General features: G+C 37.4%; 6 protein-coding genes and 1 long non-coding RNA gene across 11 annotated transcripts; 4 read left to right on the forward strand and 3 right to left on the reverse strand.

Moving 5' to 3' along the window:
* Positions 1 to 4,986: 4,986 nt before the first annotated feature.
* Positions 4,987 to 5,474, reverse strand: LOC117633471. Its single transcript, XR_004586663.1, has 3 exons — positions 5,376 to 5,474; positions 5,173 to 5,268; positions 4,987 to 5,052 (listed from the first exon to the last, which is right to left on the reverse strand). It is a non-coding gene; the product is annotated as an uncharacterized LOC117633471 (long non-coding RNA).
* Positions 5,475 to 9,898: 4,424 nt separating this feature from the next.
* LOC117635146 (cationic amino acid transporter 4, vacuolar) lies at positions 9,899 to 18,909 on the forward strand. The gene is made up of 14 exons (XM_034369489.1): positions 9,899 to 10,521; positions 11,362 to 11,563; positions 11,900 to 11,984; positions 12,778 to 12,918; positions 13,019 to 13,137; positions 13,224 to 13,320; positions 13,439 to 13,611; positions 13,718 to 13,784; positions 15,002 to 15,160; positions 15,312 to 15,579; positions 16,687 to 16,795; positions 17,819 to 17,931; positions 18,259 to 18,334; positions 18,475 to 18,909. Exons 1-14 carry the CDS (start codon positions 10,368 to 10,370, stop codon positions 18,629 to 18,631), a joined length of 1,920 nt encoding a protein of 639 aa, XP_034225380.1. The 5' UTR covers positions 9,899 to 10,367; the 3' UTR covers positions 18,632 to 18,909.
* An 8,377-nt stretch (positions 18,910 to 27,286) lies between these two features.
* Positions 27,287 to 35,109, forward strand: LOC117633849 (cationic amino acid transporter 2, vacuolar). The gene is made up of 14 exons (XM_034367660.1): positions 27,287 to 27,891; positions 28,420 to 28,621; positions 28,791 to 28,875; positions 29,421 to 29,561; positions 29,669 to 29,787; positions 29,876 to 29,972; positions 30,062 to 30,234; positions 30,337 to 30,403; positions 30,610 to 30,768; positions 31,192 to 31,465; positions 32,084 to 32,192; positions 32,456 to 32,568; positions 34,066 to 34,141; positions 34,662 to 35,109. Exons 1-14 carry the CDS (start codon positions 27,720 to 27,722, stop codon positions 34,816 to 34,818), a joined length of 1,944 nt encoding a protein of 647 aa, XP_034223551.1. The 5' UTR covers positions 27,287 to 27,719; the 3' UTR covers positions 34,819 to 35,109.
* Positions 35,110 to 40,890: 5,781 nt separating this feature from the next.
* On the forward strand, positions 40,891 to 41,343 carry LOC117634019 (secreted RxLR effector protein 161-like). Its single transcript, XM_034367917.1, has one exon. It carries the CDS (start codon positions 40,891 to 40,893, stop codon positions 41,341 to 41,343), a length of 453 nt encoding a protein of 150 aa, XP_034223808.1.
* A 1,895-nt stretch (positions 41,344 to 43,238) lies between these two features.
* On the reverse strand, positions 43,239 to 46,256 carry LOC117633541. 2 transcript variants are annotated; one of them, XM_034367181.1, is made up of 4 exons: positions 46,029 to 46,256; positions 45,706 to 45,940; positions 45,539 to 45,597; positions 43,239 to 43,504 (listed from the first exon to the last, which is right to left on the reverse strand). In XM_034367181.1, the coding sequence occupies exons 1-4, from the start codon at positions 46,059 to 46,061 to the stop codon at positions 43,334 to 43,336; spliced, it is 498 nt and encodes a 165-aa protein (XP_034223072.1). In that variant the 5' UTR covers positions 46,062 to 46,256; the 3' UTR covers positions 43,239 to 43,333. The 2 variants fall into 2 exon arrangements, with proteins under 2 accessions (XP_034223072.1, XP_034223073.1); XM_034367182.1 differs by lacking the exon at positions 43,239 to 43,504 and adding an exon at positions 43,749 to 43,890 and having other exon boundaries at positions 46,029 to 46,254.
* A 484-nt stretch (positions 46,257 to 46,740) lies between these two features.
* Positions 46,741 to 52,243, forward strand: LOC117635915 (cytochrome c oxidase assembly protein COX11, mitochondrial-like). 4 transcript variants are annotated; one of them, XM_034370298.1, is made up of 9 exons: positions 46,741 to 46,993; positions 47,124 to 47,221; positions 47,671 to 47,801; positions 47,907 to 48,225; positions 48,323 to 48,375; positions 48,727 to 48,799; positions 49,571 to 49,675; positions 51,635 to 51,715; positions 51,791 to 52,243. In XM_034370298.1, the coding sequence occupies exons 3-9, from the start codon at positions 47,719 to 47,721 to the stop codon at positions 51,890 to 51,892; spliced, it is 816 nt and encodes a 271-aa protein (XP_034226189.1). In that variant the 5' UTR covers positions 46,741 to 46,993; positions 47,124 to 47,221; positions 47,671 to 47,718; the 3' UTR covers positions 51,893 to 52,243. The 4 variants fall into 4 exon arrangements, with proteins under 4 accessions (XP_034226189.1, XP_034226191.1, XP_034226190.1 ...); XM_034370300.1 differs by having other exon boundaries at positions 47,124 to 47,175; XM_034370299.1 differs by having other exon boundaries at positions 47,175 to 47,221.
* Positions 52,244 to 52,650: 407 nt separating this feature from the next.
* Positions 52,651 to 57,068, reverse strand: LOC117633482. Its single transcript, XM_034367107.1, has 5 exons — positions 56,898 to 57,068; positions 56,036 to 56,251; positions 54,161 to 54,231; positions 53,224 to 53,310; positions 52,651 to 53,144 (listed from the first exon to the last, which is right to left on the reverse strand). The coding sequence occupies exons 2-5, from the start codon at positions 56,184 to 56,186 to the stop codon at positions 52,893 to 52,895; spliced, it is 561 nt and encodes a 186-aa protein (XP_034222998.1). The 5' UTR covers positions 56,187 to 56,251; positions 56,898 to 57,068; the 3' UTR covers positions 52,651 to 52,892.
* Between the last annotated feature and the right edge of the window lie 1,377 nt (positions 57,069 to 58,445).

A 58,445-nucleotide genomic window follows, 5' to 3' on the forward strand; every position in this document is an offset into this window, starting at 1 on the left:
ATTGAATGAGTAGGTTAGACCCTCTTATATAGAGGAAGTTGTGTGTTTTATATTGCTTTCAATGACTACATTACAAAATTAGTCTTCACTCATTACTCCTCTCTGTCACTGACAGCATTGTAATATGCCCATTACAGTCGGACCAAATACGAAAATACACACCTGTCAACGTTGGAATAATCGGCCGTACCAATATACAAACCTGAACAACAGTGACTACACAAATTACACACAATCTTCATCACAATTCTATACTATATTAATATTGAAGGTGCTGCCATATGAATAACTCCCTTAGTAGCAAGTTCCCCATTAACTCATTTTACCAACTGTACAGACTTTTTCATAAATTACAAAGTATCCCCTACAAATGACGACAAAAGGCGAATAAAACGTCAGGTGGGATGAATACACCTACAAATATTTGCACATGGTACAAAAGAAGACCAATAGGAATTCACCGTTATATACAAAAATGGAACTCATATCAAGGAATTTGGAAGACAGCAAAAAGGAAATTGGAAACACAAATACTTTCATGGTCCATTTTTGTAATTGGCCAATTCATTGTCAAATTACCGTACTCATATATTTGGGACAATTTGTAGTTTTGGTACAGGAGGGAAATTGGGGAAAGAGGACAAAAGGAATAAATTGCAAATTCAACAAGGGTCCCATACAACAACCACCAACCAATGGTAAAGAATAGTTATATACAGCTGTTATTATGCACAGGCCAAGTCAAATGTGTTGCCCAACAACTCCCGCCAATAACTCCCGCCTAAAATTGGACCCAACAACTGCCGCCAATAACTCCCGCCTCTTCATCACAGTCATTTACTCCTGGTCATTAATACCTCCCACTATTTAATTGTAACCCAGCTGCATCCACCCAACATTTCCATCACACTTACTCCGTCAAACCCCCCCTGCCTGCGCAGCTATTTCACCTACATCACAATGAATGACATTTTGGTCAAACTAATGGCCACACCAACCCACAATAAATACCCAACACCCATGGACCCCAACCCCACACCAAACCCAACCCTTGCCATTACTGAAGGAGGGGACACTGAAACCCCTGCCAAAGCAGCAACAGAAGACACTGAAGACTGGGTCCATGGACTGCAGCAATGTCGAGCCAATACCATGTTTTGGAAAAATCTCCATGCAGACATAGTTAGCAAAATTAAAGAGGGCCAAGCTAGGTGGGGTGTCATAAAAAAGCGCACAATTCGGGCGCGTTATCAAGCCCGGATGCATCTTCTACATATGAAGGCTGTCAGAGGTAGAATTGAAAATGCCCCTGCCAGTGCAGTTATTGCATTCAAAGAATCATACGAAATGGCTCAGCTGAAGCAACAACAACTGGAATCCGGCTTCGAACTATTTAGGAAGTTTGCACAAATTGTGGATGCAGAAGGAAAGTGGGACATCACTGTGGGAGGGGTCATGAACTTAATGGGTCGCGGTCGCCGCATTTGAAGGGTATGCAACTCGAAATTCAGCCACAGCCAGAGGGTTTGCCTTGTAATATTACCATGGCTACTATTGGGGACAAACCCAGTACAGTGGAATTTTTGACGTGCCCTCTTTTTGTAATATATACGTATGAGGTGCCCTTTTTTTTTTTGGTTTCGTTTGTTTTCTGTTGGGGAAAGGGGGCCTCGTTGGTACATATGTTTAATGTAAGCTGCAGGTGCCGTCTTTGTTAAGATTGTATTCTGTAAGTTTGAGGTCACCTCTTTGTAAATTTTGTCTTCTGTAAGTTTCACCTGGCTTGTTATTTTATTTTGTATGCTGCCAGGTTGAGGTGGCCTTCGTATTATATGTACCTTTCAGGTGCCTTTCTTTTGTGTTGTATGCAGGAACTTTGATAACTGCAGTTGATGTAGTTTGGCTGCATTCATTTCATATTCGATATAACGTAATTACCTTCCACATAGTTCAGATTTGTAGACTTGTTAAATGACATTGCAAAACCAATACGTAAGACAGTATAAAAAATGTTATAATAGCTGTACCAATTTCAAATAATGCTGAGGTTACATTGGAATGCCAATATAACACCAATATCGGGCATTATAAAACCAATACAAATCAATAGCGATACAATAAAGTTACAATATGATACCAATATAGTACCACTGTCCTCCCAATACGTCATTCATAAACCAATATAAAAACAACTAAGAATGGCATGTACTGTATCTGCAAGTGTATACCATGCCGTATCTGTCATAAACTAAGGCTATGAATAACATTGGGCCCAATCTATACTTACTGTTGGCAATGGTAAATATTGGAAAAAAAAATTTTCCTTTTTAAAAACACCCCATTAACTCCAGGTTTCATGTTTGTGCACTCACACCATGTTACTGAAACATTGTGCACATGCAAGTGTAACCCTTTGAATTTGGGATGACCCTCTTCAGCACCCTAAATATCGCACAACGTGAACAACAATTCATACCCTCCAAAACAAGAAGATGAGTAGGAGGAGCCTCCGTGCCGGTGAGGGTGAGTCAGTGACGTCTCGGTTGCCCGGTCAAGACGCGACTTCGAGATGTCGCTGGGAAATGGAAGCTGCGAGTTCAGTGTGTTCACGGCTGTGCTACTGTGGGAACGTTGTCAAAACGCATACATCGTGGACGGTTTCTCATCCTGGAAGGAGGTTTCAAGTATGTGCAAGGGTAAGTTTATTTATGTGTAAGTTTTAGCTGACATTTGGGAATTGTCTGTATTCCAAATCTGATGCTGGCTGTCTTTGTTTGAAAACATTGCTTCCGTTACTACAGAGGAATGGATGTACATTTTGGGAATGGGCTGACCCAGAGATGTGTGACAGATCGAAGCACATCATTCCAGGCTTGCTTAGGAAAATAAACCGCTTGGAAGAAGAACAAAACGCTGGAAAAGGAAAGATGAAAAACCCATGGTTTTGGGTCTCTGTTTTCTTGGTTGGAATGGTCATTTATTTGTTGTTTTCCAAATGTAATAGGACTCCTGGTCATCTACAGTTGGCAGGTTAAAGTTGGTTAGGTTATGGATGTAATGGAACAGGTTTGATTTATTATAAATCAGTGATGGCAGACATGGTCGTTTTCTATTTCATCTTGGTTTGAAAAGGCAAACACAAAAGGCATAGCCAATAACCCCAAGCTCAGGTATTTTGGTATCAACTCTTATGCAGCCTCAATCATCAGACCAATTATTCCACGTAAACATGAGAAAGAACTAAATATTTGACGGTGAGGGACCTCCCAAAACTACAACTCAATGACGTCAAACAATAGAATATTTGAGCTTGTAATTGGCCCAGCCGAGCGTTAATGATAATGTTTGTGCTAACCAACCCCGACATTTCCGTCCGGATCGGATTTAAAAAATGCATATACAAAACAAAGTATTCAACCTAACTAAACTAAACTAAACAGTCGACAATGCACTGTCGTCTCATGTTTACAGGTCCATGACATAGCCACCCAATATATACTTTCAACTGTCACGAAAATGAACACCCTAATATATTGCCAAATGAGAGTCGAATATTTCTCTATAGTGGCGATAAAATAATGGGAAAAGCTACAATGTGGGTGGCCCCAAAAAATTGCATTTCGCTGCAACTTGTGCCAAATTATGGATTTACAGGAATTTCTTAAGCACAGAATGTCAACAATTAGTTCTAACAAAGGAAAGTGAATACAGCCCTTCTACCATGGAAGACAAGTACAGTTGAATTCCGTTACATAAATAACACCCTGCAACCTACTACAAAATCACCCCACTTTATCGCGTGGTGAGCAAAATGTCAAAAATTGTGCCATGTTACGCAAAAACTACTTAGGCAGTTTCAATATTCACAATACGACAAAACATCCTGCAACTTCTTTCACATACATGTACAGAATCTGAGATGTCAATATGGGTATGAAGCTGGAAGGACCACATGCAGAAGGAGGACATATGTGCCACTTCAGCATTCATATAAAGGGAAAATGAGATGTCATAAGACATGTTCAATTTGAAGAAGTAATTGTTTGAACCTTTCATAAAGAACATGAAACAAGTTTTGGATTACACACAGTCGGAGTTTAGAACATATGACATACGTAAATCAGATGCCAGTTGCAAAACATTGACATTAGCATCTATAGTGTTCAAATCCCCAATACCCTAAACTTTGAAGAACAAAAGTAGCAATTTTTAGTAATCACAGTTGGACAAGTTCCCAACATAATGTAAGTTCTCTTAAATGAACACTGACATCACAGGAGAATACGTACGACGTAACTACAATGAAGTAAATAACAATGCAATTCCAAAGGCAGTAGTTAACAATAAAGCAGCAATGAGGTCAGATTAGGACTTTTACCTCATACATAGGCCTCCCCCCTAAAAGCCTCGATTGCAAGCTTCAATCGGTAGTAGCCAAACTTGGATGGGTCAATGGTATGTAAAGGAATGCCGGCACTAAGGTACTCAATATATTTGACTGTCATAATGCCACATGAAGTACTGTCCACCCGAGCAGTGGACAAGTTAGAAGTGCACCTATTGATAACATCCGAGTATAGTGATTTAAAAGAACACAGCTTACCCATCACTTTGTTGAGGAACATCGGAAATTCTGCAAATTGTGAATGGGTTAAAGTTTGACATGTCAGTCCCCTTTCTCTTCACCGCTTCAACCTCCGATTTCTCATAAAACCTCATTTCATGCAGCACCTTTGCAAGCGTATGGGTAATAGGCTCCATGAATCGGACAAGCATTCTGTTGGAGGTAAAATCAGAATACGAGTCATAGACAGTGACAGTATGTCGCACAAAGTCGACTTCTACTGCCACCCAATGGGACTGTCGAACATTATATGGGAGATAGACCTTGCGCACTTTCGTCCATGCTTGCGCATACCCATGTTGCCATGACCCATTGACAAAGTGGTGTACATTTTTGAGGTAGTTAGGGGGAGGGGCAACGGTCCTTGCAGCAGATTGTTTCCTCGTGACTCGTTTCCCACTTGGCATTGCAAACGGCTGTAAAAATTGCTGCAACCAAGTGTGACATACACGTTACATAAACCCAAACCAAAGCACCAAAAGGAGAGACCAACATGACTCCTACCAATGCAAGAACTGCAGTGACACAAAATATGGATACAAAATTACCTGCAGACAAAACTCGGCGGTTGTCCACTCCCTTCCAAATAGTTGCGGATGAGAGAGTTGTCTTTTGCGTATTAGAAACATGGCCATGTCAAGGTGCTGCTATTTCAGAACACAACAACGGCGTCAATATCACAACAAATGACACATAGTCAATGTCATCAAATAAGAGATTGATCGAAATAAAGCCGGGTTCAAATTGTTACCCTCGAGCTCATCCATGCAGTTTCATCTAACAGTTTGTAAAAAAAAATCTGCCCCAACTTCAAATGGTTCGAGCTCCAGCTCCGCACTACAAAAACAACACTTGCAAAGGTAAATTAAAATATAATACACAAGTGGAACACCTTGTATAATATGACAATGACACACACATGTATAGTATAGCTGTGTATAAATTGTTTGCATACATCAAAAAACAAGTAAAATGGTTTTGCCAAGATACAAATCCTAACCTGATGTCAGTTTTCAAAGCCCTGCAAAGTTGTATGATAGCCTTCACATCGTCCATGGCCACGGGTTTTGTTGGATCAAAACGGGGCTGAGGTGTCTGTGCATGCAAATCAGTAACCTTCCTCTTTTTCTTGGAGGGATCGGTGAATGGACTCAACAATGGTGTCGCAGCCCGCTTAAGTCTGCACCCTTTGCCTTCACCATCTGGTTTCCGAACCGTGGCAGTAGCCTCGTTGTCCCCTTCATCACCAACCAGACTTATGTTACATTTCATGGGAGGCCTGACCTTGCATCCCACCCCCTCAATTTCTGTCTTCTTCCAATCCTGTAACAAATGTAACATTGTTTTACAAATAACTCTATACCCATTCCCATCTTCCGGAGGAGGAAGGAGGGCATCTTCAACACTAGGAAGCTTCACATCTTCAGAGGTAGGAACCTTGTGAGGTTGTTGGTCCACTTGCCTCTCACTAACTGAAGTTTCAATTTCAGTGTCTATGACTTCCATGGCTGGGAAGGGTTCCACTCCATCAGCAGGGACTTCTGGTTCCCTTGGAGCCCCTTCTTGATCTGAGGCTGGAAAGTGTTCCACTCCATCACCACAGACTGGTGCTTCCATTTCACCCCGTTCTGTATGCATGCCTGGGAAGGGTTCTACTCCATCAGCTGGAACTTGAGTGTCCATTTTAGGTGCTGCTATAGTCGGACTAGTAGGTTCATTTAAGGGTGACAATTCATTCTGCCCTCCTTCATTCATCTGAGCAGTACAGACTTCCTCATGGCCTTCTCCACCATAATTTTTTTTTAACTCCTCCATCTCCAACTTCAAATAATGTTTGACTTCAGCAATTTTTAGGGTCAAATCCCGAATAGCCTTTTTATTTCTGTCACACTCGTTCTCATGCTTCAAACAGTTCTTCTGTACAATAGCTTCCAAGTCACGAACTCTGTTCCTAAGCCCCCGATTTGAACTACGTAGCTTAGCCAAATGATCCTTAGTGCTGCGTAATTGATGCTTCAAACTGCGAACGTCATTAACAGACCCTTTGGCCTGCATACAGTTATAATGCAACAGTTACAAAGCTTACAAAAAACCACGAAACTATTTCCACTTCATTCCTATCGTATTCGCTATATTTTCACAACATTGGAAAAAGATCATGCTCACCTTAGAAGAGGAGGGAAGGGGGGCTGTTTCCTCAACATCCGCGTCTTTTTCTTCACTAGAAGTGCCGGTTTTTTCTTCGGCCTCATCCCCAAATAATTCAACCATTGCTTCTTCGTTGTCATCATCCCCCCAACTCCAGTAAGGTTGTTGCTTCTCAATATCTGTTGGCCGGAGAAGTTGCACATCAACCTCCAATTGAAACACAAAAAAAAAAAAAATAAGTTAACTTTGTACTTTTTCCTAATCATAACATCACTGATACAAACAGATCTAACCTCAAAGTTTTCAAAACCCTGACTCATAACGTCCCGAAAACGGGCCACCGTGTTGCTCCTCCAATGTAATATTCGAGGGATGTGCCTATTGTCTTCATGGACCGTGAAATGCAATGCTTCCAAAGCTGGGAACACTTCAAAGGCCCAAATCTGTTCACAACATTGAAACATCAATATATGTAAATGTATTTGCATCAAATAGTTAATTGCTGGATATGTGTTCACCTGAAGAGAGAAGCCAAACCCCCTTATGATGTACTCTCTTGGTCTACCACTTCGCATTCTTGTCTGCGTTCTCTTTCCACTTTGTTTGGGCATTTTTCTTTTTTGGGGCACTTTGACTCGTTGGTATTCAGCACAAACTGCCCTCAACAGTGAAGCATTTGTCATTGCATATGACACTGCGCCCCATGGATACTTGTCAAACTCCTCTAGGTCTTCAACCAACTTCAAATAGCGCATGTCAATAAGCACATGCTTTTCAGTACCCAATAGAACAAAATTGGCAAAATAGACCATTCCAAGCTTTAACGCATCCTCATCATCTGTGCCCTCGATGAAGGCGGTGTGTAGGTCCAAAAGGGTGGCAGGTTTATTGGTGCTGAAGTATTTTCGCTTCAACGAGCAATTTTCATTTGTCGCCTTCGGAATGAAAGGGAGCTTTCCGAACCTTAGCCCCATGATGAGGCAAAATTGTTGGGCTGTGAATTGTATCAACTTGTTACCCACAATGAATTTTATCCCGTTCACCTGTGTAACTGTCTTAGGATCAGCCTTCCTCATCAACAGGCCGTGGACAATTTGTGAATTCCACTTCAGGTCCTCTATCAGTAATAGATGACCAAAACAACTTCCCTCGAACCTCTGTAATTGCTGCGTATTCAACTTCGCCTTTATTGTTGTAATGGCGGTCCTTGTGTGTGAAAGGGCATATGGCTTTCCTTCGTACTTCTCATCCTCAGGAATCATAAGCTTTGCTTTACAAGCCATTCTCAAGTTCCCTGCACAACAACATCATACATATGGATCATTGGTTACCCATATTTCATACGTACATTACTCAAACTAATACTTTGAACCCATTTTGATATATGTATATACATTTGATAAAACCATAAATGTTTTTAAGCCTCTTTTCTACTCTCCAACTCTCTCCACACTCTCCTCTTATCTACATTCCCTTCTGCCAAATGTACATCCCATTCCAACAAAAAACCAAATACCACCCAAGTCTGAAAACAATTTCATCAACCACGGATCCACTTCATACAGGGTTTGGGCGAAATGGCTACAATAATTACTCCAAATGCATCAATGCCTACTAAAATCTATTCATGACCATAGTTATATACATGTCTAGTCATATGCAATGCAGTACCACACATGGAACATCAGTATTCACAGTTATGGACTCTGTGTGCAAACTAGACACGTCAAAATTTTACTGCAATTGCAACTGCTAAACCTAGATGGATGAACATGCAATTTCTAAACAGATACTGAAGCCCCATAAAATACCATTTTCAGACATATATCACAAGCTGCAAGCAAGGAATAACAACACAATTTAGCAGGTTTTATACCACAAGGAACAGAAAATTTCCACGCCAACTAACTTTAGTTTTTCAAAATCACATAATTAACCATTAACACTGGAAGGGTGCAAAATATACTACTACGTGCTGAAACACCAATGATACCAACAAATTTACTTGTGCATTATTACTCAACACCTAATTCAGGGCCTACTGAGGTAATGGTGTGTTATAATGGAATAGCCCTTGGCACCAGAATAATTTCCCACACTAAATATGACTCATAAAATGGAAGTGAAAACAAGCATTGCCATAGAACCAATCCTATATGACAAATAGCAATTTGAGGCACTGCATCGTCCATAGAGCAAAATCAATACACCAATACAAGTTTCATCCCAGCATGATCTACTTCACAGTTAAATTACATTATTATTGCAATATCTCTAATTACTAAACTTCACAAATTCAGTCACAGGTTAGTGAAATTATCCTTCTCAAATGATAACCATACAAAAACACAAACTAGTCAATAACAAATACAAAACCCACCTTAGAATAACTCCTTCTCTGCGCAGAACCGAATTCGAAATCCCAGCCACACCTACAGCAAATCGCGACTTTTGTCCTAACCGAGTCTCACAGGATTGAGAAGGAGGAGGACGTTCGTGAACAAAGTCCTAACCGAAACCAAAATTTAGGTTTTTTTTAGGCCCTGAAGGAGCAGAGAAGAAGAGAACGACGTCGATTCAAGACTCGAACTTAGAGGGAACTGAGACATCGTTTAAGGGAGACATCATTTCACGATTAAACCCTCTCTTTCACCGTCAAGAGCCCCCTCACCAAACCCTAAAATTGACTGCAGAGAGAGAACGACAGAGTGCTGCTTAGGTTTTCGTGACAGAGGGAGAAATAGAGTGGTGGTGGTCGATGGACACAGAAACGGCCGAGAGAGGAAGAGAACCGTGACTGAAAGCTGAGAAAGGGAGACAAGCCTGCGTTAGGTCGCCAATCAAAGGCCAATAACGGGTTGATACATGTGCTTTTATATGGAGGGCAGTTTGGTCATTTCACGTTCACAAGTGATTATATCAGAATACAATTTGTAACCTGATTATTTCAGAATAGCACTTGTGAAAATTGATTATATCACCTTATTTCCCTAGGTTTTTATAGGGCATTTGATATTTTGACGAGAACTTTTCCCTCGGTGGCCGAATAAAAAGCGGGTAAATTTGGTATTGGATTGGGTTTCTTTTCTTTTTTCTTTCAGTGAGTAAACTGGATTTTCCATTTTTCATTTCTGTAAATAAATAATTAGAGCATAAGATTTTGTATCTATATATATAAATTTTGACTGGTTCCCTGGGAGATTGCTTTTGTCCCAGGTCCGTTGAAGATTGGAACTTTGGCTACCCTTCCAAAAATGCAAATAACTTTGTTTCTCTTTCTCTGTCTCTTTCACTTGTTTTGGACTTCCTATTCCTACCAAAAGCTAATAGAAGCATTCACCAAAGAAATCACTTTACAACTCTGCGTTGCAGTAATATCTATTCTTACTTTTCAATCACTATTATCAACTGTCAGAAAAAGTCGTTGTCTTGGACCCAAGAATCCAAACCCAGTGCTATCATTCTCTCTTATCTCGGAATTGTTTAAAAGACCCAGATTGATTTCCTTTTTCTTTCTCTGTTTCAATGATATAGTAATTCTGACATAGACGAAACAGAGTATTTGTGTGTTTGGTTTGTGGGTGTGCTTGTTGATATGCAAAGCTCTGGTAATGTTGGTGGTGGAAGGAAATGTTTTTGGGGGTTTAGAAGCTTGATTCAGAGGAAGCAAGTTGATTCAGTTCATGTGAGGAGCGAGGGGCATCATCAGTTGGCTAGGAAATTATCTGTCGCTGACCTCATTGCCATTGGTAATTGCATTAACTTGTTTTTTTGAAATGGGTTTTGCTTTGTTTTTCTTATTAGCTTGTTCTAAGTTCATTGAAGTTTATGGTATCGGCTAATGTGGCTAATTCAGTTATGTTTTCTTGTGCTGTTCTCTGTAAAGTGAAAGTATTTTGTTCCTGAAGTCCCTGTTTAATGGTTTGCTAGCAGTTTCTCTTTCTTTTTCAAATGTATAATGGATTTGCTGCATTTGGTCTTTTGCAATTGCTTGGAAAAAATTTCTCTTAGGCTATTCCTCCCTGTATTAAATTAATTTTCTTGTGTTAAATATAAAACAAAAACCATGTGAAAGCGTTCTGCCTCATGATAGGTTCATTGTTTGTTTCATTGGTTGTTTAGAACTATTTATCATCAAGAAATACTAGGATCATTTTTGCAATGTCTTTGTCTACATCAAACACAGGATAGTACTATTTTCATTATCCAGCTTCTTAGTCCGACATTACACCAAAGGCAGGACAAGTCTTATCCAGCTTAGACCAAGCCAAGCCAATCCAGGACAGTCCCTAAGCATAGTCCATGCCAAGACAGTCCGGCATACCAAACGGGGCCTTAGGACTTTAGATAAAACCTATCTGAGTACGTTAACATAATTTTTCACTAGAAACTGGAATACGATGCTCTTTGATGTTTAAGTGAGATATATATTATTTCTCTGATTTTCATTATTACATCGATCTGAAATTTTTTCCAACTTATGCTTAAAACCTATGCCCTTTTATTTTTCCCTGTGGTTTTCATTTCCCTACAATCATAGAGATCATTCAAGCATAGAGATCATTCTTTTAAAACTTCCTTTCAATCAGGAGTTGGAGCTACTATAGGTGCCGGAGTATATGTTCTTGTTGGCACAGTGGCTAGAGAGCATGCAGGACCTGCACTTACTATTTCATTTTTAATTGCTGGGATAGCTGCTGCACTCTCAGCATTTTGTTATGCGGAGCTTGCATGTCGTTGCCCATCTGCTGGAAGTGCCTATCATTATTCCTACATATGCGTTGGAGAAGGGTACTATAGAATCTTTTTAATCATTTGAATGTCAACAGAAGTCTCAACCTCAGTGCACTTTAATTTGTTTGATGAATTCATTTCTTGATGTAGGCAAATTGTAAAATAACTTGTTAGTAGATCAGTTCAAGGCATACTGGTTGAAAATTTTCTGACTTAAGTAAAAAGGAAATTTCTTTATTAGAATAAATTTTTGTAATTTTGAGAAAATGGTTAAACTATCCATTATATTGCTAAGTTCTTAATTTTTGTAATTCATGACAAATTTTCTTTTTATTTATGTGTATGAAACCTTCTCTTAGTGACTAACACAATAACATCTTGTGGTTGCCTTAGTGTTGCTTGGTTGGTAGGTTGGGCTCTGATTCTAGAATATACTATTGGTGGTGCAGCTGTTGCTCGTGGCATAACCCCAAATCTGGTAGTGTATTTTTGTGTCTTTGCTTGGCATCATCATATGCACTTGTGCTTATTTTGCAAATCTGGTATATATGTGTGTGTGTGTGTGTGTTGTTGTGTTAGAATGTTAGAATGTTAGAATGTTAGAATGCATTAAAACATATGTACGTGTAGAATGCATTGAAAAGAATAATAATAAATAATATGTATCTGTGAGGATCAGTTGTGAGTATCATTTGACCAGTTTTGCTTTTCGCTTTGCAATATTTGTAAAACAAGCCTTCTTTCTGACAATATATCTTGGCACATGACTGTGGAACGCCTAAAATACTTAAGTTATTGTATTAGCCCTGTGCTGCTCAAAACTTCCTCCTTTTTGTCATAATCGGTTCTTGTTGTGTTGAAAAAGATGTCATCCCTCAGCCTTCCCAGGTCTATAAGGCTTCTCCAGATGCTTTCCATCAAGAAAACACTTGTCTCACTCAAACTGACTTTTTTTTATAGAACAATTGGAACAGAAATGTACTTTTTCTATGAGTTACAATATCTCTGATTGGGTTAGAGTGAAATAACCATATCTTTCCATCGACAACTTTAAAAAAAATATTCTACTAAAGAATAAAGGAGGGCAAAGGTATGTGATGTTAGCAGCAGAGAAGTCTCCATCTGTTTTAATTCATCGTCATTCTTACAAGTTGTCATTGATTATTTTTTAAGTAATTTGTCTCTTCAAATTCAGTAGTTTTTATAGAAAACAGTGGGGGAGATCCTCAGTGCTAATAGACACTATATGGTTCTTCTGTTTCTTTATTCAGGCCTTGTTTTTTGGAGGTGTGGATAAGTTGCCTGCAATCTTGGCCCCTCATACCATCCCTATGTTTGGTATTGTGGTTGATCCATGTGCAGCAGTATTAGTTCTTATCGTCACTTTTCTCTTGTGCACAGGGATAAAGGAGGTATTCTTTTTCCTAAACAATCATTCAATCTTTTTCATCTATTCAAGTTTTCATTTTCTTTGTTGCATTTCTTTCTAAAGCAAAGAACTCAATTTCTCAGAGTTCATTGGTACAAATGATTGTTACATCAGTAAACGTGTCTGTCATGCTTTTCATCATGATAGCCGGTGGATATTTGGGTTTCAAAACTGGATGGGTTGGATATGAACTTCCCAGCGGGTAATGGGGTCTCGTTGTCTACACTTTGTTATATGATAATCTCACTAGACTACTGGTCTACCTCACATTGCGCTTTAATTTTTTAGGTACTTTCCCTTTGGAATAAATGGGATGTTTGCTGGGTCTGCTGTGGTCTTCTTTTCATATATTGGTTTTGATTCAGTTACCAGCACAGTTGAGGAGGTAAGAATTTTGTGTAGCAGATTATCGTGATGCGTGATTCAATGGTCAAATAAAATTTTATAAAATTTTTATCGTTGGGCTCCTGTTCAAGAATTTAAGAACATATTATTTATGACAGGTGAAGAATCCTCAACGAGATTTGCCCCTCGGTATTGGAATAGCATTGTTTATATGTTGCATCTTGTATATGTTTGTATCTTTTGTTATTACGGGCTTAGTACCATACTATGCCTTAGATCCAGACACTCCCATCTCCTCAGTATTTGCGAGCTATGGGCTACATTGGGCAGTGTAAGCATATTTGCTTCCTGGTTCTGTTGTTACTCTGTTCTCCAGGATCGTGATATGCCTTCCATTTAAAATGAATTATTTTAAGATTCATATGCATATATTGCAGGTATATTATAACAACTGGAGCAATTACTGCTCTCTTTGCAAGTTTGTTGGGTTCGCTTCTTGCCCAGGTGTGTTAATAGCACCTTCATTATTTTTATATATTTTTTATTTAGCATAGTTATGAGCCTCTTTACAGTGGAGTTTTACTAATGCAGACTGGAGTTTTATGAAGTTTTTTCATGTACTCCTGCTTATTCAATTACATATTGGTCGATTCTTTTGGACTTTCCTGACAGTTTTAAAGAATTCTTCTTGAAGATTTTGTGTCAATGCCTAAAGAGTTTGCTGTTTTGTTTGCATTGCATTCCCATACTGAGAAAGGACTACAATACTCTTTTTAAGTCTAAAAAATCTTTAGGTTACCAGTCAAAATTTAGGAGGTAGCACTGATAGAATTTCTTTCACGAATTGGCTCATTCCATGGCCTTGTCCTTACTAATAGATTCTGAGTCTGATTTGCACCCAGACAAATGCTGTGCCTTAGTTTTTATTATATACTGGTACAGTCAGCCTTCAGATTAAGTATTCCTGTTATCATACGGTCATACCATGTTATAAGATAAGAGATGATAGAACTAGATAGAGTGAGACATCAGCCCTAGCGTGAATGTGTGTGCACTAATTTTACTAAGAAAATTGATAGTATTTAATTAATCTTTTGCTAGTTGCTGTTACAACATATCAACTGGGTTTAATATTTTGTGTCAAAGTGACAACACATTATACTCCCATATAAATATCAATATATCCACACCCTAAAACTCCAATATATTGATCTGACGTAGATATATGTTTTTCTTTTGCATGTGCATAATATTTGGTCTCTGTTTGCTTGGATGTATTCAGCAGGAAATGGAGTTGTGTGATCCAGAATGCTATTTTAAACATTATGTGACAAGTAGAATTACCTTTAACAGGAGATGATTATTGCTGACAATGTATAAGTGTTAACCGGATTCTAAAGATAACAAAACATAAAAAACAAACCCATTGCAAAAATAATCTAAAAACTGTCGTTTATTTTTAACTATTCAGCAGCATATCATAGACTAATCTATCTTTAGTTGAAAAGGTATTTTGGGGAAGATAATGGATCTGTTCAATGGCCTACTATAAGTTTGTGCCACCAAAACCTTAATGGTGGTGTATCATCAATAGGTTTTTATATCTGCTATGCTTCTTAATGATTACCTTAATTTCCATTTATTTGGAGGCACTTATTATCGCAAATCAGAGATCTGTTCCACCTTATAATTCGAAATCTCTCATGTGTTTGATTTTCCAGCCACGGATACTGATGGCAATGGCTAGAGATGGATTGTTGCCGTCATTTTTTTCAGACATTAATAAAAACACCCAAGTTCCTGTGAAGAGCACGGTTACAACTGGTATCTTTGCAGCAGTTCTGGCATTCTTTATGGATGTTTCACAATTGGCGGGAATGGTAAGCTAACCAAAGTTTTGGACTGGAGATTTTAAGGATGATCACATTGTCTATATAAATAATGAATTTAAAGATATTGATGTATAGAGAGATGAATCTTTATTGTCTTCTTGTTTTCACTAACATGTATGTATATATTCTGTGGATACAGGTTAGTGTTGGTACACTATTTGCATTTACAACTGCTGCAGTTTCAGTTTTGATACTCAGATATGTTCCACCAGATGAGGTGCCACTTTCATCATCACTTCAAGAGTCTATTAAGTCAGTATCATTGCGGTTTGGTCCTAATATTCAGGAAAGTGACAGCAAAAACCTTCAAAATCCTTCTGGCTCATCTGAGAATAATAGTCGATATTTACATGAAATTGGGGAGGCATCATTTGGCTATCCTCTGATTCAGAAAAGCATATCACAGGGTAATAGTGTCTTAAATTATTTGAAGTATGGGAAAACAAATATTTGACTTGAAATGTACATAAATCATGATGCTTTTGCTTTGGAGTGGGCATCACTAAACATGGGGGACTAAGAATAAGGAAAATGACTGATCACTGTAGTTTGGGTGCTTTTCAATTAGATCTGTGTAGTTTTAATTTTTTGAATCAGGTTCAGTTAATTTTCTTTTACAATCAAGGAAAATTTAAGAATCCGTCAATTAGTTAGATGATTTTTTATTTTTATTTTTATCATATCAATATAGTTAGTTCATTTTCAATCTGATCCCCGCCTTAACCTCCCGCTTGCACCTGAGGCGCGCTACATTTCTGTCTAACTAATTGACGGATTCTTTAATTTTCCCTTGAATATGACAACCTGATTGAAAAATAATTAAAACTACAGAAACCTAAAAACACCCAAACTAAGGGACCAAATTGGTCATATTCTCTTAAAGTTAGGATAGTCTCATTTGCACTAGCCACTAGGATCTCATCCCACGTAAAATGAAGATTGCTTTAATTTAAATTGACTAAGTTTTTATCCTAGACAATTGGTGCAGGATCCATGTTTTTTAACTTATTGTGATCTTCAAAATAAAATTTCTTTTTCTGCCACATTATCGCATTTAAGCTATGTATAGTCTCATTAAAATTTTAATAGCATTCTTCTTCACCGTTTCTGAACTCATTATGTCTTGACTTTCCCTTGCAAGATGAAACATTAAACAATAATACACATATATATATATAATAGATGATTATACTTCAAACTCAAATTCCAAATTAGAACTTTTCTGTTGGGTTGCGGGGAGGACACAGGTTTGGCTATTATGATCTTTGGTTTTTCTTTTCACAATATTGTACCTAGTGTGTATTTTTACATAATGGTACCTAGCGTGTATGGTTGAAATTTCTACCTAGGATGCACCTTATGCTTGTTTTCATTTTGAGATAAGGTTGAATATTTTCATGATAGTCCATTCATGATTCTTTCTGCTTTTAAAAGTGCAAACTTTTTCTCAATTTTTCATCTACAACATGTTAGGACCACGATGTTCCTCTTTTTGACTCATAATAATCATACAGAGAATCATAATGAACAAACAAGACGGAAAATTTCTGCGTGGACCATAACTTTTCTCTGTATGGGGGTCTTTATCTTTGCATTTGCAGCTTCAGCTCAAGGCCTTTCCAGGTTTGTCATTTTTCCAGAGTACATTTTAAGCATGTTGAATTTTGATTAATGGCCTTTTTTGTATTTGACCAGAATTTTGACTCTAGATAGGTTTTTTGGTTTTTTTGACAAGAAACTTTGGTTAGCTTGATCTATATTGTTGGCCCATTCCCCAACAACTTAAGATTTTTGGATTTGTGGTGCTATAAAATCATATTGGATCACTGGTTTCCATAGATCCTGGCTCAAAAACTCTCGTCCCCATTCCCCATTGGTTTGTTAGTTTGCAAGTTCCAGAATGGGGTTGTGCCAATATATTTATAAGTTATATCTGTGTGGGGTTGTACCAATGTACTCATAAAAAGTGTACTGTATTGGATGCACATTATTTTTCATCATTATTATTTTTTTTTTGTGATTCCTTTATGGATTTTAATCATTGTACTCTTTGATCTAGATCTATTGATAGACACGAAAAGGAATCAAACTTTATGGTGATTCCTTTTCATCAAATTTTTTTTTTTTTTGGGGTTAATTGTACAATGTTTAATGTTTGATAATCCTAGGCATGTTACGTGCATATTGTAACCTACGTGGTAAAAGAGAAGATTAGTCCAAATGTCAAATATCACCTGGAATCTCCATTTCCTTCATAGTTCGATTCAATCCATGAAAATTTGCTTATCTGGCATTTGTCCATGCAGCCGAAATGCTTCTTAGCACACACATTTAGTTTATAAGACAACATTACACTGGGCTTAGCTTACTAGTATAGAGAAAACAAGCCTGAATTTCACAAATCCAGAATCCAACAAGAGGAAATCTATTTTGAAAAACTCTTAACATTAGATTTGACCAGCATTCTATTAAATATCTGGGCTCTATATGCTTCAGGTGTATTCCATAATAAACATATGCAGTTTTTTCTCTGTAAATCATATGTGAACAGGGATGAGATCAGAGATTCGCACATGCATATCTTACAATTTCATCGGATTTAGTTTAATGCATAATAACTTTGTCCCAACTTATTGATTGTGCCAGCATTCTTCGCTTCACTGTGTGTGGAGTATGTGGAGCTCTCCTGCTGTGCTGCTTAATTGTGCTGACCTGTACAGATCAAGATGACGGAAGGCACAGCTTTGGACACACTGGAGGTACAAGTAATTTCTATCATTAGTCAGTGTTGATGGGTCCGTACACTAGAAATTTTGGTCTCTAAGTTTTCTGCTAGTGCTGAGGATGGACTTCATCCTCGGAATTTAAGCAAACTATTTATTAACTCAATGTAGTTTAGTAATCCGTAACCTTTATGTTACTACATTGCAACCTTCAAAAGTTAAACCCAATCTTTAGAATTAGTTGGGAGGGGTAAAATGCAGTTGATGAATTCAGAAGTCTGGTGTGGTTGTACATGCAGGCGAAAGCCATAGATATTTCTCATTAGCTGCTGACGTAACAAACGTTTTTTTCCCCCTCTCCAGGTTTCACTTGTCCATTTGTTCCATTCTTACCTGCTGCTTGCATTCTCATAAATACCTACTTGCTAATTGATCTTGGGTGAGTGCTCCCTTCCCCTCCAGACACACACAAATAATCAAATTCACGTTCAAACACAAAATCTGAATATATTTATCTATATCTTTCCAAGTATGTTGTTATATTCACGACTGGTTATTTGTTTCCTATTTAACTCACAGAGCTGCCACATGGATCCGCATCTCTGTATGGTTTGCCATAGGAGCAGTGGTATACTTGTTTTACGGCCGGAGCCATAGTTCACTTTTCAATGCAGTTTATGTACCCTCCGCTTATGCTGATGAGCTGTATCGTTCCTCATCAGACTATCTGTCCTAGTCTTTATCCAGGACAAGAACCAAACTCACCCCAAGTTAGGTGACAGATGTGTTTATCACTTTTCAAGTTTTATCATGTAAATTTTTAAAATGGAACTTCCAAACAGAATCGTTCATCTCATTGTAAAATATTCTTCTTCGGGTGGTTCGGGAAGTGTTGTGGAAAAACATGTAAATAGTTTAATTTAAATAATGTATCTCAATTTGTTCTAAATTCACAGTAGGTGGGTCTTGAACGAAAGGATAAAATTCAGAGAAAATAAGCTCTGTTTTCTTCAACGCTGGAACTATAACTGCTTTTACGAATACATATTGCTCTTCTTGGACAACCCTTCAAATGTTGAAAAGTTATGTTGACAACATTCATATGAAAAGCAAATGTGTAGGCCAACCTTTTTTGTACACAGATAAACTTCATCTTCTAGTTCACTATGAAGAAACTTGTTTCCAACGAAAAATCAATATTTTCTATTCTTCAGTTGTGAAAACATAAAGAATCAAAAAAACAAAATCTTCCATTTAGCATTTGTTGCAACTTCAAAGGATTTTAATTATTTTACTCTTTGATCTAGATCTATCGATAGACACGCTAAGCAATTACTATTTGAGAAGCAGGGGGCGGAATAGAAGTGCTTACCTCAGGAATATCGAGAGGAGCTTGATAAGGTACTATTTGAGAAGCAGGGGGCGGAATGGGTTTAGCACCATCAATAAAACTAGCAGGTTCAAATTTGGCCAAAGTAGTGGTTTTGGCCAAGGCAGGAGTTTCTTCCAAATCAGTAGTTTCATCCAAAACAGTAGGCTCAACTGGTTCCACTGTTGCTTCCCCTTGTATCAAACCATCCACAACAATTTCTCCTTGTAATCTAGCCAGTCATTTCATGCACTACTAGTCTCCCCCTGAAGGACATGCTTGGATGTATTAGAGAAGAACATCTTATCCTTAATGAAGGTAACATCCATAAACACATAGAGATGTCGAGTAGGAGGATGATAGCACCGATAGCCTTAATGGTGAGGAACGAAACCCAAAAAGACATAGTGAAGAGCACAATGGTACAACTTGCTCCTTTGATTCTTATGGAGGTGAACATAGGCGACACATCCAAACACTTTTGGAGACAAAGTCAACATAGAAGAGACTGAAACATGATGGGTCAGTACTTGCATAGGAGTTCGGAAATCTAGAACTCGTGAAGGTAGACGATTCAAGTGATAGACTTGTTCACCTGTTTTATATTTGTTCCTGTGATGGTAGGGTAAAGTTCCCCATTGTCTCGAAAATCATTTACTAGTCAACAAGTTAACTTTCTTTTGTGTGCGAGCGTGCCATTGCTAGCAATGAAAATCCTAGCAAACTTCTTTAAAATATATAACTTGCGCCCCAAGTTACTAATTTCTAAACAAGCGATTGTGAATTTGGGTGAGAAATATCTCCCAAGTAAGTTCTTTTCTTGCCTCAGACTAGTGAGGACTTCACAATTTTTCACAGTACAAAAATGGTAGTTCTGGCCAGAATAAATGATAAGAAAGTAACTGTTTTTAGACAGAACTGCCTTTTTATAAAGCTCAAAAAGGAAAGGCCAACTCTAAAAAGAGTGCTGGACTTCAATTTCTGCCTGGATAGATGCTTCTGATCCAGGCTGGACTAGATATGTCTGTGCTGGATTGAACTATCAACACCTTCAGCTGTCAAGTTTCAGCTATAAATCGATACTAACATTTGAGTGTGACAGAGCTTTAATCTATTTCAAGCCCTAGAAGGCTTTTTGAATGGGCAGAATTGGGACTTCTTCAGTCTGGAACGGGTAGAAGCGGCAGGTTTTGATGATTACTAAGGTGGAACTACACTGTAGTACATGTTCTGCTTAATTAGGGCTCCCCATAAATTTGTTGAGGTTTTCATATTTGTAAAACCCAAACTCTGTTTGATTTGGCTTATGCTAAACCAAATTTGTAACGAGAGAAATCTCGCTTTGAATGACTATTTCTCTGAAACTGAACTGAGGTTGGAGATTCTGGATTATAGTTGACTTGTTTCTTGTGGCTTGATGAGCTTTTAGTTGCTTCAGTGTTTTGAAGGCTTTTGAGATCAAGTGATCATTTTGAGTTTTTTGTTTTTGATTGATTTTTTGGCTGTCTTTTGATCTATTCACCTTCTCTCATATTTATAGGAAATGCTGAAGTGAGATTTCTAATCTTTAAAATGGGCGGCAGATTTTCTAAAAAACAAGATCTTTTTATTTTTAAATTTTAAAGAAAAGGGAAGTTATTTATTCTGGCAAATAAACCATCAACAGTCAGTTCTAAAGCAATCACTTCCCTGCTTTTCTTAAAAGAAAACCTAATCCTTCTTCAATTTTTAACTACTCTTTGTAAGAGTTCAATCTGCCGTGATGGTTAGTTTGATTTTCCAGATGAACAACTCTCTGTTTTCTACTTATATTTTTTTTTAAAATACAGCCTGCTTATCCCTTGAAAATGGTGCCTGCTCTAGAGCAGAAATTTTTCTGAATATAGAAAAGGGATTTTGATCTTCTTTTGACTGAAAAGGCTGGAGAATTTTGCCTATTTAGGACCTACCTTCATTAACTCCCTATCAACCCAGTTGAAATTGCTGACTTTTCAAAGTCAGGAAGTCACGTGGGTTTGTTTCTATTTTGGGCTTTTTTCTTTTCATTTGATCATTCCAAGCCCAGGTTGAGTTTTGGGACTGTGGGCTGAGCAAATGACATGCACTGGGCTTTCTTCCAATCTTGGGTCTATTCTTGGTAACCTAAGAAATCTGACTTGGGCTTGGGTTGATTTCTTTTCTTTGTTTTTCAAAGCCCAATTTTATCTTTGTGGGCTGACAGATCCTAGGTTGGGCCGTCTTTATTTCGGGCTTTCGGTTCCAATTTAAATGAAACAGTCCAAACTGCTTGGATTATGATATTGCTTCGTCTTTATTTCAACGCTGGGTTGGGTGTGCAGAATTTTGGGCCAAACAAGACTGTATAGGTAACATCATCCATCCAGAACCGCTTTGGAATTGACACACCAAGCGGTAGAGCATGGGCAGTGGCAATGATATGCCCATTTTTACATTTAGCAACCTCATTATGTTGTGGTGTCTGAGGACAAGTAGTCTCATGGAGAACACCCTGGAATATGCAAGAACTGAGATAAAGTTGAATTTACAAATTCTCCACCATTTTATCAGATCAAAAAACTTTGATAGGGAATATAAATTGAGTTTGAATCATCTGATAAAAACCCGGAAAGATAGTGACCACGCCACTTTTGTGTTTCATCCCATATAACCACGTCATACGAGTGCAATCATCCACAAATAACATAAACCAACAAACAACCAAGGCAGTAGAAATAGGGGAAGGACCTCAAACATCAAAATGAACTATATCAAATGGCATTAGGCGTTTATTACAACTTAGGGTAGAATACACGATGACTCTTAGCTAAAATACAAGCTTGACATTGGAAGGCAGACTCAGAAACGCCACTAAATAATGCAAAAACAAATGCCGTAAATAATCGAATGAGACATGACAAAAACGGTAATGTATCAACCAAATCCAGTGATGATGAGAAGTTTCGGCGGTACTAGTACAAAGAACTCGACTAGTTGCCACGTCATCCACATAATAAAGCCAAACCATTTTAGTACCATGACCAAAGATCTCTAGAGTCTGGATATCGTGTAGTAAAACAATAGATGGATACATCAACACAACACAATTTAACTGCTCAGTAACTTGTGGCACAGATAATAGATTGCCAGACAAAGATGGAACCAGTAACACTTCGTCTAATGGTAAAATAGGTGTCAAGAGTATAGAACCAACCTTTGTGATAGGAGCAGTAGGATTATTAGTAGTTAGAACATGATCACGATGAGACAGGAGAATAGTAGAGAATAAATCAAAATTATACGTCATATGGTCAGTAGTACCAGAGTCAATAATCCAACTTGCATCGACTGCATCATGAGCAAGGAAAGCCTTGCCAAAGTTCCTGGAGACGGCGGAGGTGCAAGAGATGGTAGGGTACCCAAGGCCGTGGGCATGGCTGAAGTAGAGGCGGTTGCCAGGTGGTAATGTCGAGTAGAGATGTCGACTGCAGGGGTAGTGGCGTTGATCATATGAGCTTTGCCACCCAGTTGTTCCTTTTTCAAATGCCTCCGTGATTTTTCCCACTCTAGGACCCAATGCAACTCCTAGCAGGTGTCTATAGTATGCCTTCGATCACCACAGTGATCACACTTCTGTTTGTCTTTTTCTGCAGAAATTAGGTGACGAGGCTGAGCAGAGAAAGAATCAGATCATGAAGCCCGAGAAACCAGAGTAGTATTTTTGGAAGCAAACACAAGAATTTCCATAGGCTTGGTACTAGATCCAAGCATAGTAATCTGACATTGAGCCTCATGACGGACCATAAAAAATACATTCTCAATACTTGGAACCTTATCACTCCTCGTAAAATCTGGCCTCTACTATGTTGGCTGAAGCCATGAAAAGGCAGTGAGTCGGCCTAAATTAGTTCCACGCTCCCATCCTCGTGCCAAAATTGTAGCATTTGATGAAGCGAGGAAAGGACACACATACTTCCGTGGATCCAATCTTGACCCAACAACGCACTAAAGTGAGCCGTTGTTTCCACCATGAAGAAGGTTATCATCCTGACCTTTTTCCCTACACTTACTTGGAGTATGATGATTTCCTTTGATCTTGTAGTATCTCCCACAAAGCCACTAACCGTTGTCTCGGTCGGGATTAGTTCATCTAAATTTTTCTTCAATTTCTTTATCACCGAGACGGGGAGGATGTTCACAGTGGCTCATGTGTCAACTAGAACTTTTCTCACTGAACCTTATCAAAATGAGCCGTTATGTATAAAGGTTTAAGGTGGGAATCCATCCTCTTGGTGGACATTTCATAGCACACCTTCTATGGTGCTTTCTCCCCCAAACTTGGCACCACAATTTGAGGCTGAGCTACCTCCGCCTGCGGAACTTCTCGCATCACCTCGATTTCCTTTGGTTCTCCCCTCTGATCCATGGATTCAACTTCATCGAAAATATCCCTATTCATGGAGTTTGGTTGACCTTGTCGAGCTTCGAAAAATAGTAGAAGTGTGATCATCATGGCCTTGACTTCGTCAAAGTCCCAAAACTTCACCTTGGTCCTTCCTACCTTCAATTCACTCTCTAGCTTGGCCATCTCTTCCTTATGTTCATTAGCTAGTTGCTCTATAGCTTCTTCTGTAAGGTCTTCAAAATACTCGTCATCGTCATATTCTTTATCTTCCCCATAAATCTCTTCATCGTCGGCCAAGGCGCCTTCTGAGTTTTCTAAAGCTTCTTTGGCCTTTACATCGGCCTTAGGTTCAACCTTTTCTTCCTCCTTGAGTGTTTGAACATTGACTATAACTTGGCCGTCTTCCACCTTTGGCTTGTCTTCTCTTATTTATGGTTACCCCTGACATCCTTGACCATTTTATGGTCATTCTCTTTATTCTCATCGACCTCGAGTGGTGATACCACCTTCTCGTTCTTCATGGAAATGACAGTAAGGCTGATCTTCTAAAGGGCCTAGTCTCACGTAACACTTCTCTGAGGGCCTAGCCGGGCATGAACATCGGGTTGTGGGCCTAGCCAGGCGTTGATCCTTGGACTTTATCTCTATTGGAGACTTAATCTGCTTTAAGCGTGGCTCGCAGATGCTTGCGACATGCTAGAGCACGCTCTTGTCCTTCTTCTTGTCTACTTGCCCCTGTTCGACCTACATGGGACTTCTCAAACTGCCTGCGAGTATGTTTGTCCATCCTTCTAGCTTTGCCTTGTGCTCCAAGGCCAAGTTCTCGAACCATCAATCTGGTTGAGGAGCTGGCCAACCAAGTTGTTTTGGTCATCCACTCTTTGAGTCAGCTGGTCAACTCTAAGACTGAGGTATGCTTAGCTTCGTGGATCAGGATGAGAGAATTGTGTGGAGCCCAATTACACATGGGCTAGGGTTTCGTTGAAGATGTACACGAGTGCGTACATCGAGCGCGGCGGTAAAGGAGGGAAGGAATGAAGTTGTTCCACAATGGAGCCGAGGTTGTCAGTTGTGGTAAGTTGGTCGAGGCCCATGGCGGCAATGAGATTGTCATGAGATGTGGTGCCTCCTTGGATGACGGAACCTAGATGGGAAGCTCCTCCTTGTGTCGTTGCGGGGGTCGTGGTTGTGGATCTTGAATATGGCTGTGAGGCTATGCAGGAAGTGGCTAGTTGACTGCCTCCTCTTGTGGCTACAAGGCGGTGCTGCTGGAACGGTGCTCTCAATGAGAGGGAAGACAGTGGTAGAGGGTGGAACCATGGCAGAAGCCACGTTGGTGCTAGGATATTGGGCCACGACCTAGACAATGGAAAATGAAGGCGCGGATCCATCGCGGATTGACTTGTTGTAGCGGTCTTGTTTCTCGTGCACCTACTTCCAACCATGGTTATTTAGAAGACTTCGATTGAGTGATGAATAGGAGGAAACAAATTCTTTTGTTTCAAGAGCACGCGTTGAGTATAACTTGCGCTCTCAATAAAAGCATCAAAGTGTTTGTGAAAATTTCTCATGGGAGAATATTCGCTGGTTGATTCCTCGACCTTCAATCTTCATTCTCTCTCTTCCTTAATTCTTGTGAAATATATAGGAGTAAATAGACCACACTCGGGGGGTGTTGGCCAAAGGCTCTCTAATGCCTAAGTTAGTTCAATTGGATCTTTGATTAAAGATATGGCAATAACTAAAATGGATGGAGTTTTCTCTCATGGGGAGAGCCAAGTGGCCGAAGCCGTGTATTGTGACACTTAACCATGTGGGAGATAGGAGAGAGAGAGTGGCGACGGCAAGGGGAGAGAGGGTTTTTTCTGGTGAGAAAGCGTTACCTCAAATGTCTTGTATGGCTAGGTATTTATAGCCTTCTTGTGTGCTAGAGTTTTGGGAGAATAATCCTTATTTGGTTTGGATTATTCTTCCCAAAAAGATGATATGAATTACTTCAAGAGATTTGGTGGAGTTTGATTCCTTGATTTAGGGAGATATTCCTATCTTACATTAAGGCCCCGTTTGGTTCATGGGAAAGGAGACTTGGGGATGAGAAATCAATTGCTTTCCCATGTTTAGTAAGTGTAGGCATGAGAAATCGTTGCCTAGTCAATAGGAAAGTGAAACAATCCTCCCAACTTGGGTTTTGTTTTCCCTCCTTATGGGAAAGTTTGGGAAAATGAGTCAATATTAAATAAACATTTTTCATGACCATTTTGTTCCCATTATCAGTTTAGAATTACAACAAATCATTAAATACATTCTTTTTTTATTTGATTTAATATGAGTATAATTGAAAATTTATACAAACTTTATTTTCTATTCCTACTCAAAACAAACATGGGAAAGGAAATAAAGTGATATTTCCCGGTTACTTTCCTAGCACTACAAAATGTGGGAAATGAATCTTCTATTTCCCATCCATTGAGAAATGATATGGGAAATGATTTTCTCTCAAATTCATTTTGTGAACCAAACGAAGCCTAAAGATAATTTCTTTAATTACATAGGAATTAATTTGACCTAAGGAAATTTTTTTTCTATTTGTTATCTTCTTATTGATCAATAAAATATATATTCCCGCAATGCGTATCCAATCAAGTTATTACAATTATTTTGGTTGTTTTGCTGCCAATAAATGTGCTAGCATTTTCATATGAGTCATCATCACAATTGCCAATTGATTGACTTTCATTTTACAAATTTTTTAAATGTGTATTTTAAAAGTTGAGTAGTATGGGTGATTCAAATTTCGTCCGTATCTCAATAAAGTTGAGTAGCAAAAGAATTCTGAATAAAGTCTTCAATTCCAGTCGTACACGCATTAGTAACTTATTTATTTACTCCAAACGATAAGATATTTTATTCCATAGCCATGTCAAAAAATAATAAATACATCATGAAGCAACCAAAAGGGGAGTGGGAGTGCTTTTTTAGGCGGTGGTGGTGTGGTAGGATTCATTTAAGTTCATGGGTTGTTTTAGTATTTCAGTTATATTGGGTTTATAGGCTTTCTTCGAGCTTATAGTTAATTGTGGTGATGTCGATTAGTAGTTTTAGTGCGGTTTTTGTTTATTTAATTTTGTTTTTCACATGTTAATTGGTTGCCCTTTTGAAATTATAATTTAAAATTTCACATTGATATCTCTAATTGTATTGTTACATTTTATCTAATGAAGTTTATATTTGATATAAATAAAAAATAAAAAAAGGGAAGTCGGAGAGCAGCCCGCAACTCTGAGCTGCATGATTGCAATTCCTTGGCCCTTCTACTTTCCACATTGTGATGGATGAGTCATTATCCAAACGAGTGGTTTGCATAAAATTAACTTACTATTTGGTTAACCTCCAATAATTCAAGATTTTCTTTCACCGATGACATCAAGCCAATACGAAGCAGAACTTTGGGAGCGTGTGGCCCCCACTAGCATGGATCTAGTTAGGCCTTTTTCCCATCCAACAGGACCAATCAAAATCATTACGTACGCAATCCTAATTCCCGGTTTATTCTTTATTGGTATTTTTTGGACTGCTTCAATTACCTATATTGGCAAAACAGAATAAAATAAAAGAAAAAGAAGAAGAAAAAGAAAGAAAAAGAAAGAAAAAATCAGAAAAAACACCGACTTCAGATTATTTTGGGTTGTTTTCTGAACGAACAAACCACCACCAACCCAAAGGGAAAAAGGGGAAAATCTACCCTTTCTTTCCTTGATCTGCCCGTTCTTTCCTTGATCTGCCCGCTTCCCGTTTTGTACAGAGGCCTCAAAAATCTATATCAGATTATGTATACGGGAGGGAAGGCAGGTTGAATTTGATTTAGTGTATATAAGTTCTAATTTTTTTGTAATTTGTTTTTCTTTTAGATGAAATAATTGAAGTTATCATTAGTATCAAATCAAAACAAAGAAACCCATTTTGTATCTTTTGCTTAGGACGCCAAAAGGCAGTCTTGGAAGATCAAATTTGTTAGCTTTCTTGGAGAAAAATTGAGTTTGTGGGTTTTGTGTGATGGGTTTATTAGTTGATTCGAAAGAGGGTGGTGGAGGAGGAAGCGGAAAACAGGGTTCATGGGGTGGTCTGAATAGTTTGATAAGGAGGAAACAGGTGGACTCGGCTCACGTGAAGTCTGGGGGTCAACAGTTGGCCAAGGAGTTGACTATTCCCCATCTTGTTGCAATTGGTAAACTTTTCCTTCTTAATCATTTTCTGATACATGTGTTGTCTTTGCATATGCGTTTGGATAATCTCATATTAAACTGTTCATGTTAATTTGTTTTTGTATTTAAGATGATCAAGTGTTTGTTCCTCGCTATATTCTTGTAATTGGTATTAGATTTTGCTCTCCTGTGTTTATTCCTTTTTCCTCTCAACTTTATCTTCCTGCTCTGTGCCTCGCTTTGAAGTTCAGATTTATGTTATGCTTAACTTTTTCTTTATTTATGCACCCTTCATCATAAAATTACTCATTTACTAGCAATCTCTTGCGTATGATTTAGTTGATTATTGTTCTTACTAAGTTTTAACGGCATAATTTATATTGATGGCCTATTGTGTATTATGCACAGACACCCACTCCTGCACTCAAATGTCAGCACCACTTTAAATCTTTGACTTAAATAATGAAACAAGCTACTTCCCTTTATTGGACATCATGGTTTATTTGTCTTTCACAAATAGCTTATCGTTAGTTCTCATATAACTTGATTAGGAGTTGGCTCGACGATCGGAGCAGGAGTCTATATTCTTGTTGGAACAGTGGCTAGGGAGCACTCTGGACCAGCCCTGGCAATTTCCTTTCTAATAGCTGGAATAGCTGCAGCTCTTTCAGCCTTTTGTTATGCTGAGCTTGCAAGTCGCTGCCCTTCTGCTGGGAGCGCCTATCACTATACGTACATATGCATTGGAGAAGGGTAATTTCTCAGTCTTCTGTCACTAAAGTGTCGTGCATAGCAATTTTAAAAGAAAAGGAAGAGTAAAGTTTAGCATTCTTGTTCAAGAAAAGATTCTTGTACTGACCTATTTGCATTGAAACTTGTCATTTGCATCGGTTAGTGATATCAGAACTATCATTGTTTGCAGTGTTGCTTGGTTGGTCGGTTGGGCTTTGATTCTAGAATATACAATTGGTGGTTCAGCGGTTGCTCGTGGCATATCCCCTAATCTGGTACAGTTGATTTACTTTTAAGTATCTAATTTATGTATTATGCAAAACAAGACTTCTTGTAACTTTTCCTTCCGTGAAGCTCGGAGCATATTCTGCTGAGCTGGAACTGGTAGAACTTGCAAATTTATCCTAATTATTTTAGAGTGAACCATCTCTCTCTCTCTCTCTCTCTCTGTTTCTTTTTTGGGGTAGTTTTATCTGGTTTTAAACATCTAACCGCCATAGTATGTACTTTACTTCCTTTATGTATACAAGTATATGGGCAATTCTTCTGAGATACTAGCTCACAATAAAGTGAATGCCATATGTGCTCCTGTCTTGGTTGAAATTTGGGCTAGGATTTTAAATTCCTTGAATTAGAATGACCCCTTCATTGGATAGGAACTTCTGATTCTGCTCCAGTTTATCAGTAAGGGAGAACACTGTAATATTTTTTCTTGTTTTAATTTTGAGTTTATTTCCATGATTCTTCCTGCATGCTTTGACAATTTTCAAGAAATAAGTATGTGGAATATGTCCTTATGTATTTGTTTTTCTTCCTCAAGGCATTACTTTTTGGAGGAGAGGACAGTCTGCCTGCTTTTATAGCCCGGCAATATATTCCTGCGCTCGATATGGTGGTTGACCCCTGTGCAGCAATTTTAGTATTTATTGTCACAGGGCTCTTGTGTGTGGGAATCAAGGAGGTACTTATATATCTTCTTTGTTTTCTTTTTGCGTAGAAAAAAAAATTTCTTAAACTTGCCAAATATATTTGTCCTTTTTTGTGTAATTGAACACTTAATTTCTGCAGAGTACGGTGGCACAAGGCATTGTGACGATAGCAAATGTATGTGCAATGATATTTGTCATAGTGGCTGGTACTTACTTGGGGTTCAAGACTGGCTGGGCTGGATATGAACTTCCTACTGGGTATTTGGCATCCCTATTTGTATATCTACTCTTTTACTTTTTCTAAAGGAAAATTTTCAATTGTCCTTCCTCTTTATTGATTTAACAGGTACTTTCCCTTTGGGGTGAATGGTATGCTTGCTGGGTCAGCAACTGTCTTTTTTGCATACATTGGTTTTGATACAGTTGCCAGCGCTGCTGAAGAGGTATGCCATCCAAATATCATTTTTATAAGTACTGTAAAGATGTTTTAACTCGCGTAGAATTTGAATTATGCCTTCATGTATTTCGAAAGGTGAAGAATCCTCAACGAGATTTGCCACTGGGTATTGGTGCTGCCCTATCTATTTGCTGTGCGTTATATATGTTGGTTTCAATAGTCATTGTTGGTTTAGTGCCTTATCATGCAATGGATCCTGACACACCCATCTCTACTGCATTTGCTAGTCATGGGATGCAATGGGCTGCGTAAGTGAATAATTTTATGGTGCTTGCAATTTCTTTACATATCTTTGGGTAATTAAGTTAAGCTTTGGGAATTGAAGGTTATTTTCCTGTTTGTGGTTGAAGGTATGTGATAACTGCTGGAGCTGTTACTGCTCTCTGCTCAACATTGATGGGTTCTATTCTGCCTCAGGTATTCTTTGTTGATCTTTTGTCATGTTCCTTTTATCTCTTCCATTTCAAGAGCTACAAAGTATGGTCTTAGCCCTCTTCTGCTTGTTTATTACAATGAATCTCCTATCACTTGTACCACTGATTAATATATTTTATTTTTCATTATTCTATTTAATTTGATTTTGTTTGATGAAATATTGATGCCTTTCATATTCTTATGCTTAGCCACGAATCCTGATGGCAATGGCTAGAGATGGATTGCTGCCGTCATTTTTCTCAGATATTAATAAACGCACTCAAGTTCCTGTGAAGAGTACAATCGCAACTGGGATTGGTGCTGCGGTCTTGGCATTCTTTATGGATGTTTCACAGTTGGCAGGAATGGTAAGTTTCATGGATATATCTAGTATTGTTGAGGTGGATAATTTGTTTACTCTTTGCTCTGCTAAAAGGCATACGAGTATTCTTAATTTTAATGCTATAGTTTGTGGTTACCAGACTCTAACTTTATCAAGGGGGTTCCCATTGCATGTGAACTACCCTGGGAGGTTTATTTATTTATTTATTTCCTACAGTAATATTTCCGACCCTTGAAAATATCCTGAAACAAATTCTGATGTTGTAAAGGAGTTTATATTCTGGATCATGGTAATGACACATGGAACTCAATACCAGATGGAAATACATTTGTTTAACCCTTTTTTATGTTGACACCCACCTTTTCCTGTAGTAGTGAATGTAGATCTTTTAATGGAAACAAAATGTGTGATGTGGAGACTGACTTGTAGGTCTACTTATGTTGTGCAGGTTAGTGTGGGTACGCTTCTTGCATTCACCATGGTAGCGATATGTGTACTGATACTCAGATATGTCCCACCTGATGAGGTGCCTTTGCCTTCATCTCTTCAGGAGTCCATTGATTCAGTGTCGTCGTGGCAGGGAAGGAATTCTCATGAGATTAGTGAGGAAGATCCTAAGGCTCATGTTGGTTCTTCCAAGGAAAGTACTAAACCTCTACTTGACAAAGTGGATATCTTGGTTGAACTTCCTCTGATTGAAAAGCAATTGCCTTTTGTTAACTGTAAGTTCCTTATGGATATAGTCTCTTATCTCACCTTATTGTTTTCAACCACTGCAATTGTAGAAAGGTCAAACACACACACACACATGTAGATAGAGAGACGTTTGGTTCACAAGGAGACATTCACAATGAGAATGTCCTGTGCCGTTTGAACACTCACACACACACACACACACACACACACACACACACACACAGATATATATAGAAAAGTTTTCTATGGTACGCTCAACCACAAATGCAGATAACCATTTTTGCACTGCTGATCGTTCGGCATGTACAGTACCAGGCAATTATTGAAAGTACATTTCCCAACTATAAATCAGGAGCGCACATTCAGGCATGATTCTACACACTCAAAAGGTCTAATTGATAGTCTGACATCATAACAAGTCAGATGGACTGGAAAAAAAATTACTTGATACATATGTATACAGGGGAATACTCTCTTGTCATACTTATGTTTCCAGAATGAATCTGGGCCACACTTTCAGGAAAGAATCAACCTGATAAATAGTGGATATTTCTGGCGTTATATTTGTATCAAAACATCTGTTTATGAAGTTGTGCTCCGCTTTCATGTCATCTAGATCATTCTGAAATGCTTTTGCATTGCAGACACAATAAGTGAAGATAACAGGCGAAAGATTGCTGGCTGGACCATAATGTTCACATGTGTTGGGGTGCTTCTCCTGACATATTCAGCTTCAGATTTGGGCCTCCCCAGGTGGGTTGATTTTAGCACTAGGTTTAGTTGTTCTGAGAATTATCTTTTCTGGTTGCATGATTTTAATCATTCATTTTTTAGCTTCAAAAACAAATTCTAGATGAATGTTTAGTTCGCTGATAGTCTGCCTAGATTCTAAAATTGATTGCCGAGATTTGTGGTTTTTAATATTAGTTTATGTTTCATTTTCTACTAGTCATATTGGTTATTTCTATATTCCCCATTGATTAATTCTTCAGAAACATTGTTGCTTTCAATTTCAGCTTTCTTCGCTATACATTATGTGGAGCTGGTGGCATTCTTCTTCTATTAGGTCTGGTTGTGCTCACATTTATAGATCAAGATGAGGCAAGACACAACTTTGGGCACACAGGAGGTAAGCTCACTATTTTATGATACTACAAATTTCATCGAAATTATTTCAAGGGGTGTGATATGTAAATACCCAAATAACAAAAGAAGAAAAAAAAGTATAAAATATTAAAATTAAATGTATGTTATAAAAGAAGTGAGTAAAATAAGTCATGTAAGTTATCCAAAAAGATAATCAGTTTCTTGAAATTGGTCCTGATCTATGTTGAGAGTAAAAATTTTACATATGGTTTTTGAGGCTTGCATCACATTATATAAAATCTCTAGCATCTCAACTCATAGCTATTTGGTTTTGAATTAAATGCTCTAACATTAAAATAGTACCACAGTAGGTTTTACCACGCGACTAGGCCAAGTCCATGAGAGAGGTGACCTAGGTAGATAAGTGAAGATACTCAATAAAAGGACGGGGTTACCAATGATGAGTGGAGCTATGTGAGGAGTGGGCTACTATTGATGTGTGCAACTACCTTAAGAACTATCATGTGAGTGGTTCAACGAGGTTGACCTTTGGAAGTATGGTGGAAAAATAGAAAAATAGAACATCTTGGCTTAGTATATGAGTTCTTGGGCACCCTTCCCTTGCAAGCCGGTTTTGCAAGGGTAAGTTTCCAATTGGTACATAATAATTGGTAGCCATGAGAAAAAAAAATTTCGTATGTCAGAGCAAACAGGTGTTCTCATAATTGATTCATGTGTTTGGTTGAGTTTGGACAAACATGAGGGATTGCATCAAGAATATTAAATTTTTATATGAGGTATTTGAAGCCAACTTTTTGTTTTTTTGTTTTTTTGGTTGAAACCAGACTTTTGTGTAGTGAAACATGGTCAACTAATTCCACTGATTGCTTATGCATACTGCAACAAAGGAATACCAAGAAATAGAATACCCAAAAACAAAAAATGCATGTATATAAGATTTCAAAGAATTTACTAACTGGCAGTTCTTTAATGCCAAGATGCAAACAGCTGCCATAGCACATAAATACCAAATAAAGAAAACACAAACCCCTAAATTTCACAAGCCATAGGATAATGCAGTAATGCTTGATGAGCTCATTCCACTGCCTGTTTATGCATACACCAAGGGAGTAAGAATATAAAAAACACAAAAACAATAAAACCACTTTGTAAGTTTGCCAGGAAATCTACCAGTACACCATTTAATCCCTAATAGGATGAATATCTATGTGTGTGTATATATATGCACACACACACATATACTGGTTGTAGTTGAAGCGGCTAGTTTTTTTTTTTTCTTCTTTTTAGAAAAAATAGCCCATGATGGTAGTTATCTAATTTGGTTATGTAGGTTTATTTTACTTATAATTGAAGTGTGATCTCATTTGTAGTGATTGGAATATGAAAACAAATAATAAAGCAACATAATAATGTCTTCATCTCATGTTTAGTTACATTGGATTAAATTGTTAGGTTGCTTTTAACTGTGGAAACTACTATTTGGCTTCTTAATAACAATGATATCTTGGTTTCCCTTCAGGTTTCATTTGCCCGTTTGTCCCACTGCTACCTATTGTCTGCATTCTCATCAACGTCTATTTACTTATCAATCTTGGGTAACTATCCAATTAAAGAGCCCACTTTATTTTTTCTGTTAATTTGTTGCTTCCCTTCCTGACAGCTTTTCACTATTAAGAGAAAAGCCTACATACTGGAAAGGGTTCCGCTATCTATGCGCATATAATTACCTTGTCGTTTTCCTTCCACTTTTCCATCTTATTTTGTGCTATAGGGGGATTATATTATTTGGATAAAAAAGGAAGGCTATGGTTTATTTTCAGTCAAGCAGTTTTGTGGAAGACTATGATGCAAGTTTCAATTTAAAAACAGCTAAAACAGTCCTGTTTTATAATTTAGTGTTAGTCTGAAACTTCATTATTGTTTTGCAACAACACAGAGCTTCGGTTAATTCCTGCAACTTGGAAAGAAAACTATTCATGACCATGACGGGAAAAAGTTGTCAATTGCAACTGGAGCTTCTATGATTTTTCCTGCATGCTCTGTTATCTAATCTGTCGTCTGTAAATACTGTTTCCTTTGATCCCTAATACAATGCATTTATTGTTTCATTTTTAGAGCGGACACCTGGGCTCGCGTTACCATATGGCTGTTAGTAGGAGTGGTTATTTATGTATTCTATGGCCGAACACACAGCTCTTTGGAGGATGCGATTTATGTGCCAGCAGCCCATGCAGATGAAATCTTTCGCAGCTCAGAAAATTATGTGTCCTAAGTCTTCACAAGGAATGCATTTATTAAAAGTCAATGGGTCTTTTTTCATCTGGTTATCATGAAGTTTCCTTTTGTTTGTGTAATTTCTGGTCCGATCAATTATTTATTGTTTGTAATCTTATTGTGGCAGAGGACGGAAATCAGTCCATTGTATAATATCGTGTTATTGGTTATTGCTGCCTTATTGTTTGTAATCTTATTGTAGCAAAGGACGGAAATCAGTCCATTAATGTAAATAAGTTGCAATTAATGAAAGTTTCCACTTTCCTTTCTTAGGACAGTGGCATGGAAACCTTCCCTCTTGTCGTTCATTGGAAATTTTACTGATGTAACAGTTATGAAGCTTCGCCGGCTGGCATTGGCCTGAAGTCTGAAGGCTGAGTAGCCGAATTTGATAAAAATGCCAATTTGCATTTTGGCTCGAATTTGGAACATTCAAGCTGAGTCGAATCAGATGGAAGCCTGGCCTGGCCGGGCATACTTGTGGTGTGCCAAGCATGGCAACAATAACTGCCCATTATGAATCAAATAAGCCACTCGGAAATGCAGAACTCCATATGTATTGTAAGTTGAAGCTAATGAACTCTAAGATCTTCTCAAGCCGATGGTAATGCCAGAAAGTGATCATAGCTCAGAAGACCATAATCAAAACCTATTATGCCTGAGTAGAGGAACCAATTGACATCCGTAAAAAATTCTTTGCAACCACTTAAAAACCTGAACTGGTCATGTCGTAAATTGCAATTGCAATGAATTCTCTACAAGGTACTCAGCCCAGGGATGGTCATGTATCCCACATTACAATCTCAAGTTTCCACTCGTCTCCACGACCAATATTTACACCCTTCAATAGAAAGGGGCAACCACACTTCTTTGTACCATGGGCCTTGCAACGCTTTTTCTTCCGATGATTCGTATCTGCATCGGAATTCATTGTTTGGCACGGGTAATCTGAATCTACATCAAGACTGCTTAGTACAATAGTATCCACCTCTACCACAACAAAAATTAATTCTAGCTCGTTTCAATCTATTTTGTCCAAAGCATCAGACCTCTTAATCACAACTCCGACACCACAACTCCGTCCTTGTGCACGAGTCCAATTGATCAACTCGTTTCGACTCTTGAACACATGCAAACAAGGCATGGTTTAAATCAATCAAGATAGACCAGACCACTTCTATGTTACAACAGCAAAAGTTGTGTTACCTCATCATGTTATATTCCTATTTAGATCGGTGCACTATATATTAAGTTATATCAAGTTTGATAAGAGTTTAAATTAGGTTATATACCTTGAGGCTCAAAACCTTGTGAAATAAGGAAAGTTTTAAAGCCAATTAAAGGGGTCCTATTTATTTCCTTTTGCGTGAACCATTGTTTGATGGGGTTAGAATGTTAGTCAAGTCGGGTCTTGGTGATGAGTAGAGACGACTAAACCTGGCCCTATATAAGCTTAAGACCATGCTATTATCAAACACATTCTCTAAACCTAATCTTATCATAAAGAGACAGCTGAAACAGTTTCTGAGAGATAGCAGAAGTCTTGAGCCCTTTGTGTCTTTTGCTAGAGTTATTACTGGTGCAATTGAATGAGTTCAGAGATCGTGTACTCAAGGAAAATGGCGCCAAGTATTTCTTCTATGTATTTCAGGTTGTGTGAAAGATCATGGACATTATATAGAAATCTAACAGTTGGTATCAGAGCCAGGTTACTACACACATTGAAATCATTTTTAAATCATGCCTATTGCGTTTTCTTTTCGTTGATGCCATGACTGTTTTGGATATGTTTAAAGTTTTTGATGACAGATTAAACATGTTTTCTAAATACTATGAATATTTAAAAAAATATGAAAAAACATGTTTCAATTGATTTTTTTCATATCTTCAAAACTTTAAACCCATTATTGACCTACTAGATGACCTTAAAACCCTAAACATGGCCTTATATCATAGCAAAGCAATGAGTTCTGTTAGTTACACCATTCCCTATTTGGAATGAGATAATAGGTCAAAAATGGACACCAAAAACCCCTAAAATACTATTCACGGCAATATTAGGGTTTTCTCTTAGATTGTACTTTGTTTGGTAATTTTCTGTGCTAGATAGGAACTGACTTTTGTTATGAGAATCAACAAATTTTTCATAACAAAACCAAACCTAAATACTCAAACCCTAAAGAAATAACCAAAATTGCATCATACCTAAATTACTTGATAAGTTTCTTCATCAAATAGAATCTATCATGTAATCTGTTTATGATGGCACAAAATAACATGTAATCTGTTTGTAAGTTATAAGTAATCTCTTGCACAAATGTGTGATACTTAATTAAGGAAACTTGCATCTATTACTTGTTAGTTTTGTGGATTAAAGTTAAACTGAAAAACTGTTTTCTCTTAACAAATTAAGAATATGTTTCTTGGAAGTACTTATACTTTCTTTTGCAAATCCTTACAGCATTGAACACTTTCTTAATCAATTTCTCGCAAATTGAAACACTCATTGGATCAAACTTCAAAAGATGGAAGTTTGATCTTTTGAAGTTATTCTCAGAATGAATGAGATTAATTATGATCTTACTCATGATTGTATTTAATTCAAGCTAGCCATTTCGTTTATGTATTTTGTAGAAGGGCTCCAAAAGCTTAGGAAGAAGGAGAAGCATCTGGCGTGTAATAGGTGCCACTTGTGTCAAGTTATCACGAATGAGATTCTAGTAAAGAATATAAAGGAGCCAAGAAAGCATGAAGTTAAAGTGTTTGTGGGGAATGGAGAGCAAGTAGATGTGGAAGCCATTGGAGTAGTTAATCTAAAGTTGGATTCATGATTTATTTTAGAGTTGGATGATGTAGTTTTAGTACCCTCAATGAAGAGGAATTTAATTTCTATTTCAAGATTATCAAGACTTGGTTTTGTTTTTGAATTCAATAAAGATGGCTTCACATTATCTCAAAATTCCAATTTTCTTGCTATTGGTTTTCTCTCAAATAGATTATATTGTCTCAACTACAATAAAGATGGTGAAGTTTTAATGGCTGGATCTAATGAGAAAAGGATTAGAAGTGAGGGAACATCCACTAGATTATGGCATAGATGTTTAGGGCACATTTCAAAAGAAAGAATGAAAATTCTTGTTAAAGAACAAGTCTTGCCGCCACTGACCTTCGGTATTGATGAGATTTGTATTGAATGTGTAAAGAAAAACTCACTAAGACTAAACAGAAAGGTGCAACCCTTAGTGATGATGTTTTAGAGATCATCCACATATACATTTATGGACCATTCCCTCATCAAACAATTGATGGAAATCGATATTTCATCACTTTAATAGATGACCATTCTCATTTTGATTATCTATACCTCATCGCAGAAGAGTCTCAAGCCTTTGAGATGTTCAAAATTTATCAAACTGAAGTTGAAAGGCAACTTGAGAAAAAATCAAAATTATGAGGTCAAACAAAGGGGGTGAATATTATAGACATTTTGATGAAGGAGGAAGACGCGCTAGACCATTTTGCAAGGTATCTACAAGATAATGGCATAGTTGCTTAGTACACAACATCAAGAACTCTGCAACATAATGGCGTGATTGAGAGAAGAAATTGAACCTTGAAGGACATGGTTCGCAGCACGATTTCCAAAACTGATTTGCCTAAGCATCTTTGGGGAGAGGCGATCAAATAGCAAACTATATACTTAATAGAGTGCCTAGTAAGTCCGTGCCTAAGACACCATTCGAAATTTGGACTACCAGAAAGCCTAGCCTGCCACATCTTCATGTATGGGGTTGCAAGGATGAAGCTAGAATCTACAACCCTCAAGAGAAGAAGCTTGATCCTAAAACGATTAGCTGCCATTTTATTGGTTATCCTACAAGGTCAAAAGGTTTTAGATTTTACTGTCTAAATTATGGTACACGAATTGTTGAGATTGGCTGTGCAAAGTGTAACATCCCACATCGACCAACGGAGAAGGGGTGATGTGCCTTATATGTACACACCCACCTCCATCTAGTACGAGGCTTTTTGGGAGCTCATTGGCTTCGGAGTCATGGGAACTCTGAAGTTAAGCAAGTTGGGGCTAGAGCAATCCTAGAATGGGTGACCCACTGGGAAGTTGCTCATGAGTTCCTAGAGACAAAACTGTGAGGGTTGGGGGGCCAAAAACGGACAATATTGTACTACGGCAGAGCCGATCTCAGGATGTGACACAAAGTTCATAGTGTTTATGCAAATAATCTCGCTGGAGAATATTTGCTTCGTGATTCTTCAACCTTCGATCTTCCTTCTCTCTCTTCCTCGATTTCTGTAGAAAAGACCGGAGTAAATAGACTACACCCGGGGGGTGTTGGCCAAAGGCCCTCCGATACCTAAGTTAGTTCAATTGAATATAGGTGAAACAATAGCGAAAAATGGTACGGAGCCGTGTATGTAATATATGGAGAGAGGAGAGATGTGTGGCCGATGGCAGCGGTGGCTAGGGAGAGAGAGACGGAGAGTTTTCTCGGGTTTTCCAAGAAGGTTTAGATGTACCTTGAATGATGAATGAAGCCATATATTTATAGGAGCCTCAGAGGCTAGGGTTTCGTAGAGAATAAAATTCTTATTAGGAAGGAGTTTATTCTTTACCCAAATTCATAGAGATTGAGTCTATTAGGGATTTGATTAGGATCCAAATCTCCTAATTTGATGATGATTATATCTCTTTATTAGGATAATATCTAAATTAATGATATTATCTTATTAAATAAAGATAATATCCTATAATTAAGATATTATTCCAATTAATTAATTGGCCAAATAGATTGGTTCAATTAATTAATTCAAGGGATATTCTTATTTTCCACTTGGCGTACTATGATTGGAGACGAAAATATTTGTTCCCACACATAGAGCATGAGGAGAATGCCACTCAGAATGAAGATTTTATTTTCAAAGAAGAAGGTGGTGTAGCTTTGATCGATAATGATGAACAAGATGTTACACCCTTAATTTCTTTAAGTGATACTGTATTGAAACCTCCTCAGTTTGAAGAACCAATTGATCAACCACAAGAACAATATGTCAAAAATTCTAAGCAGATAATCAACCAGAACCAGTACAACCTAAGAGATCTGATAGACCAAGAAAATCTACATCAAATTGAGATTGTATTTACAGTAAGCAGATTTTGACATTGGAGATGAAGCTTATCCAACGAGTTTTAAATAAGCTATGAAGAGTCATAATGTAGACAAATGGAGGGAAGCAATATTAAATGAACTTGAAAGCATGAAGAATATTCAAGTATGGGAATTAGTTGAACCTCACAAGAACCAGAAATTGGTAGGCTCGAAATAGGTGTTTAAAACAAAAAAGAATAAGGATGGAAAAATCAAAAGATTTAAGGCTAGATTGGTTGCAAAAGGATTCACCCAAAGGGAAAGAATTGAATACACTGAAAAGTTTCCTATAGTTTTCACGAAAGATTCTTTCTGCATAATTATGGCATTAGTGGTGCATTATGACTTGTTCTTACATCAAATGGATAAACTGCCTTCCTGAATGGTGAATTTAAAGAAGCAAATTACATGAGGCAACCTGAAGGGTTTGCAAAGGAGGGAAAAGAACATACAATTTGCAAACTTGACAATGCGATTTATGGACTGAAGCAAGCATGCATGAGGTGGTATTTAAAATTCCATCAAACTATCTCATCTTGCAATTTTGAAGAGAACATTGCTAATCAATGCATTTATATGAAAAAAGTGTGGGAGCTGATTTATTTTTCTGGTGCTGTATGTCAATGATATACTTTTGGCTATAAATGACCACAATTTATTAAAGGATACAAGGAGTTACTTTCAAACAATTTTGAGATAAAGGATTCGGGAGAAGTTGCTTTTGTGTTAGGTATTGAGATTCAGAGACACAGCTTGAGGTCTACTCGGCTTGTTTCAAAAAAACATACATTGAAAGGGTACTCGAGCATTTTGACATGAGTATGTGTTCTTGATAGAAAGTTCTGTTAGCTATAGGAGATTTGAAGAAGGAGCATTGCCCTACGAATAAGGAAGAAGAAGCTGCGATGAGAAACAAGACATATGCTTCTCTAGTTGGAAGCATTATGTACGTACAAGTATGTACAAGGCCAGACCTAGCCTTGTGCATTAGCAAGATGAGGAGATTTCAGTCAAATCTAGGAACGCAACATTGGATAGGTGGAAAGAAGATTCTAAGGTATCTACAGAGACCAAAGGATTACATGTTGATTTACAAACGTATAGAGAATTTAGAGCTTGTTGGTTATGCTAATGCGAATCTTGGAAAAGCAGAGGATGATTACATTTCTGCTTCAGGTTTTCTTTTCAAGATGGCAGGAGCATCTGTTGCTTGGAAGAGTGCTAAACAATCTGGTGTTTCAAGTTCAACTATGTTTTCAAAATACATAGCTTGCTATGAAGCCACTTCTCATGCAGTATGGCTAAGGAATTTTATCAAAGACATTAAGGTGGTGGACTCGATTTCAAGACCAGTGTAGATATACAATGACAACACTGCGGTTGTTTTTCACTTCATGAACAACAAGATGTCGTCTAGACTTCAGCCCATTGACATAAAGTATTTAATAGTAAGGGAGAAGGTAGCAGATAAACTAGTCAGGTTTGATCATATCAGAACTCAAGATATGACTGCAGATCCGTTTACAAAGTTTATGTCTTCAGAAGAGTTTCTGAGACATGTTGAGAGCATGGGATTACTTCCTAGCTATGATGCTGCAATCTAGTAGGAGTCTTGTTTCCCATTCTGATAGGTTTCTAGTATGTCTAATTTTGCTGTTTTTTGGATTGAGGGATTTGCATTTAAGGATGTTAATTTGGTTGACAGTTTTGATTATTGAATAATTTCTACCATTTTTACTATTTAGGTGTTTAAACTTATTATGCATTTGTTTATGTATGTGAGTTTATGGTTTCTTTGAGATACTATTATTTTAATAACATTACGGATCAGTACATGTTAAGGTTCACGTTTGTAGGTGCTTCATGTGTTTTGAGATTGCATTATGTGATTATAGATGGCCTGTTTTTGATAAGGGAGAGTAGTGCTTGTTTATAGTTCGTTTTGTCTAATCGCTTTTCACTATAGCTTGAAGGGAAGGACTTAACTGTTTTAAACTCATGCCCAATAAAGATTATCAAACTTTTGCAATACGGAAGCTCAGTGCTCTAGTGCTTGATGTAGTAGGAAAATGTTATATTCCTATTTAGATCGGTGCACTAGATACTAAGTTATATTAGGTTTGATAAGAGTTTAAATTAGGTTATACCTTGAGGCCCAAAACCTTGTGAAATAGGGAAAGTTTGAAGCCAATTAAAAGGGTCCTATTTATTTCCTTTTCCGTGAACCGTTGCTTGATGGGCTTAGAGTGTTAGTCAAGTCGGGCCTTGGTGATGAGTAGAGACGGTAGTCAAGTCGGGCCTTGGTGATGAGTAGAGACGGCTTGACCTGTCCTTATATAAGCTTAAGACCCTGCTCTCATCATACATGTTCTCTAACCTAATCTCATCATTAAGAGAGAGCTGAAACAGTTTTTTAGATAGAGCAAAAGTCTTGAGTTGTTCGTGTCTTTTGCTAGAGTTGTTGCTGCTGCTGCTGCAATTAAATGAGTTCAGAGATCGTGTACTCAAAGAAGATGCCGTTAGGTATGCCTTCTATGTATTTCAAGTTGTGTGAAAGATCATGGACATTATATAGAAATCTAACACATTAGTTATGAATGCATCTGTGCTGTCCAAAGCGTTATCTGTTGCGACACCACTGCTTCTAGTAGAAGTCTCTTGTTGAGGCTGCAAAATACATTTTGCATTCTTAAAAGTTTTATTATGCGCCAGCTGATAGCTGATGGTTGACGGCTGAATTTAACTGTAAAAGTTTGTGCCACAATGCTATGCATTCGGCACAGAATTGCCGAACACAAGTCAAGGTTCAGAATTCCGCAGCTCCCTGTTTGGTGGTTCTGGGTGAAACTGGTTTTAAAACATTCAGTACATGGAGTCTGAACACTTTGTCAAAGTGACTTCCAAGAACTGTAACAAATTTTAGTTCAAGTTTATGAATTTTTTTGTCTCCCTCACTACTTGCAGAAACAAATACATACGTTTGGTAACATGCTGTCGAAACTCAACCGTTCAGCCGAGCATCGGTCCCGGATTTTTCAAGCATTGTTCATAATAAAGATGATTAGGAGAAATTTTTAACGTTGCTCAAGTTTCTTTTTTTGATGGAGCAATGCTAGATATTTGCGCTTTCTTACTACATTATTTGACCACATCATGTGAAGGTGTAATTAACAGATGACACTACCCAAAAAAAATAATTAACAGTTGTCGTAAAAATAATTAACATCATACATTATGTTGGAGAGCATACAGATTGGAAAGAATTTCTCCTTTTTCTGTTTTTCGTTTACTTAAGACATTGACATAAATTAATTATGTTTTACAGTGTTCAAAGAATAACAAAATAAATTACATAGATAAACTGAAAAAAGAAATCAGTCTAGGAAGGTACTCAAGAGCCAACGTGAAAATTGCACCAAGTACAAAAATCAAAATGAAAGCTAATATTATTTTTCCAATGTACATAAAATTGATTTCTGGTTTCGATACCCTCTTTGGAACATGTAACTTGTCAGAACGCTACAAAAAAACAAAAAACAAAAAACAAAAAAAAAACAGAAATATAAATTAATACAAGCCAAAATTTTAACAATTGGTAAAGAGAACTTTCGATCTTAGGAAAGGCCAATCTCACCCCCTCAAAGGCAACACATTACTGTAAATCAATAGATATACTTGTTAAAAACATTTTACATTGTAGATTCACTTTTCTTGGAACAAAAAGTTAAAAAGAAAATATAACTAGATCTAGAACAAAACCCACTCATTCCAATGTGCAAGCACAATTTTTATTTTTAATTTGTTTTTGGGTTCTAAGGGAGCCGAAGCTCAGAAACAAAACTACATAGACAGACTTCTGGGTCTAGCAACCCCACTCAAATCTTCCGGTAGATAATGTCCAAAACCTTCAAGCACAATTTTTCACTCATCAACATCACAAACAAGTTTTTCTCCATGAGGAGAAATGTAATAGTAGATTTCATGGCATCATGATTACTTAACCAGTTCAGACCAAAACAAAAACTTAATCAGTGTTGTCAAAGGCACTGAGTGAGGCTTTGAGGCATGGTGAGAAAACCATTTGTGGGTAAGATGAGTTTACTAGAGCTTTTATTGCATAAGCAAAAAGCATAGGAACATGAGGTACTTGCCTGATAAAGTTTGTGTGTTAATGCATGCGATGCAGTTGAAAATAGTCAGTGAAAATTAATAATTTATCAGATTGAAGCAGCCTAGCAGGTCTAACTCTAAAATGACTCAGTGTTGAAGTCAAAAGTCATGCAATCTACTTCTAAAATGAACTAAATTTGCTAATTAGACATTGCAATACTATCTTTAAGTATCTTCTGCACTAAAAGAGCGTGTTTACTTAAGTTTTGCAATTTTATGTTAAAATTCTATGTTTCTATGCTGGCATTTTCCTATCCAAACTTGTATTGTTAGTATAGTGTCTCCAGTCATGTTGTGAAGAAGTCTACTGGAGAAGCTCCGTGAAGGTTTTCAAGTATTGGTGAACACAAGCCTAGTGATTTATATTCATATTGAAGCCTCTAAGTACAGCAATCTTATCTTACATATTCAGGAAGGTAACAGTTATTTAGAGACCTAAAGTTTATACAAACTAGGTGGTAAAACCGTTAAAACATGTTTATGAACATGTTTCGCAGGATATTTTGTCTGCATTAGTCACTTGAGAAAGTTCCCAATTTTCAACTGATGTCATCAATAACTTTTGAACACTGCTCCGAAAAGTGACCAGCTCAGTTTGTATTGATCTAGTCTGTTTTTACTATTGAAAGCCTTGTTCCAATAGATGATTTCTGGAACATAAACAAGATGCTCCTAGAAGAATTTTCCTGTATGAACTCAGTTCTTGCATTTAAATTTTGCTCTGTGACTAATGAACTTTTAAGATGATTCTAAATCTTAATTTTTCTTTATTTTTATTATCATTGCTATTTTTTGCCAGTTCACGATCACAGTTCCAAGCATTTTCTTAGACCAACCAAATAGCAGTTCATTACCGTTATAAATGCTCCATATAAGACTTTTCACACTGCATCTCCTTCCATGCATTATTTATTTAGGTTTCCTAAGCAACTTCGATGACACTACTACTGAGCTTGAATTCAAGAGTCAAAACTAATTCGTGGAGATATATCGATTTATCACCAGACTCCTTGTGACATTCCTCATGACCACTCTAATTTTTTCCTTCCTAATGAGCCCTGGAAATTGACCTTCCAAATAAGACCCACTGGAACTGTCTGAGGAATATATCTAATCTTGGTTTTGTCCCATGTTTTCTTCCTATGAAATGTCCATCTTGACTAGAAAATTCCATAAAGTCATCACAGGCTTCACTAATCAAAATAAGAAATCGACTGAATCCATTCATCATTCAATTTTGATTTGCTTTCTTGGTAAGAAAAAATTTTCCTTTAGGAACCACTACAAACAAATGTCCAGTTCAAACTCATCTATGCCTTAAATCTCAGAACAAAATTCTCAACTCACTAAACTTGCACAAACAAAACATATAGAAAACTTTACCATTACTCCAGGAAGTGGCATTGCCATTGGCCTTCCAACCCCTTGTCCACCTCCAATCCCTATACTTGAACAAAACCCAAAATTCATTACAACTCACAATTCAACCATTTTTAACAAAACCCAATAAAATAACTAAATTTGATTTCAATGATTAAACAACCAATTACCAGAAGAATCCACTTGGGAAACGGTCTGTAACCTCCAGCCATTGCCATAATCGACGAGAGCCGAGCTGGGTCCAAAACTGATGGGCTCTTCTCCTTCTTTAAAGGCTTCAATATGCACAGCAAGTGGGTCCCCCAAACCCAATTTCTTGTTTATCAGTGAGACTGCAAAACCTGCCTCTGTCCCCTTCGCGAAGCGGCGTTTCATGCCTGAACTCTGACATTTGACCTCCAGAAACTATCAAAAATTCAAATGATCAGATTCTCATAAAAATTCGATCGAATTATGTAATATCTATACCTATAACGAGAGAGAGAGAGACTACCGGAGGAGGACTTGTAGCTTCTGCTTCGTCCATGAAAGAGAGGGCAATTGTTTGCAATTGAAAGCAGGTAACTTCACGGAGGGGTTCAACTGAAAGCAGGTAATTTGTAAAGCAAGATAATGACACAACTATAATGGTGTTCGGATTGTAATTTGGCCTGGCACTATAATAGTACAGATATTCTATTCAATGTTCGATAGATGGATTTCTCTCTCTCGAGTTTTTCGCGTGCTAGGTTGCCGTTCAGTTTATTTTTCTTCTTAGTTTTACATTAATACCCTTAGCCATTCTGGTGATTTTTTCTTTCAATTTTATGAGCGATGTGTCATTTTTTTCTCTCTGAAGTATGTGACACAGACACCTATATATCTAAAGTAAAATACAGAAAATGGTAAAATATTTAAAATATTTAAAAATAACCTTAATTAATGTAAATATTAAAAATTAAAATTATTAATTAAATAAAAATAATAAATTTATACTTTTTTATATTAAAAAAATTTCAAAATTAAAAAAAAATCAAATAAAAAATCATATTTTTATAAAAAAATAACTACTCATTATCTTTTTTAATTATAAAATAAATTAAAAATCAATGCGGAGAGGTTAGTTATAATAGTAAAAATATAGATTATGGGGCAGATTCAAATTAAAATTACCTTATTATTCCTGGGGTTAAAATTGTCAGATAGAACAGTAAGCCAAAACAAAAGAGAACACGGCGTTGCTTTGTTCGAGCGGTTGCAGAACGTTGCAGTCACTGAAGTTCTCCATTCCCCGCTAGAAGCAACCAGTTTCCCGGCCATTCTTTCTCCTCCATTTTCAATTTCTCCTCATATACAGTTCTCAAAGAACGTTGCAGTTTCATTTGAAAAGTCATGGCATGGCAATCTTTTACCATTTCAGAGTTGTGACGGATGTCCAAGAACCTTATCAAGTTTCAGCTTTACGGACACTCTCTTGAGGTTGGGATTTGTTAGGGTTTTTCTCTCGCTCATATATTTTTCCCCCAATGCCTAATTGGATTGTGGGGGTTTTTTTTTGGGTGTCAATATTTCTATCTTATTACTATGAATATTTTTACTTTGTGTTTAGGTTTGATTATTGTTGGGTAAAATTCTTCATTTCGATCGACAACCTCAACAGGGTAGGTGAAGGGGTGGAGCCTGAGCTTGAGACAGGCGTCCCATTTGGTTTGTTATCTTCATTACCTTCTGGTTTTGCTTCTTTTACTTTTCTGTTTGTTTCTGATTGCTTTTTGTTTCATTTCTTTGTTTGTGACTGTGTGAGTAAGGATCCATTGAAATTATTACCCTTTATCAAACTCTCATGCGTTGCCTCAGTTACAAGTTTACAAGAAATGATTAAACATCCAGAGAGAGATAAAGGATGAGTTTAATATTGTTTAATTTTCTGTGTAAGGGTATTGATTTTACTAATAACTGCGTACTGTAATAGTAGGAGCCAATGAATTAGCTTAAAGCCTTAAACTTGTTTTCTGAAGTTCTTTGTCATTCCTTCCTAACATAGTCCAATAAATTGCCCTGAAATTATCCTTTTGTCTATTTAATGGTTTTCCTTCTCTTTGGACATGCCATTGAATACAAGATTTTCTTAATGTTTACTTTCTCTTTGTTTGCAGATATGCTGCCAGTAGTGAATTTCAAGTGACATCTGGCACTCTTCAAACATGTCATGGTCAAGGGTTTGTAAAAGAGCCCTTCCCCTCTCGCCTTACTTCAAGAACCCACAGCATATCACATGTGAATCCAGGCATGTTGCTTGCTTACACAATGTTGTTAGAGCAGAAAACTTGGTGAATTCCATCTACCTTTGGCATGAAAGTTGAATGTTTATTGTTGATGAATGATGATTCAGATGCATACCTTTCATTGGAGGTTGTAGTACTAGTAGTAGTGCATATCAGAGGCATTTTAGCCACGGTAGTCCTATTTGGCGCTTCAAGCTAGGCTCATTTGACAATTGCGGTCAGCTTCCTCCATTTGCTTCTCAATCTTTGTTGAGAATCCAGCGGCCCTATTCTGCTCAGGCTATCACACAACAGAAATCACGCAAGATGCTGTTGTACCTTACGGGTTTGGTGTTTGCAATGGTGGCAAGCAGTTATGCAGCTGTTCCTCTCTACAGAAGATTCTGCCAAGCTACTGGATATGGAGGCACTGTCCAACGTCGTGAGGTCTGAATCTCTTATATCATTTGGGCTTTAATGTTTGTTTGTTTTTTCCCCAATTTGATTGATTACAACTAAGGCATTGCGGTTTTTCTTTCTGTAGAGTGTTGAGCAGAAGATTGCTCGGCATGCTAAGGATGGCACAGTCACTACAAGGTCTGCTTTCTGCTTCTATAGTAGCTTGTCTTCTTCTTATGTTTGCACAGTTAATTAAATCGTTATTTGTTATTCTGTTGTTGATTTTTCCTCTTCACCACTACCCTAAGATATTAATAAATGAATTTTTGCTAGGTGACGACCCCTGTCCTAATTATACACTACTTCCACTCAACTTCAAAAGTTTTTATGTGAACCTTTGTTTTGTTTCTATCTTATGAAAACCTTATTCTTATACTAGTTTTTTTTTTTTCTTTCTGAAAAGATGTTATTCTCCAATATGTATTATTCTATGACTTGGATTAAAGGAAGATCTGAGTATTAATATTTCCATATGATATCCTCCTGCAGGGAGATTGTGGTTCAGTTCAATGCTGATGTGGCTGATGGAATGCAATGGAAGTTTATTCCTACACAAAGAGAGGTTTTCTCATACAATATGGTTATTTATTGGGTCAATTTCAGTTTAGTACTCTGAACTTTCACCCAAAAGGCATGTGACCACTCCAACCCCAACCCTACCTAAACCACAACCCATATAACCAGCAGCCAAATTCAAACCCCAACCCTCTCTGTCTGGATGATTCCTTGATTTGGTTGCTGAATAAAAAAATTTGAAACGTTCATCCACCACTGATCCCAAATTCCCTGAGCCAAAACAAAAGGCTTATCCCAAATTTTCTGCATGGTAGTGGATCATGAGAACACCACTATCCCCAATTTTTCACAAAATTTTTTCAAAATAAAAACAAGAGTGAGATCCAAATTTTCTGATCTAGTCGATGGCATGCGGGAGGCAAAATCTTCTTGTTGTGGTGGAAAGGAGGGTGGGGATCGGACCCTGGGGTGGGACGTGCTGAGAAGATACTGGGGTGGGAGTAGGGGAAGAGGTCAGGGGAGAGAGTGTGAGGAGGAGGGGTTGTGATTGGGGTGGGATGGTGGGGGTGAGGATGATGAGGGGTTGGTGGCTGTGTCGGTTTTATCGTTTAGGTGGGATTGGGGTTGGAGTGGTGTTGGTGAGAGTGGTTTGGGTGGTGGTTGTAGTCCGAGGGTAGAATTAGGGGAGGAGGAGAACCATTTGAGTAAACATTCAGGGTACTAAACTGAAATTGACCCTTATTTATTCGTAATGTGCATTATTGTTCTTGCTACAATTTTGATGCTTTACCTAACATTCTTGCTTTATTTCTGGAAGGTAAGGGTCAAACCTGGAGAAAGTGCACTTGCTTTTTATACTGCTGAAAATCGAAGCTCAACTCCAATAGTTGGTGTCTCTACGTATAATGTTACCCCTATGAAGGTACTGCTCGATATTTTTAGTGTCTTGTTATGCGGGTTCTAATGGGATTTCTTGACTCTGAGATGAACAATGTTTCAGTGTGTTATTTTTATTGGTTCCATAAACGATTGATTATCTAGCTCTCATGTAACTAAGTTGCTGATTTATTTTACTTAGATGTTGACTATCTTTGGAGGTTTAATGTTCTAAAATGTTTATTTGAGCATCTTGACTAGAATGTTTATGGCAGTCTGACTTAGATGGCACCTTTGAGCTAAAGATTTTTATTTATATGTTTCTATGCAGACTGTAATATTTATCCACTCTAATTCTCTTTGCGCTTCTTCTTTTGGTGGTTCATGTTCGCAAATTAAGACATAAAAATAACAATGTTGACTGAAAGAAATGAAAGGGGTTTAGATCCATCTTTTGTTGTTTCTGAGGGAGCGATGCTAGTATCAGATGCGTTGCTCTTGAAGATATTAATCTCTCTCTCTCTCTCTCTCTCTCTCTCTCTCTCTCTCTCTCAATTCAATATACCTATAAATTATCCGGTAGTAAGTCGATGTCACCTTCAGCTCAAGTAACCCGAAGGATATGTTTTTCCACTCTTTATCATCTACATTTTTCTCAAAACTGAACAGTGTACTTTCTCCACTGGGTCATTAAGTTGCATCTTAGTTCCTTTCCCTCCCTCCCTTTTCTTTTGAAAGTTAGAAATATTTGAACTGTAGAATTTGTTTTGTTTTTACCTATCCGTATTTGAATAGTCAGTGGAGGTGCAGCCACAGCCTTCGTAAATGTTTATATTTGAGGCTTGGCTAAGCATTCTTTCATTTGGGGGTAGTTGTCAGGTTGTTGAAACATGATGTCATTGGAGGGTAACTGTAAAGTTGCTGCATTATGCTGTCATCTAGTATTTAATTCCTGAAAAATTACAATGCTTATAAGCTTGTAACCAGAGACAGGTGGTAACAGAAAATGGAATGTTCGGTCAAGAGAATATGATTATGAGATGAGCTAGAGATTTGTCCTATGTTTAGCAACACTAATTGAGATAACTCTAAACAATGTGGTGAAATTTTTCATTGCCCTCTACTTTCGACCATAGTTTATAGTGTTGCCAAAGAAAAAGGTATGAAACCGAGTTCGTGATCAAGACATCACAAACTCATCCACATGATCCCGATCTTTTGGGACCGGTGTGGTTTCTTGAGATATAGTGTCTGAGGATAAAGAAGGAATAACATAGAAACACTGCATATGAAATCAATGCCAGCCCAAGGAAACATTTGAAAGATGCCTTGACAAATTGTCGGTGTTTTAAGCGGATCATAGGCCTAACCATATCTTGGATTTGAAAACAGATTTGGGCAGGGAAAATGACTAATCATGAGAAACAACTCTGAAATCAAGAGCACTTATGACGAAGTGAGGGTTTATGTCAGTTTTAGTCAGAGATACAGCTCCTGAAATCACGAGGAAGAAAATAGCAGGTTTTTTTTAATATAAGATTGTAGTAAATTTGCTTTCCATGAATTTAGGGTGTTACAAGATTGTTAACGCCTGCACGAATATGACCTAGATTTGTTTGATTTCCAAGAAACCACCATATTTGAGAGTAAAGAATTACTGACCCTTCAGCTTGGTCATAAGTTTGCGGTGAAGTTGCTATCTATGAGATTGAGGGAGTGTGTAGCCTAAACATATGTTCACTTTATTGGTTAAAAAGTCATGCCTACTATTTTGGTATTGCATATTTAAATAACCTCAGATTTCTGTAAGTTGTCCAGAGAGTTGTAAGTTTTGTATTGTAGATAATGTTATAAGTTTTGTATTTTCGAATATAGTACGTTGAGAGCCCTGCTTCATTCCACTTTAGAATCCTTGACTAGAGATAATTGTTGATTTCCTTTTTCCAGTAAAGTGTTTCATATCTATTTTCCGGAAGTGATAATTAATTCTTCTTTTTTTCTTCAGGCTGCAGTTTACTTCAATAAAATACAGTGTTTTTGCTTCGAGGAGCAGCGCCTTCTTCCGGGGGAGCAGATTGACATGCCTGTAAGTAGCGTTGTATGAATCAGTAATTGTTTTCGAAGGAAAATCATTCTGCTAAGGGACATCTTTCTTTTGCAGGTGTTCTTTTATATCGACCCTGAGTTTGAAACAGATCCAAGAATGGATGGTATCAATAACATAATTTTGTCCTACACATTTTTCAAGGTTTCAGAGGAATAAAGATGATCTGTCATTTCAATAATTGTGAAGATTGTCACAAAGTTACATAAGCGACCATACTCAAAACATCAAGAAAGAAAGAGGACAACAGAAGATCTTTATATGTCAATATTTGGTGCTTTTTATTTTAAAATTCATATTTATTTCAGATCACGTTTCCTCAGCAGGTTACACGAGATTTCATGACATGAAAAACTGAGGACAATATGCATTGGAAAGATTTAAAGGAAGAGATCAAGATTTTGACAATAACACTACATTGGTTGGAAATACTAGATATATAATGTATTTTTTATCAATTTGAAAATGACTAGAGACTGAATAATATGTTGATGAATTTTATTCTTCTCATACATAACTTATGCATTGTTCTCAAGTAGCGTACATGAGCTTAGCAAGTTGGCTAGAGCGGATGTACTCCCCACTCTACACTTGAGGTTGAACTTCCATGGTATCTTTGTAGTGTGTTTGTGTATGAGAAACCCCCTCACCCTTATAGTTTAGACTATCGTTTGCATTAAAAAAGAATCGAAGTCAAAACCAATTTAATTACTAAAAACTCTCTCTCTCTCTCTTCTGCCCCCACTCCCTCGCTGGCCCCCGCGGCACGGGCAGTATTGGATTTTTAACACTATCCATAAAAATAATTTTAGGAAGCTATAAAGACAGTTCCCATTCTTTCTCCAAGTTAAGCAACATATCCATATTGTGCCTCAGCACATGAAATATAGGCATTTGGCTAGTCTAGCCTTAAATGCTAGAAAACACCTTAAATGGTAGAAAACAAAATTCCGGGATGAGTATTGCAAACATTTCTAAGTGCAAGGAAGAAAAACACAGAAAGAAAAGATTTTTCTAACTATATGCTAATTCCTAATGTCAGTACAAGTAGTTGTAGGATGGATCACACTACTGTTTGAGCTCAAATGCCAATAGGAGAACAAACAGAAGCAAAATCTTTCTGCTCTTTTGTTCGAAATGATTTTCCATCTTCATGCATTCAAGGGCCCATACCGATCTTCTTCTTACCTTTGTTCTGCTTTCCATGTCCCTTCTTGTTCTCTCTGAACACATGGGCACCAGAGCTGCGGTCTCTAGATGGAGTTGCATGTAACAAATGCTTCACATCAAGTACACCATTTCTAAAGCGACCTTCACTCGCTTTCAGAACCCTGTTCTGAGGCCTTTGCTTCTCCATTGATCTTTTAGAACCACCACTGAAATTGCCACCAAAACGTCCAAGAACCATATTCTATGCAGATTGATTATTGGGTTAGTAAAAGTTGACCATGCTTCCCCATTCAACAAGGGCAATGGAAGAGAATAATCACCTGTTCCAGCATTTTTTTCTCCCTTTCCTTTTGATTCTTCATTACCACTCTTGCTATACTTAGAGGAAGTCTCTGCTTCTTTGGAGGCTGTTTCAAGGGCAAGCACACATGAATATTTCTGGAATGCACGCAAATGAATATTTCTGGAAACTGGAAAGCATGCAAATGAATAAATACACAACCATAGTTGAAGGAAGCAGTGCTACTAGGAGCTCAGTGTACAACTGAAGGAAACCAATGTCCTATTTCTGTTAATGAGCTGTGTGCTTTACACTGATATTAGCACCATCCGTTTTATTGAACTAAAGTAATAACTTAAACAACGGTCTGTCACAGCCAATCACCAGCCCACTGAAAACGCGATTGGAACCACCGCATCCACATTAACAAAACAAAACCATCATCATAACAGGCAACACACCTTAAAAACTAACTGCTATAAGCTACATGAGCTTCAATCCACATTAAGCTAAATGATGGACCATCTCTACACTCATTAGAACTCAAAGCTTAATATTAATTTCAAGAATGAACTTTTTCCATGGTCAATTATCCAAGCAAGTATTTATACCTTATGAGGTACCTTAGCCTTTCAAATCATCATGGATGGGTTGAATTTAGGAGGAGATGAGTCATCAATAAACTAGCCCGAATAGGATTTACATGCAAAAGATGCTAGAGGATTCAATTGTATCATGATGATTGTGACATGAGATTTTCGATTGAAGGAGGTAATTATCAAACTGGCTACAGGTACATGACAACAAAGCTTGTAAAGTGTGGAAATAATAGGCACTATGGAAATTCTCCCGCTCACTTATCTTTCCAATAGTGAATCCTTTTCCCATTCCCACAACAAACCAGAACTCAAAAGAAAGCAGTGCATAGCTTAGCTTAATATGTTACTTTTGAATAAAATCAGGGCAAAGGTCCATACCTTTCCACCTAGAGAAATCACTTTCCTATTCTCCAACTCCTTCCTTTGCTTCCATGTCATATGAGAAGAACCTGTGATGCAAAAGTTTGACATGAAAAAGCAGACTAAAACTAGCTTTAACACAACTGAAAAGGCACACATTCAAACATATGAAGTTGTTCTATCATATTACTTATATAATAAGTTCAATGCACAAATCATGAAGATTGATATCTCATTAATACTTTCCTATATATATATAGTGGGCAGATCAATGACACTATGTTTTTTACACAAGTTTTTTTTACACAAATTGTATTTAAGTATAACTTTATTTCCCAGCTCATGAAATATCTCACACACAACCTAATATGGTTGAATCCAATTTCCCCACATCCTAATTAAGCAAGGTGTAGCAGGTTATTATAAATCAAGACATATTTTACTCATCACATCATGGCTTTTCTACTGTAAGACCTCTTCCTAAGAATCTTCCAAAATATAAATATGATTTTGCAGATATTGACACATTCTCTCAAGAAGGAAAACTTTAGCAATACTATCTATTGTTTCACAAAGATATAAACAAAAATACCTCTTCACTTCCTGGTAATAATAAATACCAACAATTAGTACAGATGATTACGAGAAAAAACCTCCATGATAACAGGTGAACTGGTAAATAGCACCCCTTCATACTTTAAATAAATCTTGATCATTCATAGGGTAAAGGAGTTTTCCCTCATGCTTTAAATTTTTGGTAACACTATCCATTTTGAACTGAACAACCATGCAATTGCAGTTTTCTCAACTAACTATTTACTAGAATATAACCATGCCTCAAGTTTAATAGTGGCACCTCAAAGGTTCCAAATCTTCACTGCACCTTGATACCAATGAGACCATGGATTTCAGAATCCAAATTCAGTTGTTAATGAACCCTAATTAGACAGGACTGTACGTAAATTTAGGAGAATCAAGTTCAAACTCATGAAAGATCCCTCCAACCTTTTGAATTCTAGTGCATCTAACCATGTATGACATATTCCATAACCTCTTGATTAATAGCTCTTATGAAACATCTTTGGTGCACTCTAACTCTCCAACTAGAGCATCTCGAGTCTAGCCAATTTTTTGATTTGTAGTTTGATTAAACTAAGACTTTATGTCCATCAAATGCCATGATATACTTGCAAATCAAGAATGCAATCCTGGACATGCAACAGAACTTGATTAAGCAAGAAACTAGCTCCGTATTCACATGGTTAAGAGACTGTTGCCATATAAGCAAACATATACTTCACTCTGTTAAGTGTCAATGCTGATTTCCTGATTCAATGACAATCTCAAATAAGCTCGAAATACAATCCATTCACTTCTAACACATATCCATAATCACAGCACAGAGAACATAAGTTCATCAAGAAGTTTGAAATTGATTTCAAGATACTGCTGAGAATCTAAAACTGGAGCAATGTACTTTTCGACACTACAGTTTCTTAAATAATTCAGGTCATCCAAGCCCGAAACTGACCAACATAATCACTATATGCCAATCCTTTACAAACTAGCATGTCTGCGTCATGTAGGACCAACCTAGTTTCATTCATCCTTAAGCTATTCATTACAACTATTTTCTCATATTATGCTGGTTGATTTTACAAGGAAGATGCAAAACAATATCAGTTTAGAATAATTCAAATTTTTTATCAGTTTTCACAATATACATAATATTATCACTGTATCAGCAAGAATCACAAAATTAAGAGCATAGTTAAACAAACAGAGCTACCAATAGGGTTACAGGTGCTTTTTTCCGTTGACAACCCTCCATTAAAACAACAAAAGAAATTGGATGAATCATGAAAGTGGAAAACAAGAGATAAATACACATACCCAAAAGCTCAATCTGTTTCGAAATCTTCCTCATGTCCATTTTTTGGATCTCGGTGGCAATTTCTTGGTTATCAGTGACCATGTTTTGGTCCTTCCTATCCGTTTGTCTCGTAGAGGGTCTCCCTTTGTTTCTTCCCTTATTCTTATGCATTTTTTGGACTTCTTCGAACAATTTGAAGGAACAAAGTATTGCAGAATTTTGTAAAACCCAATAACCTGCCAGGGAGAAACACAGCCCTCAGAGATTGAGCTCAAACTACATAGCCTTGTGTGTGTGTGTGTGTGTGTGTGTGTGTGTTTGTGTCTTCACATTTCATTTTCTCAACTGAAAACCACAAATTAAAATTAAAATTAAATGAAATACCTCATGCACTTTACCAGCCTATAGGATGAAGCACGAATTTGAAATAAATAATTAGAAAAAATAACCTCAAGCACTTCCACCAAACGAACCACGGAAGGTGAAGCACAATTTTAAATTTAAAAAAAATATATATATATGAAAGATGACAGAATGTGATTCCACTCTGTATGTTTTGATCAAAACACAACAATCAAACATACAGAAAAACAAAATTAACAAAAAAACCCAGGTAAATGACATGAAATTTATATAAAGAAATGCATCGATTTCAACGGCAAAACCCAAAAACCTATGCACCTCTCCCTTTTTTAACTTTCTAAGCTTCTTTTTCAAACACTCTGCTTTGCCACAGCAATGGTAAAACCCAAAAACAGTCCAAATTCAATCAACCTAAATTAAAACAGTCCAAAAACACGAACTCTGAAACACCCACTTATTCAAACAGTAAAAACAAATAAATAAAATCAGAAATAAAGAAAAATTCAGAAACTTCCATACCTTTAATGGAAAGCCAGAGGCAGTGAGATGAAAGTGGAGGGTGGCAGTACTAGAGAACTGATGCAGTGAAATTGAGAGAGGAGGGAGGAGGCGGAGCAAGAGTTGAGAGAGAGTTTGAATCGCGCGAAAAAGAAAAAAAGTGAAAACTAAAACGACTGGCAGTACTATATAGGGATGGCAAAAATTCCCGCGGGGGCGGGTTCCCGTCGGGTCCCCGACCCTAATCAGGGAGATTTCGGGACCAAATGGTTATCGGGTATGGGGATTCACGAACTTAAAAAATTCCCGACGGGTATGGGGAGGGGATGGTATTGGCTTCTCCATCCCCGAATCCGACCCGAAAATATATATGTTTATATTTAAATAAATAAATATATAATTATAATATTTATGTTTAACCCTAAGTTAACATCTCTCTCCTAATTCTTCCTAATCTTTTCTAGAATTTCATATTGATGTGATTTTGAATAGTTGAGTTGAACTTAATAGTTAATTTGGATGTGCTGAATGATAATTTAATATGAAACTTAATGTTAAAATATATGATAAATATTTTTTGTGCAAAAAAAATTGGGGATTCGGGGCGGGTATGGGGGATAGTCCCCCGACGGGAACGGGGACGGGGATTCGCCGAAACCTATTAAACGGGGATTGGTTCGGGGATGGAGAGCGGAGACGAGGATGGTATTGTCATACCCGGCCCGTTGCCATCCCTAGTACTATAGAACATATGTCAGTTTATGAGTTACCCACCACAATGACCGGCATGCTACAATCACTTTTGATAAAGCCCACCAACACAAAAAATATAGGGAAATAGCTCTAAATGCCGCCTTTTTTATAATTTTTTATGAAAATACCACATCTCCTCAATTTTTTTGCAACTATCACTTATTGCACACATATCACTTTTTTTTTTCCTCTCTCTCTCTCTCTCTCTCTCTCTCTCTCTCTCTCTCTCTCCATCTAGCTAACTACGCATCTTCTCGCGAAGAAGAAGATCAAGAACAACCTACAGAACCCACAGTTTTGCCCTTAAAACCCAGTTCTTCCTCTTCCTCTTTGTTTTCTTCTCTACCCAAATCCAAACCTCAATTGCGTCTCTCTTTGAATCCCTTCTGCAACCTAAACAAACCCAAACAAAACCATCTTTTCTGAATATGACAACATGTGTTGGCATTAGGTGGCCATTGTTTGAGCATTTGGGTCCAATTTTGGGGGGTTTTGAAGTCTGGGTTTACATGCCCTCTTCAAGAACAGCAGTCGTATTGTGATTTTATTGCGGTTGTATTGTAGTCGTATTGCTATGGTATTGTTGTTATATTGATTTTTTTTGGTGTTTTATTGATATGTTACTGTAATTTAATAGGAATATATGTTGATATCATTTTTCTTTATCTGCTTGTGATTTGAGTAGGAGTTGAGATTATTCTTGGCTGAAGTATAATTTATGATCTCTCTCTTTCTCTCTCTCTCTCTCTCTACTCTTTGTATTTTTTTCTCAACATTTATGTGTTAATTTAATGTCTGGCATTGTTTTGGAACCAT

This window comes from Prunus dulcis, chromosome 7, assembly GCF_902201215.1.
Source record: "Prunus dulcis chromosome 7, ALMONDv2, whole genome shotgun sequence".
Classification (NCBI taxonomy): domain Eukaryota; kingdom Viridiplantae; phylum Streptophyta; class Magnoliopsida; order Rosales; family Rosaceae; genus Prunus; species Prunus dulcis.

Bases quoted from the DNA above. Each gene is read 5' to 3' on its own strand.
- LOC117635146 (XM_034369489.1), top strand. From the start codon at position 10,368: ATGCAAAGCTCTGGTAATGTTGGTGGTGGAAGGAAATGTTTTTGGGGG. The intron at 13,612-13,717 runs GTAAGCATATTT...CATATATTGCAG, and splicing joins TATGGGCTACATTGGGCAGT to GTATATTATAACAACTGGAG. The intron at 15,161-15,311 runs GTAAGCTAACCA...CTGTGGATACAG, and splicing joins TTTCACAATTGGCGGGAATG to GTTAGTGTTGGTACACTATT.
- LOC117633849 (XM_034367660.1), top strand. From the start codon at position 27,720: ATGGGTTTATTAGTTGATTCGAAAGAGGGTGGTGGAGGAGGAAGCGGA. The intron at 30,235-30,336 runs GTAAGTGAATAA...TTGTGGTTGAAG, and splicing joins CATGGGATGCAATGGGCTGC to GTATGTGATAACTGCTGGAG. The intron at 34,142-34,661 runs GTAACTATCCAA...TTTCATTTTTAG, and splicing joins TATTTACTTATCAATCTTGG to AGCGGACACCTGGGCTCGCG.
- LOC117634019 (XM_034367917.1), top strand. From the start codon at position 40,891: ATGAGAAACAAGACATATGCTTCTCTAGTTGGAAGCATTATGTACGTA.
- LOC117633541 (XM_034367181.1), bottom strand. From the start codon at position 46,061: ATGGACGAAGCAGAAGCTACAAGTCCTCCTCCG. The intron at 45,941-46,028 runs GTAGTCTCTCTC...AATTTTTGATAG, and splicing joins AAGCTACAAGTCCTCCTCCG to TTTCTGGAGGTCAAATGTCA. The intron at 43,505-45,538 runs GTAAAGTTTTCT...GTTTTTTTGTAG, and splicing joins TGCCACTTCCTGGAGTAATG to CGTTCTGACAAGTTACATGT.
- LOC117635915 (XM_034370298.1), top strand. From the start codon at position 47,719: ATGTCATGGTCAAGGGTTTGTAAAAGAGCCCTTCCCCTCTCGCCTTAC. The intron at 47,802-47,906 runs GCATGTTGCTTG...ATGATGATTCAG, and splicing joins CATATCACATGTGAATCCAG to ATGCATACCTTTCATTGGAG. The intron at 48,376-48,726 runs GTCTGCTTTCTG...ATCCTCCTGCAG, and splicing joins GATGGCACAGTCACTACAAG to GGAGATTGTGGTTCAGTTCA.
- LOC117633482 (XM_034367107.1), bottom strand. From the start codon at position 56,186: ATGCATAAGAATAAGGGAAGAAACAAAGGGAGACCCTCTACGAGACAA. The intron at 54,232-56,035 runs GTATGTGTATTT...TTTGCATCACAG, and splicing joins GAAACAGATTGAGCTTTTGG to GTTCTTCTCATATGACATGG. The intron at 53,311-54,160 runs GTATGGACCTTT...CCCTTGAAACAG, and splicing joins TGATTTCTCTAGGTGGAAAG to CCTCCAAAGAAGCAGAGACT.